This window comes from Cynocephalus volans, chromosome X (genome assembly GCF_027409185.1).
Source record: "Cynocephalus volans isolate mCynVol1 chromosome X, mCynVol1.pri, whole genome shotgun sequence".
Lineage (NCBI taxonomy): Eukaryota > Metazoa > Chordata > Mammalia > Dermoptera > Cynocephalidae > Cynocephalus > Cynocephalus volans.
In genome coordinates this window covers 146457728-146529816 of record NC_084478.1, presented here as the reverse complement: position 1 = coordinate 146529816, position 72089 = coordinate 146457728, and the positions used below count along the sequence as shown (strand labels likewise).

The window sequence follows — 72089 nt, the reverse complement described above, 5'->3', positions numbered from 1 at the left end:
AGTAGGGGAAGGAGGCCCAAGAGAAATGAAAAAATTAAAGAAACAAGTAAGTCAGAGCACAGACAAGAAAACAATATAAGTCATATGACAAAATAACATTAATGGTCCTCTAAGACAGTGATCTGCCAGTAGTCCTTGGGACTGTACTGTTAAGGCATGGGTGTCATGATATGACTACGTCTATTCATTTGTGTCTGACATGAATTAATAATGGACTCCTGATGGTTCTAGTTAGTGTCTCACTGAAAACATCACCATTCTGATAACTTTTTTTTTTTTTTTTTTTTTTTTGCAGTGGCAAAGTAGTAGGACATTTTTGTAGAGTAAAGAATCTCTTTTTGTCATGGAAGTGGTTTATATTCAGCTAAAGAATTTGGGAATCATGAATAAAATAAACTGAAAGTGAATTTATAATGAAATGTGATGTAGCATACTATAAATGTTGAAAGCTAAGCAAAGACTGATCATATATTATGGGTCTTTAGGTACACCATTTCATAAATATCTTAGATGAATACACTTCTATCCTCAAGAAGCTCCGGAAAATAATGTATTACTGTTTATTACACAAAGAGAAATCCACAAAACCATCTCACTTTTATTTTCAAGGAGCGGCTCTGGGGAGTGTACTCATATTAAGGTGGATATAAAATTTAATTATATATTTTCTAAAACATTCATATTTAAAATTGCATGCTTTAGGGAAATTTGATAACATAAATAAAAAATGTTTTTTCTGTCACCTTATCCCATTTACCTTAGAATTTGGTTTCAAATTTTCAGGACCATCTCTGCATAAATCTAGATCTGTCTGCAAAATACAATTCTTCTTCCAGGCAGGGATAGACAGGGACTAAGAAACAGTTTTGGAAGAACACCAGAGTGTCTTGTGACACCTCACAAGAGTCCTTCCTCTCACACGTTGTAAACCAGGAATGGTGGCTGAAAAAGGTCATCTCCAACCAGTGCTGAGCAACCTTCTGTCACTACCCTCAGCCCCTTGGCTGCCCTCAACTAGTTTTATTTTTAATAAACACTAGTTAATTAACTAGTTTTTAAAAATAAACTAATAGATAAATAAGAAAGAAAGAAAGATACAATGATCACAATAATACGTTGAACTTTCAAAAGGAGAGAATAGAACTGAGGCCACCAGAGGTGGGAAAGGGGGAAGGGGAGGGAGGTTAGTGAGTAAAGGGCCACAAAAAATGATTATATTGTGTAATGTTGAACATACTAATTATGCTGATTTGAGCATCACATATTACACACAGGTATTGATATTCAATGCAGTATCCCACAGATATGTACACTCAATTGTTTCAATAATAAATTTTTTTTAAAAAAAGAATTGCTCTACAATATAGAGGTGTGGCTTTAGTTGCTGCCCAGAGGCAGTAAAGTGAAGACAAAGGGCCTCTCTAAACCCAAGGAACATTTTCCCCTTTATTAGTGGATGGTTTCAGTTCTCTCAATCCTTAGAAAAACTACTCAGCCAAAATAGAAAAAAAGTCTGCTACAAAGGAAGTCATTTTGCCTTGCGTCTTTGTCCAATTGTCCAATTTGTTCTCACTTAAAAGCAGTGGTTCTCACCATTTTTTTTCCCTGCTTCCACCGTTTCCAGGCACAAAACACTGCCATCATTACTCTCTTTCCTTAAGAAGATTCTGACCTGACCCTCTAGGGAAGCTTTCCCATTCTCCAGCCTCTTTCACTTGCAGAAAATACCAAAATGAGGACCCAGCACCCCCTCCTCCTTGGGTAATGGACACAAAGAATAATTAGGATTTGTGCTGACGAACATACTAACAATCCTGATTTGATCATCACATATTGTACACAGATACTGACAGTCAACTCTGTACCCCATATGTATAATCAATCATGTTTCAATTACAAAATACATTTAAAAAAGAAAATAATTAATTAACTAAATAAAAAAAATAAAGTGGGCATAGAAATAAAGTTGTTTAAAAACAAACCAAAATGAGAACCCAAATGAACTTGTTTGAAGTCAAGGGGAATCAAAATATTTTATTGTGCAAAATTATGGGGAAGAAGGAAAAGGAAGTTCTTGAGAAAAGAATTGAGTATGGACTACGGTGGAAAAAAGATTCAAGAAATCAGATATCTTGGCTCCCACACTTCAGAACTATGTGAAGACTTACCTTCTGGGAGCCTCAGATTCTTCAGGTGTAAAATAGGAACCAATATACTGATTTCACAGGTGGTTAGGAAAAATGAATGAAAATGGAAATGGAAGCAATTTTTAAAGTATACTGTAAACAATGTATTTTGTTCATTTTTAGATTTTCCTTACCCTCCCTTCAAACATAAACCAGCCACTTAAACAACCTAACTCTTCTACAAAGATATGTGCTCCAAAGTTGCCAGCCTGAAGTCATCAGACCTCAGAAAAAGTCAGTTTGGGGGGAAAAAATGTAGGTACTATTAAAGTAAGCAGAGGGAAACCTAAACTCCAATCTTAATTTAATCTGCATCCCCAGGGAAAAATAAATCCTAACTCCTGTAAGGTAGTTGTTGATGTTCCCAAATTTCTGAAGTTAAATTGACTCTAAGCAAAGTTGTAGATTTTTCTACAACCTAAGACATTTGCATTTTTATCAATTACTTTACCAAGAACTTCCCAAATGCCCCACTGTTTTTCAGAGCCACCAATAACTTTTTTGAAATATCGCAACTGGACTATAAGTTTGAAGATTAGCAAGGATGACTCTGCACTCTGAGTTTTTCCTGTGCTTCTACAGCATTTCATACAGACTTTTATTATACCAATATGTTGTGATCACCTAGCATGTTACTAATCTTTGTATCCCTGTCAACTGACACATACTAGCCCTCAATAAATATTTGTTAAATGAATGATTCTCAATATTCTTCCTAAAAATTCATAATGCTCTGATTTTAATTGAGGTTTTTAAAAAAGTGCTTATAATTTCTCTTCTGCCTTATGAAATTTGGGGGGTGAAATTTTAGGGAAAGGACTTTTATCTTTCCCTTGAAATTTATTTAGCTTAGCTAAAGTCTTCAGGACATTTTTCTTTTGTATTTTTATGAAGCCTTCTTGAAAGTGTGCTGACAATACAGATTGATAATGTAGTTACAACGTCGAAGATCTATGTTAGGTAAGGCTCTGTGCTTCTAAACACCCATAATGAGGTATCAGCCAACACAACTGTACTTACACTTTCTGAGGCCCAATGTCTACTGGATGTTGTTGCTGTCCTTCTCCAGTGTGAACTGAAAAAAAAAAAAATTCTGCTCATCTCAGTGTAATAAGGAAATATAACTAACCAGAATGCCCAAAGCCACATTTATATCTGGGATGTAAATTAAAATTACAAGTGCATATACTTAGAATGTCATTTGGCTTATGAAATGTGATAACAGACACTTCGAGGTAATTTCTCCTTTTAAGTTGTCAACCCATTTTCCCAACTATTATGTCAGTAAGTCTTCCTTCCCCAAACAATACAAATATCAAGTAGGGTGACATTTTATTCAGCACCGTGTCTCCCCACCTTTAGCACCTATTGAGCGAATGAGCCACCCCTGGTGGAGACAGCAGTAGCGTGCTTGTTACTTACTAACGAGCATGCCAAGAGCCACGTTAGCAAAGGGCTGCAGCTCAGGCCTTGCCGCCCTCCCTCCGAGTGCAGCTAATTTGAAAAAACATTAAAAAGGGAACTGATCCCAATTTTTGCCTTAATCTTTCAGAGTCCTAACTTACGGGCCCAAATTGTCTTTTCTATTGTTTGATAGATATTGAGAGGAAAGAAAAAGTACCCCTGAAAATTGGGCCCTGTGAACGGTTACGCCCCCAGTTCTCTGTTATTAGTGTGAAATTATTCCTTCTAGAAGGAAAGATACGGAGTCACCTTAATTCTGAAGGCTGAGACTTTATTAGTATGGAACTCACATTCTTGCTATAAAGCTGTATCTTTGTATGCATACTTTGGGGGTTTTCTCTGTGAATGGTTAACTGAAACTCCTGCCACCGCTGCTCTGAGCGGAAAGGTGGTGGCTCGGGTCTGCGGCTCGCACTGCAGGTGACACTTTCCACCTCCCCAGTCCCGACCCTGTCGCTGGCGGGGCAGCGGGAGAGGCCTGACCCCACTTCTCCTTTCACAGACCCACTCCCACGCCCCGTTCCCTTCCCTCCCAGACGCTCACCAGCTCCGGCCTGGGGCTCTAAAGAGAGAAAAAGCCCGCAGTGGGGGGTCGAGGTGGGGAGAAGGGCCCCTCCCCCTGGCTCCCACCCCCTCCTCCCCGCCCCGTACCCCGAGCCGGGAAGAAGAGGGGCGACCCCGGGGGAGCCCGGGCTTTCCCTTCCGCAGACATACCTGAAGGCGTGGGTGCGGTCTAGAGAGACCTGTCCCCTCTTCCCCGAAGCCAGCCACCAGCAGCGGGCGGCAGCCCCTAGCTTGGCGATGGCCACCGCGACCCGACCCGGCCAGCCCGGGGCTCAGCCTCTGCAGTGCCGCGCTAGCGCCGGCCGCGCCGTTGCCTAGCGACCGGCCGGCCAGATTTAAAGGGACCGGGGCACTGAAGAAGCGCGCCGCGGGTCGAATGCTGCCTGGGTGGCACTCAGAGCCCGGCCCGAGGACTGGGCATGCCCGGTGGGGCGAGTTCCGCCGCGGCTTCTGCTTGGCAAGAGATAGGAACTCATGGGAAGCGAGCTGAGTCAGCGTGGGAAGGGGCCAGACACTGCAGGGCAGCCCCGCCCACAGTGGGGGTTATTACGGAGGGTCTGCTTGACTCATAAAGCCACCTGGTCTCTGTGATTGTAGCGGGGCGGGGAGGGAGTGGCACAGGGGCTAATCCCTAGGCCTGCTGTTAGTAACATGACATGGTGGAGGGTTAGTTGGATGTGGTTCAGGGTTCCTGACAATGTGGGAGCCTCACCCCACCCCCCAGCCCTACCCACCCTTGCAGGTCAGCACAAAGGTGTAGCCGTAATGTCTGCCTCTGACCAGGGTTCTGAGGACCTTGGGTCAGGAGGGCATTGTCCCCTGGCTGTGCCCCTATGGGATACTGGGCTCGTATCTCAGATAGTCCATGGTGTCCTTAATTTATCACTCAGGAATTTCTCTAAACCACTCAGGCACCTATTTGAATTTTAAACCTGTTGAGTGCAGCTAGTTGTGCACTACAGGCAGAATAAAATCGTTTCCTTCTACCCGTCCCCGAAGTACTCTCTTCACGTTTCAAACGTTGCTCACAACTTCCAGGATTACTTAGGTGACAAGCCCACGTTTTTCATTATGTTATAGATTTCTCTCATGGCATTTTGTTGAATAAATAAACGATATTTCAAACTTCGATAAGCCTGGTTGCCCAGTACTGATTCTTCCATCACCACAGTGGACCTGTTCAAGGCTGTGGGACCTGAAACAGAGCGCGACTGAGGTGTCTGAAATAGTAATGAGTGATTCTTAGGAAAGCTGGTATTTTCTAGGAAGCATAAGGGTGAAAGGAAATATTGGTTGTGGGATCTCAACTGAAAGGAGCTTTAAGTACATTTAAAAAGTGACAGTCTAATTTATCAGGACCTAGCAAGGGATTGACTTAGGAACAATACCAGGATAGATTTCAAAACTTCAAAACTTCTTGGGAACCTGATCTAACAGGTGTTTGGGCACTGGCAAGGTTACATTCAGGTGCCCTGAGGCCTATTTCTCAGTCTCCTTTTTCCTTCTTAGAGAACCAAAGTCAACAAGGATTGGAGGTAGGAACCGGCCTAATATCAATGTGTGTTTTTCATGACCCTGTCAGAATTAGTTTGTGGGATTCTGACAAAACTTCTTTCCTTGATTCTCCAAATTGCCTTGCATTTATCATTTGTTTTAATTATTTTAAAAGAGTTCCATTTATTTTTGCTTTCTGTAAGATCCTTTATTAATCTAATAAAGGAATCTGTCTTGATTGCTCTGTGCCTCAGTTTCCTCATTTGTACAATGGGAATAATAATTATACCTAACTCGTAGAGTGTTAGGAGGATTCAGTGAGTTAATATTTTAAAACCCTTAAAACAGTGCTTGACACAGAGTAAGTCCTATATAAATGTTTAATATTATTATTATCTTGTTATATAAATTTATTACCCTACTAAAATGTAAATACACTGATAGTGATAAGTCAGGGTATGCTCTGGAAAATGGAGTCTGAAGTCTTACACCCAGAATTCCAAACCTCTATTTCAGGTACGGCTCCCAGACTCCCACTAAACAACCCCTGCTCACTCCCTCCCACATTCCTGATAAAAGGCACAAAGGATTACTTTGGTATTTCTGTTATTCTATTTTTAAATATGGTGGGTCATTCCGTCATATACCAGAAGTTTCGACTGGCAGAAAATCAACAACAGTGAGGACAGTGAGTTTTGTTATTCAAAGCTACTGCAGACTTGGACATAGGTTTTCAAACATGAAAGTCAGAAAACGGTTTACTGTCATCTGGAACCTTTACCAATACTAAGGCAACAAGGCACTTGATAATAATAGAATCACACAATCATACAATGGAGCCCAACCTTCTCATTTTACCATGTAGGAGATTGAGACCCAGAGAAGTGATGTGATTTGCTTTTTTTTTTTTTTTTTTTTTTTTTTTTTTGTGACCGGTAAGGGGATCGCAACCCTCGGCTTGGTGTCGCCCGCACCGCACTCAGCCACTGAGCGCACCGGCCATCCCTGTATAGGATCCGAACCCTCAGCCTTGGTGCTCCCAGCGCTGCACTCTCCCGAGTGAGCCACAGGGTTGGCTCGTGATTTGCTTTTTGATTACACAGCAAAATAGGCTTCTTCTGATTGCCCTGGCAAATGATCCCAGTTTGAGTAGCCTCAAACCTGGGATATTTGGGGCAATGAAAAAATATACATTTATAGGCATATATTACATATGGATACTTAAATTAGTCATGCAGATAATAATAATAGCTAACATTTATCACACCCCACATCCTTTACAGCAAATTCTATTGGCTGAACCTTCATAGTGTATCCAGAATCTGACAGCTTCTCCCCATCCCCACCATTACCACCCTGATCCTGGCCTCCTAACTGCTTCTATACTTGCCCACTGTATTAGTTTCCTGGGGCTGATGTAACAAAGTATCACAAACTTGGTGGCTTAAAACAGTAGACGCTTATTCTCTCACCATTCTGGAGGCTTAGAAGTCTGAAACCAAGGTCATTTGGGGTTGGTTCCTTCCGGAGACTTTGAGGGACAATCTGTCTCTCCTAGCTTCTGGTGGTTGCCAGTAATCCTTGGCCTTTTGTGGCTTGTAGATACATCACTCCAATCTCTGCCTCCATCTTCATGTGGCATTTTCCCTATGTGTCTTTGTGACTTCATATGACTGTCTTTCCCCTGAATGTGTCTGTGTGCCCAGTTTCCCCTCTTCTTAGAAGGACATTGGTTGTTGGATTAGGGCCCACTCTAATCCAATATGACCTCATCTTAACTTAGTTACATCTGTAAAGACCTTATTTCATTCGTAGGTACTATGAGTTAAATGTGTTCTCCAAATTTTCATGATTGGAACTTAATCCCCACTGTGACAGTGTTAAAAGGGTGGAAAATCCTATTATGATAATTGAAAGGTGAGGCCTTTAAGAGGTGATTAGATTTTGAGGACCATGACCTAGTGAATGGATTGATACATTCATGGAGTAATGGGTTGATGGTTTAATGGGTGGAAATGGGTGTGGTTCTGATGTCTTTAGAAGAAAAGCAAGTGAGGAGGTTTTCCCTCTTGCTCAAGCTATTCACCATGCTATGCCCTGCGTTGCTGTGGAGAGCCATCATCAACAAGAAAGCCCTCACCAGATGTGACCTTGGACTTCCCAACCTCTGAAACTATAAGCAATATATATTGTTTTTTTACAAAGTACTCAGTTTCAGGTATTCTGTTATAAGCAACAGAAATGGACTAATGCAATAGGTACTGGGAGTTAGAACTTGAACACATCTTTTTTGGTGACACAGTTCAACCCACAACACCCTCCCACTGTCTATTCTCAGCACAGTATCCAGAGAGACCATTACAAAAGTATTAAGTCAGATCATGTTACCACTCTGCTCAGAAGCCTACAAAGGCTCTCGATTTAACTTTCAGTAAAAGCCAAATTCCTTATAACAGGCTACAGGGCCATACAGGATATGCATTGAGAAACCCTCTACCTCCACCTGCACCCCCACAATACCTCTCTGATCTCCTCCCTTACTTTTTTCACCCTTGCTGGTTCCAGTCCAGCAGCACCGGCTTGTCATTCTGAGAATTTCCAGGCACCCTCCCACCATTAGGGGCTTCGCTCAACCTATTCTCTTTGCCTTGAATGCTCTTCCCTAAGATATCCACATATCTTACGTCCTTACCTCCCTCAAGTCTTTGTTCCAATCCTACCTTCTTGGTGAGGCCTACCCTAACCCTTCCAGTTAATACTGCCAACTTCCAACCTCTCCAGCACTCCCACTACTCCTACCCTGATCTAATTTTTTTTATATAGCATTTGTTTTCAAACATACCCTATTATGTTATCTTCTGTTCTCCCTGCACCTTCTGTCCCCAGGCTGCACTACACCATAAGCTCCAAATGGGCAGGAATCTTTGATTTGTTCACTGATATACCCTAAGCACCAACCATGGTGTTTGGCACACGGTAGGCACTGAACAGATATTTGTTGAATGGCTGGCTGGATGAATGAATGGATGAATGAATGAATGAATAAATAAACTGAGCTCATACGATGTGCCAGGAGTGTTTCATTTAACTTTCACAACAATTTTATGATGTAGGTACAATTATTACTTATATTTTACAGATGAGAAAACCCAGGCACATAATGGTTAAGTATCTTGCCTAAAGTCACATGGTGGAGATGGAGTATGAACTCAGGCAGGTCTGGCTCCCAAGTCTTTCAATGACTATGCAGCACTGACATTTATAAAGGGCACTTGACCACTAGTGTCAGGGAGACCCTATAGCCAGCTATCTCCTACCCTGACATTCACGTTTTCCAACAGCAGGCAATAAACAGTAATAGTTTTTAAACTACTGGCATGTCATATTTTGCTGAGGTATAGTTTGATGATGTTTGTACATTGTACGGCATAAGCTCTGGAGACTATCTGTCAGACTATACAAGCTTTACCACTTAGCTGCTATATGTCCTTGAGCAAATTGCTTAACTTCTCTGTATCCCAGGTTCTTCATTGGTAAATAGGGAATAATTATAGTACCTACTTCACAGAGTGGCTGTGGGGATAAATTAGTTAATATATGTAAAGCAATTAGAACAGTGCTTGGTGAACAGAAAGTGCTCACCAGGTCTTGGCTATTAGTACTAGTAGTCTTGAGAAAGTAACAAATTTTGGTCCAGTTTTGCCTGTAACATAGAAGTTGCTATACAGGCAAAACTTATCCATGGTATTAGAAGTCAGAATAATGGTTACCTTTGCGGGGTGGGGAGTAACGACTGGAAAACAGTACAAGACAGGCCTCTGGGGTTTTGGTAATGTTCTACTTTTTTATGTGGGCATTGATTGCATGGATGTATTTACTTTGTGAAAAATCATGAAAATATACACTTAAGATCTGTACATTTTTTCTGTTTGTGTACCTCAATAAAATTTTTATTTAAAAACAACTGAATTCAGCCTCATATCACTTCCTTATAGTTTCTCTATTCCTTTTTAAAAATTTTCCCAAACTCCCATTTATTCAAGTAACATTTGCTGAGCACCTCAATGTGCCTGGAATTGGGCTAAGAGCTAGAAATATTCAGACAGACAAATGTAATAAATGCAATGATGGAAGTATTCACAGATTAAGGAGGGGCTCAGATGAAGGATCAGATGGGAAAGAGGTTTGAGTCAAGGAAGTCTCAAGATCCTTGGAAGTTGAACTATCTGAGCTGGGTCTTGAAAGATGAATAGTAGTTCTCCAGGCAGACAAAGGGTAAAAGGATAAGGCATAGCACATGCAAAGGCACAGAAACATGAAACAGCATGACAGGTTGGAAAACTTAAAATAATTCAGATCTACTAGCAGTTAAGGTGCAAGGCAGGAGGGGAGAGGAGATGGAGTGAGAGTAAGAGCCCACAGAAAAAGGTACTACTTGTAGGTGAAGTGATTTTGGTTTAAGAAATTAAAAGACTTGAAAATCCAAACAGATGCATTCATATAGTGGATCTACCTTAGAAAACCATGCATTCATATAGTGGATCTACCTTTTATTTTTTTATGTATTTTGTTTATTTTATTTTTTACTTTTGGAAAATCACGCAGTTTGATTCAGGAAATATTTATTGATTTATCTACAACATGTCAGGTAGTGTGCTGAGTACTGGGCATTCAATAATTAGTAAGATCAACAAACCCCAAGCACAAGAAACATGAAGAAAATGACACTGAGGCACATGATAATCAAAGTTCTTAAAACCAGTGATAGAGAAAATCTTGAAAGCAGCCAGAGAGAGAAAACACACACACACACACACACACACACACACACACACACACACACACACACACACACACTACATACAGAGGACAGGAGATTTCTCATCAGAAAAAAATGCAGTCCAGAAGACAGTGGAACCACATCAATAAAGTAGCTAAAGAAAATAAATGTCAACCTAGACTTCTTTACCCAGTAAATATATCTTTCAAAAACAAAGGCAAAATACTTTTTCAAATATACAAAAGGTGAAAGAATTCATAACTAGAAGACTTGTACTACAAGAAATGATAAAGGATGTCTTTTGGTACTGACACCAGATTTTTAAAAAATTTGTTTTGATCTACACAAAGGAATGCAGAACATTGGAAATGGTAAATATGTGGTTAGGTATAAAGACTTTCCTTATCATTTAAATCTCTTTAGAGATGGTCAGCTATCTAAAGCAAAAATGATCGATATTTTATGGGTTTATAACATAAGTAAAAGTAACATGTATGACAAAAATAGCACAAATGTTTGGAGGGAAGAAATGGAAGTATACTGTAAGGTTCTTAAATGTTATGTAGCAATCACTTGAAAGTAGAATCTAATAATTTGTAGAGTGTGAATACAGGTAGTTCTCACTTTGCACGGTTCCAATATACACACATTTCAGTTACCACAGTTTAGTTAAAAAACACCAGTACCCCAACAACACAGTTAAAATTTAGTTGCCACGGTATATTGACTGTGAATAATTTCATGAAGTACCGACTTCGGTTTCTTCCCTCCCAGAGAAAGGCACAGAAAGACAAATACTGCGTGATCTCACTTATGTGTGGAAACTGAAAGAGTCTAACTCAGAGAAGCAGAGGGTGGAATGATGGTTACCAAGGCCTGGGAGTGGGGCGAGATGTTGATCAAAGGGTACAAAGGGCACAAAGTCTCAGTTATGCAGGATGAGTAAGTTCTGGAAGTCTAATGTACAGCATGGTGACTATAGTTAATAATGCCGTATTGTATACTTGAAATTTGCTAAAAGTGGATCTTAAATGTTCTTGTACACACACGCAAATGGTAACTTAACTATGTGAGGTGATGGATATGTTAATTAGCTCGATGGCCATAATCATTTCACAATGTGTACATGTGTCAAAACATTATGTTGTGTACCTTAAACGGATACAATTTTTATTTGTCAATTATACCTCATAAAAACTGGAAAAAGCGTTCGTTGTTTTGCCTATGGATGTCTGATTGCCACAGCACTGCTTGTTGAAAAGGCTATCTTTCTTCCATTGAATTGCCTTTGCACTTTTGTCAAAAATTAGTTGGGCATCTTTTTGTGGGTCTATTTCTGGGTTCTCTATTCTGTTACATTGATATATGTGTATATCCCTCCTCCAAAACGGCACAGTCTTGATTACTGTAGCCATATAAGTCTTAAAATCAGATAGATTAATTCCTCCCATTTTATTCCTTTTTTCCAACATTGCTTTAGCTATTCTACTTTCTTTGCCTTTGCATATAAGATTTAGAATAATCTTATCAACGTCTACAAAATATTTTGCTTAAATGTCGATAGGAACTGCATTAAACCTGTATATCAATTTGGGGACAATCGATACTTTCACTATCTCGAATCTTCTAATTCATGAGCATATATGTCTGTCTATTGATGTAGATCTTCTTTGATGTCGTTCTTCAGCATTGTTTAGTTTTCAGCATACAAGTTCTGCATGTGTTTTGCTACATTTACACCTACGTAATTTTTGGAGCAATTCTAAATGGTATGGTATTTTTAATTTTGCTGTCCATGTGTTCATTGCCATGATGTGAAAATAAATTTTTGTGTGTGTGCTTATCTTATATCACATGGCTTCACTGAACTCATTTATTAATTCTAAGAGACTTTTATAGATTCTTTGGGGTTTTTCTACACAGACCATCATGTCATCTGCAAATAGAGAGAGTTTTATGTCTTCCTTTCTAATATGTATGCCTTTTATTCCTTTTCTTGACTTACTGCACTGGTTAGAACTTTCAGCACTATGTTGAATAAAAGTGATAATTAGAGAGGGCATCTTAGCCTTGTTTCCAATCTTAGAGAAAAAGAATTCAGTCTTTCACCATTAAGTATAATGTTAGCTGTGGGTTTTTTTGTAGATGCCCTTTATGAAGTTTAGAAAGTTTTCCATTGCTCCTTATATTATATTACATTATATTACATTTTATTTCACTTTATTATTGAGATATAATAAACATAGACTAAAATTCACCTTTTAAAAGTGTGTAATTCAGTGGTGTTTAGTCTATTCACAAGGTTGTGCAACCATTACCATTAATTCATCCCAGAAAATTTTCATCACCCCAGAAAGAAACCTGGTAACCATTAGCAGTCACTTCCCTTTCCCTCTACTCCCAGTCCCTGGAAATTATGAATCTACTCTCTGTCTACAGATTTGCCTATTCTGGACATCAGGCATAAAGTAATCATACAATTTGTGGTCTTTTGTGTCTGGTTTCTTTCACTTAATACGTTTTGAAGGCTGATACATGTTGTAGCGTGTATCAGTACTTCATCCCTCTTTGGGGCTGAATAATATTCCACTGTATGGATATACCATGTTTTCTTTATTCATTCAGCAGTTGATGGACATTTGGGTTGTTTCCGCTTTTTGGTTATTATGAATAATACTGCTATGAACATTCATGTGCAAGTTTTTATATGAAAATATGTCTTCAGTTCTCTTGGGTCTATACCTGGGATTGGAATTGCTGGGTTATATGGTAACCCTATGTTTGACTTTTTGACGAACTGCTAAACCGTTTTTCAAAGACGCCAAATCATTCTACAGTGCCACCAGCAACATATGAGGGTTCCAGTTTCTCCACATCTACACCAATGCTTGTTATTGTCTATGTTTTTTTTTTTTTTTTGGTGTTAGTATTATTATTATAACTATCCTAGTGAGTGTGAAGTGGTATCTCATAGTTTTGATTTACATTTCCCTAATGACTAATAATATTGAGCATTTTTATGTGCCTATTGGCCATTTGTATATCTTCTTTGGATCTATGCCTATTCAAATCATTTGCCCATTTCTTTAATTGAGTTATTGTCGAATTGTAAGATTTCTTCACATATTCTGTATACCAGACTCTTATTAGATCTATTATTTGCAAGTATTTTCTCCAGTTCTGTGGGTGTCTTCTCACTTTCTTGACAGTGTCCTTTGGAGCACAAAATTTTTAAATTTTGATGATATACTCCTTATGCGTGTACATTAGGTATTGCATCTGAGAAACTGTAACTTAATTTACAACTGTAATTTCTTTTAAGTGTTTTACAGTTTTAGCTCTTACATTTGGGTCGTTAATCTATTTTGAGTAATTTTTATTATTTTAAAATTTGGAATGTAGCTTTTAAAAAATAGCAGCTTTATTATGATATAATTCATATACAGTATAATTCATCCACTTCAAGTATAGAATTCGATGGTGTTTAGTATATTCGCAGAGTTGTGCAACCATCACCACAATCAATTTTAGAACATTTTTATCACCCCAGGAAGAAACCCGTACCCATTAGCAGTTTCTGCCCATTTTCTCAACCCTTCTTGCTGCCTTAGGCAACCACCAACTTACTTTGTGTCTCTATTGATTTGCTTATTCTAGACATTGCATATGAATGGAATCCTGCAATATGTGGTCCTTTGTGGCTTCCTTCACTTAGCACATTTCTTTTTTTCATTTAGCATGTTTTCAAGGTTTATTCATGTTGTAACATATATCAGTAATGCCTTTATTTTTATTGCTGAATAATATCTTCATTGTATGGATATACCACTTTTTATTTATCCATTCATCAGTTGATAGACATTTGAATTCTTTCCATTTTGTAATGCTGCTATGAACATTCATATACAAGTTTTTGTGTGGACATAAGTTTTCATTTCTCCTGAAGTGGCAATATCTGGTTAATATGCTAACTCTTTCATATATCTTGAAGTGGCAATGCTGGTTAATATGCTAACTCTATGTTTAATTTTTTTTTTTTTTTAAAGATGACAGGTAAAGGGATCTTAACCCTTGACTTGGTGTTGTCAGCACCACGCTCACCCAGTGAGCTAACCAGCCATCCCTATATGGGATCCGAACCCGTGGCCTTGGTATTATCAGCACCGCACTCTCCCGAGTGAGCCACCGGCTGGCCCCTCTATGTTTAATCTTTTGAGGAACTGCCAGACTGTTTTCCAAAGAAGCGAAATCATTTTATATTCCCACCAACAACGTTTAAGGGTTTCAGTTTCTCCAGATCGTTCCTATCACCTGTCTTTTGATTACGGCTTTCTTAGTGTAAGGAGGTATCTCATTGTGGTTTTGGTTTATATTTCACTGGAAGCTACTAATGTTTAGCTGCTTTTTATATTCTTGTTGATCATATATATGTCTTCTTTTGAAAAATGTCTATTCAGATCCTTTGGCCAATTTAAAATTGGTTTATTTGTATTTTTATTATTGAGTTGTAGGAGTTCTTTATATATTCTAGATACAAGTCCCTTATTAGATATATGATTTGCACATTTTTTTCTCCCATTCTGTGCTTTGTCTTTTACTTTCTTAATGGTGTCCTTTGAAGTACAAAAGTTTTAAATTTTGATAATATCTAATTAATTGTTTTTCTTTTGTTGCTTGTGAATTGGTGTCATATCAGAAATGCCTGCTTAATCCATGTTCACAAAGACTTACATCTATGTTTTCTTCTAAGAGTTTTATAGTTTTAGGCTGTTACATTTAGGTCTTACATCCATTTTGAGTTAATTTTTGGATATGATGGGAGATAGGAGTCCAATTCTTTCGCATGTGGATATCCACTTGTCCCAGCACCATTTATTGAAAAGGTTATTTTTCCCACATTTAACGGTCTTGGCTTTCTTGTCAAAAATCAACTGACTGCAAGTTTGAAGTTTTATTTCTGAACTCTCAGTTTTATTCCATTGATCTATATGTTTATCCTTGTGTGGGTGCCACACTGTCCTGAATTCTGTAGTTCTGTACTAAGTTTGATGTGTGAGTCCTTCACTTTTATTCTTTTTCAAAAGTGTTTTGGCTTTTTGACTCCCTTGAATTTCCGTATGAGTTTTAGGATCAACACATCAATTTCTGCAAAGAAAGCAGCCAAGATTTTGGTAGGAATTGCCTTGAATCTGTAGATCAAGTTAAATTGTATTCTATTTTATGCTATATATTTTTTCATTTTTTTCTTCCAATCTTTTTGCTTCATTGTGTTTTTGATATGTATAAATATCTGGTTGTACTTTTCTTAAGTCCAGTCTGACAATCATTTAGCTACTTAAATATTTGGGTTAAATTTACCACCTTATTTTGTGCTATTTTATGGAGCCCTTGTAGGGCACCTTACAGCAGATGCAGTACTCAGCCTGCTGAGCTGGGAGCTCTCACCACAGCTCCTAGGCGGGGATGTAGTTCTTGTCTCCTGCCAGGATCTTGAAAGAGGACACACTTGCTCAGCCAGATCAGTCTTGGCTGTCTATTGGGTCGTGAAGTCGATGAAGGCCTGAAAGGTCATGACCCTGGCTGCTTTGGAGTCCACCACGGTCATGATGCAAGCAAACTCCATTATCCCCAGGTCATAGCCCATGGAGATGAGGCAAGCCTGGAAGTCGTTGGGCTCCATCATCCCATTCCACTCATGATCAAAGTGGTTGAAGGACGCCTGGAACTTGTTGAGCAGCTCTTGGCTCAGCCCTTGGTGTCTCAGGTCAGTACCTCATTCTCCATCTCACTGATGGTGCGAGCGACGGGGGTGAGCAGCTGCTCCCAGCCCATGCGGATGTGCTCCAAGCTGTATACTGTGCTTGTCGCTGAACACCAGGCTCTCCTGCAGCAGCTGGTGGTCACCTTTCAGCAGTCAACATTGTTCTTTTAGTTGATAATGTCCTGCTACTGCTGCTGCAGCCCAGCCATCTGTTTCTCCAAAGAGGTGGCCAGCCCTGCTGGCAGCTGTCCTATCTCCTCCACCTTCTCCCAGATCCAGGGTCTGATGACATTGGCCTGGGCTGCAAACTGTCGCCGGAGCCTCTCATTCACCTGCTGCCATGCCAGCACTTCCTGCAGCATCTGTTCATGGCTGGGCACTAACTTTCAGACTGTGTCCCACTTGGTACTGATGTCTTACAGGCTGAGGGCAATGCCGGGGTTGGTGGAGCTGGACCACAGCCCCTAAGTTTGGCAGATCTTCTGGATCTCACCCTGGATGCCAAGAATGGTGCCTCGCTCTTGATCAGCCTCAGGCAACATTGTCTTGAACTGCTCATGTGCTGTCAGCAGACTCTGGACCTCCTCCACTGAGTGCACCGGCCACACGTCCTTCAGGTCCTCCATGGCACCAACCAGCTAGCTGTTGAAGGGTGCTGCCCAACGGGAAATCCAGCTGTAGCTGGTTGACGGTCTCCAGGAGCTTCTATATCCGCTCTAGTGCATCCCGCCTCATCTGGGTGAGCGTGCCCAGGTTGTCCCATTGGTCACAGATGGCCTTGCAGTGGCTGTTCACCAAGGCTGCTTCGTAGTAATTCAGCTCATTGGGGGCAAAAAGGGTGGCGAGTGTGGGGCCAGACCTTGGCCCGGACTTTCTCTCAACTGCCCTCCCAGGGCTGGAACCTGTGCCCGGGGTGGTAGTGAAGGCATAAGGGAGCCAGGACAGGTTAGGGGTAAAGCGGGGCTTTCTTAGAGGGGTTCCCAGTGCATTCCTGTGAGAAGGGGGTGCCCACGGGTCCTCAGCTCCAGTCCCCAGAGGTGCTTGGATTCTTTGAGGCTTTTAAGCAGTTTTTTTCATCCATTAATTAGTACTTTTGTTGTTTTCAGCAGTGATGACATGCCACAAACAGAAAGCCTATACTCCGTCTTTGGTCCACTTCAACATTGCTTCTGGAACCACTAAAATTCCTCTCACAGAGGTCAGAAAGGATCACCAAGCTGCCATATCCATTTGACATACTTTTCATTCCTACCTAATTCAACCTCTCCACGGTTTCTGACACCTGATTATGCCTCCGCTCTTGGAACCAGCTTTTGGCTTCCACAACACTTCCCTTTCGTATACAATACCTAAATGACCATTCCTCGGGGATTAGATGAGGGTCTTTTCATTTCTACACTTCCTCTGACACCACTGTACCTTCAGTATCTCTTACGTTACTTCAATAGCCTCCTCACTGATGTCGTCTGTCCACTTTTCTCCACGACCAATGTATTCTCCCCACAGCAATCAAAGTGATCTTTTAAAAGGGAAAATTAGGGCTCTCTGGTTAGCTCAGTTGGTTAGAGCACAGTGTTATTAACACCAAGGTCAAGGGTTGGGATCCCCCTACCAGCCAGCTGCCAAAAATTAAAAATGAAAATTAGATCATGTCATTTTGCCTGGGTAAAACCCTTCAAGGTACTATATTTGAACTTTCAATAAATTCCAAACTACTTAACATTGCCCACAAAACCTTGTATGGTCTAACTCCTACCTATATACCTGTAATCGTCTTCTTATGTAATACTATAGACAAACTGTCTTTTCCCAGTTTCTCGAAAATGTCAAATTCTTACCCACCTCAGATCCTCTTCTTGAAATATTGTTTCCATGCTATTTGTATGGTTAACTCCTTACTCAGGCTTCATATCTCGCCTTGACAGTTACTTTCTCAGAGTCCCTCCCTGAGCACCTAATCCAATAGAATCTTGCTCTTTTCCTTTATAAAATTTATCATAATTTATGATTATTTATTGTGGGTTTATTTAGTTAAGGTCCATTCCCCCTTAAATGCCAGGATGTAGAGGCTGTATCTGTTATCTTCCCACTTTATGCCCAGGATTTAGCACAATGTTTGGCACATAGTAGGAGTTCAATAAGTATCTGTTAAATGATTGATTTCTCTCCCTTTAAGCAGACCTACACAAAAAGCACAAGTATTACATGACAAGTTGTGTACAGTATTAGAAATGAGGGGTATGAGTTAGATGACAAAACATTCATAGAGATTAGACTAAAAATAAGACATGCCTGTGCACAGACCCATAGTGCTTAAAAGCCGGACAGCCTAGATTACTTTTTGCTGATTAATATTTAATGGATGAAACCAGCATCTTCCTCAATAACTTAATACATGGTTTTTCATTATTGTTACCTATACTTTAGTTAAAGCCAATAAATAATCTCCTGGAAATAGTATATTTTTCTCCTGTTGGCTTGGATGTTTGTTATTTGGAACTTTAAAAACATTTTCCCACAGATTCAACATCATACCCAATGGTAAGTTTCCTTTGATTAGTTCATAATGTTTAATCCATAATTCATTTATTCATTTAAGAAGTATAAACTGAGAACTACCTTGTGCCAGGAACTGTCCTAGCACTGAGGATACAATAATAAACAAAATAGGCAAAAATCTCTCTTCCCATCGATCTTATATCCATGTGATCAAACCAAAAAGGAAGAAGTAAGTAAAATATATAGAATGGTAGATGCTGATATATGCTACAGTGAAGAACAAAACAGGGTACAGGGATAGGGAATGGGGCATTACAATTTTAGCCTACCATGAGTAGAATTTATTTATATATATCCCATAGTGTTCCATACAAAGATTTAAGGTAGATATTATTTATAGAACCACATTGTCACAAATAAAATAATATTTATACAAGGAAAAGAAAATGAAAGGCTTTTAACTAAGAAACTCTGTAAAAACACACTTCCTTCTCCCCAGAAGACAGGCAAAGGACTACTCAGGATCAAAGTCATTGACAATCTATTGCAGCCTGGGACAGGGTTTCCAAAAAAGCAGTGGCTAGAGATGGTAAGAGACTGAAGGCAGTGATGAACACTCCAGGAAGAAAGAAATGAGGAGCCAAGAAGGAAAGCACACTTCCTGTTGATGACACGAACTCCTGTGGACAGCCAGTCCCCACTATTCAATTGCTACGAGGCCCTCTTCCTTTCTACAACTGTAACTTTCTGACCACAGTCTCTCTCCTTTTTGACCTATTATAGTTATACGACAATAACATTTCCCTTGTTATTCTAGCCCCGAACAGATATCTAACTTGGGATCTTTTCTGACGAATTTAATTGTCAACATGTGGAAATGGCAGAAAAAGATCTTTCTTATCCCTACCTGTACCATAAAGATTTACATTAAAGGAACTAGTCTGGTCCTCTCTTATACTTTACCTTAATAACTTAGATAAGGGACCTGGGGTGAAATAGAAAGAAAAGAAAATGGAATGAGGTTTCAAACAGCACCCCTAGCATCCCAGTAATGATAGGACAAGAAAAGATAATCAGCCCCTAACATAAAACGTACACCATAGACTAAGGTGAGCAGGATGGAAGGTGTCAACAGAAGGAACTCTTCTCACGAGCCACTGGTTCTTATAGCTGGGATGATTATAGTCAGTTAAGGAATGAGCATAGAAGCTAAGTCTGTCTATAATAACTTCTTTCTTATGGGAAGTTTTTATTCCTTCTTATGAGAAAAAGTCTTACTTTGAAGAGCTTATAAAATTTCACCTGAAAAAAGCAAGGATTTTTAGTCAGTGAGTGCTATTCTTTTTTGTAATTAGAGTGTTCATTACCCTGTCATTTATATAAAATAAATTACTTCTCAGGCTCAGGTTGTGACTATCAAAGGGAATATTTGAAGGAATTTTTCAAATTTAACATAATTTATTTATATTCAAAATTTCATAGAATAATACTTCAAGTTTAGGAAAACATAAACAGCAACATACACTTAAAAAAATTTCAGCAGACAGATGTTGGCCAGAAGCAATTACCTTTATGGCTGCGTGTTTGTTTTCATCCTCTTCTATCCATAAATCATGTCATGATAATATGATTGATCTATGATATATTAATAGATATTGATATTTGATAATAATATCATTGATAACTTTAGCAAGTTCAGATACAATTTTTTTTTTTTTTTTTTTTTGTGACCGGCACTCAGCCAGTGAGTGCACCGGCCATTCCTATATAGGATCCGAACCCGCGGCGGGAGCGTTGCCGCGCTCCCAGCGCCGCACTCTCCCGAGTGCGCCACGGGCTCGGCCCTCAGATACAATTTTTGCCTGAGACATGTGGTTGCTTGTTTCTTACCCTCCAGGGTGTTTTCTTATGTAAGGTAAAGTATGAATTACAATCAAAATCTTGTTTAAATCCTGCTTTCAATTTCCTAATCTGAATAATTATCAGACCAATCAATAAATGTGTTTTTCATCTTTCTATATGTTTCATTTCTTCATCAAGTAAAAAACCAAGTTCTTCTCATTCTTATTGTTTTGGAGGATGTAATTGACTTGATGTCTCATCAGGTACAGATTTTGATTCCTATAATATCACTGGGGGTAGATGTCTCTTTTTTACTTCTATCCAAGTGTTGTAGTCTGAATATTTATGTCCTCCCATGCCCCTCAAATTCATGTATAGAAATCCTTACCTGTAGGGTGTTATTAGAAGGTGGGGCCTTTGGGAGGTGATTAGGCCCTGAGGGCAGAACTCTCATGAATGGGATTAGTGCCCTTGTAAAAGAGGCCCAAGGATGACCCCTTACTCCTCTGCCAAGTAAGGACACAGCAAGAAGGATCCATCTATGAACCAGAAACCAGGCTCTCACCAGACACCAAATCTACTATTGTCTTGATCTTGGACCTCTCAGCCTCCAGAACTGTAAGAAATAAATTTCTGTTGTTTATAAGCCATCTAGTCTAAGGTATTTTGTTATAGCAGCCTGAATGGACTAAGACATCAAGGCTGAGACCAAATCAGGCAAATCGGTAGACAAACCTCTAAACATTGCTTGAGGATACTTGTTTCAATATCATATTTTCTTTGGGCTCGGTGAAATTCCAATTATTGGAAAATATAGGCAGACTCTGTATGTGAGCCAAAGGGTTGGCCTGGTATGAATTCTGAGCAATCAGTTGAGAGAAGTCTGTTGGTGGCATACTTGGTAGAGGAGAGTTAGGAATTGGCTGTTTGTCTGGTTTTATCTTTTTTCTCATGTTCTTGTCCACGATTTTCATTTCTGTATTATCTTTCAGTGCCTCTAAAATAAGATTTAAGGTTTTCAGTGAGAGCTTGAACATAGTGGAAACCAGCAATCAGGGAAATAACCAAGAAACCATGTTCATGCATCTTCCTCCTAAGACACTCCACTCTAAATTTTCTATAAGGAAGTAATATTCAATTTGGTGCTTAATGTACTCTTTAAGCTGTGCTTCTTCCACAAGCTACACCTTCATGCCTGTACTATGATTAAAGTAATACATCATCTGATATTAAGTTTTGTTTGAAATGGTTGATCAGTCCTTCCACCATGTTCTTGATAACCATATGAATAATCAAAGTTCATTTGAGGATTTCTTCTGCCTCCTTCTCTTCCCTGTTCAGCCAGGCCTGTCTTTCAGCCTCTAAAGAGACGTATCACCCTCACTATTCATACTGGAAAATTCATTTTGATTACCTCTCATTTCTCTATCTTACCTCCAACTTTGTGTATTATTTTACCTATTGTTAGGTGCTGATTTATTTTCTTCAGGTTCCAAGATCCTGTGAGCTGCTCCAGGATTCAGGTCTTTCTTAATTATCTGGTCTTAGGTCATCTAAGTAGAGTAGTACCCACTGTGTGTATTAGCTCTTTTTCCTGGATTACTTGACTGAACTTCATCTTCATTGGTATTTTTGCTAGGGCCAACTAGTTTTGTTTCTAGTTTTCTTTGCTCTCATTGTTGCTTCTCTTTTTAACCTTCTCTTCTTTTTGTTTTCTATTTTGTGGCTTCTTGTTTCCTTGCTTGATGACACTCTGACATCCAATGTTAACCAGTTCTCCTAATGCTGGTCAATTTTCTGTATTACTGAAATCACTAACCTCATTGTATTTCTTGAGTTGTTCTGCTTTTCTAATTTTGGGGGAACTGACTTACCTCCTGCCCTTGCCAGGCCAGACTGATGAGCCCATCTGTGTGCTGCTGGACTGAGAGCTGGCCCTACCAGTGAGTTAATTTTTTTTATATGGTATAAAGTAGGATTCCAACTTCATTCTTTTTCATGTGAATATTCAGTTGTCCAGCACCATTTGTTGTAAAGATTGCTTTCTTCACTGAATTGTCTTGGTACTGTTGTCAAAAACCAATTGACCATAGATGGATGAGTATATTTCTGGACTCTCTATGCTATTTGGTTGACCTATATATCTTTCATTATGCCAATAACAGTGTGTTGATTACCATGGCCTTATAATGAGTTTTGAACACAGAAAGTGTGAGTCTTCTAACATTTTTTTCAAGATTGTTTTGGCTATTTTTTGTTTGTTTGTTTGTTTTTTGAGGTTTTTCTGCATTTCCATATGAATTTTTAGGATCGAATTACTCATTTCAGCTAATACGGCAGCTGGAAGTTTGACAGGGGTTGCGTTGACTCTGTAGATCAATTTGGAAAACATTTCCATCTTAATAAAATTAAGTCTTCCAATTCATGAACATGGGAGGTCTTTCCTTTTACTTGGGTATTCTTTTAACGATATTTTCTGGTTTTCTGTCTTGCCCTTTATTTGTTAATTTTTTCCCTAAGTATTCTATTCTTTTTGATACTATTGTAAATGGGATTGTTTCCCTGGCTGTAAAGAAACTTAGTTTGATGTAATCCCATTTGTCTATATTTGCTTTTGTTACCTGTGCTTTTGAGGTCTTATCCAAAAGCTCCTTGCCCAGACCAGTGTCATGAAGCATTTCCCCTATGCTTTCTTAGTAGTTTCATGTATTCTGGTCTTTGGGGTGTTCATTGCTAGTGTATAGAAATACAAGTAATTTTTGTATATTGATCTTATATCCTGCAACCTTGCTGCACTGGTTTATTAGCTCTAAGAGTTTTTTTTTTTTTTTTCTTGTGAATTCTTTAGGATTTTCTATATCAAGATAAATGCATAGTTTTTAAATTCCCCCCAAAGAAACTCCAGGCCCAGATGGTTTCACTGGAGAATTACACCAAACGTTTAAAGATTTAACTCAAATTCAGCACAATTCCATCTAGAAAACAGAAGGGGAGGGAACACTTCCCAATTTATTTTATGAAGCTAGTATTACCTCTGACACCATCCCACCAGGGAAGGAAAGGAGGACCTCTTTATTGCTAGAAGTGGCAAGTCCAAGCTGTCCATGCAGTCTTCACTGATACCACATGAGGGGAGGAAAGCTAATTAGGGCTCAACAGAGATGAAAGTCATGGCTCCTCAGCTGGCATTCTCTGACACCACCCTGGCAGGGGTATTGTAACACCTTCATACTGTCTTGTTGGTGTGGAATTCTAAGCTCCCCATTCAGCATTTGCTGGTGTGGCTGAGGGTGGGACCACAGTTTTTTTCTGTGGTGTTTGGCTGGAGTACAGTGGTTATTGCAAAATGTTTTCTTTCTTACTAATCTGCCCTTTTCCTGGTCCTTTGGCTAGAGAGCACAGGTTTTTACTGGGGCTTTTTTTGCCTGTTCCTGTTGGCATTTTCAGGTTGCCAGTTTCTTCATCTCCATGTCTGGGGTATATGAGCCAATCCAGTCTTTGTCTTTTCTTCAACTTTCAGAGTCATCTTATGTTTGTTTTATATATAATGTACAGAGTTTTTAGTTGAACCTAGAAGGAGAAATAGGGAAAAGTATGTCTATTTCATATTCCTGGAAGAGGAAATCTTCTTGATAAGTTTTCTTTTTTATAAAGAAACAAAACACTTTAATTTTCAATATTTCTAATGTTTTAAATTACAGTGTACTAAATAAATGCTAATTTTATTGTTTTGTCATTTCCCTATACATTTATAAATGATAAGAAGAGAGTTTTTAATATTTTAACAAAACTTTTCAAGGTTAAGAACATTTGTAACTTTTCTCATTAATTATTAATATCTCTTTACACAATTCAGTTTGCATGGTCATTTTTGCAGTCCAGCATTACTGTGCAAAGAGAGGAACTTCTGTACTATAAACCCTAAAAAGCAACCACTATAATAACACTATAAAGAGTTGTAAGTAACAAGACAACAAAAAAAAGATAAAAAGTAATAAATAAAAAATTCTCAAAAGAAGGCAGATAAAGGAAAAAGGAACAAAGAAGAGATGGGACAAATAGAATAAACATAGTAAGAAGTTAGACTTAAACCCAAGCATATCAATAATCACATTAAATATAAATGATTAAAACACCCAATTAAAAGGCAAGATTCAACTATATGCTACTATCAAGAGGTTCACTTTATTTTTTTCAAGAGATTCACTTTAAATATAAAGACACTAATAAGTTAAAACTAAATGCATGACTAAAGATATACCATGCTAACACTAATCCGAAGAAAGCTGACAAAGTAGGTTGCATAGTAAAAACTATTATTAGGGATAAAGAGCATCATTCCATAATGATAAAGGGGTCAATTCTTCAAGAGAATGTAAGAAACCTAAATATTTATGCGCCTAATAACAGAACTCAAAATTGCATGAAGCAAAAACTGATAGAATTACAGAAAGAAATGGATAAATCCACAATTATGGTTGGAGACTTCAACACCTCTCTCTCAATAATTGATAGGAAAGTAGACAGAAAATCATTAAGCATATGACCTGAAGAACATTGCCAGCTAATTTGACCTAACTGATATTTACAGAACATTCTACCACCACCAGCAAAAATACATGTTCTTTTCGAGTACACACATTGACCAAGGTGGGACATATTCTGGGCCATAAAATATGTCTTGATGAATTTAAAAGGCTTCAAACAAAGTATGTTCTCTGACCAAATGGATTTCAATTAGAAAGGCATCTGGGAAATCCTCAAATATATGGAAACTAAATAACGCACTTCTAAATGACACATTGGTCAAAGTAGAGTTCAAAAGCATTTTAAAAGTATTTTTAACCAAATGAAAATGAAAACACAACATATCAAAATTTGTGATATGCAGCTAAAGCTTAGAGGAAAAGTTATAGCACTAAATGCCTATGTTAGAAGAAAAGCCAGTTCTATGTTCACAAATCAATGACTTCAACTTCTACCATAAAAATCTAGAAAAAAGAAAAATAAACAAATCCCAAAGTAAGTAGAAGAAAGGAAACAATAAATATCACAGTTGAAACCAGTAAAATAGAAAATATAAAAACAATACAGAAAATCAATGAAACTGAAAGTTGGCTCTTTGAGAAGATAGATTATATTGACAAACTTCCAGCCTGACTGATAAGGAAAAAAAAGAGAGAGGACACACATTACTAATATGAAATGAGAGAGGTGATATCATTACAGAATCTACAGACATTAAAAAGACAATAACGGGCCGAGCCCGTGGCGCACTTGGTAGAGTGCTGTGCTGGCAGCGCGGCCACGCTCCCGCCGCGGGTTCGGATCCTATATAGGACTGACCGGTGCACTCACTGGCTGAGTGCCGGTCACGAAAAAACGACAAAAAAAAAAAAAAAAAAAAAAAAAAAGGACAATAAGGGCATATTATGAGCAATTTTATGCTTATAAATTCAATACTTAGATGAAATGAACAAATTCTTTGAAAGATATAACCTACTAAAATTCGCTTAAGAAAAAGTCTATAACTGGAATAGCTCTCTATTAAAGGAATTGAACTTGTTATTGAAAATATTCCCACAAAGAAAACTCCAAGCCCAAATGTTATTATCGGTGAATTCTACCCAACATCTAAGAAGGAAATATTAATTTTATACAAACTCTTTAAAATGAAGAAGTTGGAATATCTCTCCATGCATTCTATGAAGGTGGTATTAATTTGATGCAAAAACTATACAGAGGAATCACAAAAAATAAAAACTACAGAACACAATTACTCATTAACATAGATACAAAAATTCTTAATAAAGTATTAGCAAATCAGATCAAACAAACTATAAAAAGATTATAAACCATTACTAAGTGGAGTTTATCCTGGGAAAGCAAGATTAGATTAATATTTGAAAATCAATCAGTGTAATCAGCACAGTAACAAACCAAAAGGAAAAAAAAATATGATCATCACAATAGATGTAGAGAACATATTTGACAAAATCCAACATCAATTTCTGATTAAAATTTTCAGCAAATCAGAAATAGAAGGAAAATTCTTCCACCTGATAAGATGCATCTACAAAAACCCTACAGCTGACAGCATACTTAATATGACAAACTGAATGTTTTCCCTCTAAGATTGCCAATGGGTAAGGATGTCTGTTCTCTCCATTTATATCAAACATATTATTAGAGATTCTGACCAGTGAAGTAAGGCAAGAAAAAGAAAAAGAAATATTTTCAGATTGTATAGAAAGAAGTAAAACTGTTTTTATTCTCTGAGACATAATAATCTTTTTAGAAAATCCTGTGAAATCTATACATAATTTACTAGAATTAATAAGTGAACTTAGCAAGGTTGTAGGATGCAATATCAATATCCAAAATTAGTTGTGTTCCTATATACTAGCAACAGACAATGGGAAATTGAGATAAAAAAACAATACCTTTTACAATAAGTTTAAAAAAGTGACATACTTAGGGATAAATCTGGCAAAAGATGCAAAAGATCTGTACACAGTAAACTACAAAACATTGTTGACAGAAATAAAAGAAGACCGAAATAGAGGGAGAGATATACTGTGTTCATGAATTAAAGACTCAAAGAGAATACTTGTTTAGATATCAATTCTCCCCAAACTGGCATATAGGTTCAACACAATCCCTATCCAAATCCCAGAAGACTTTTTTGTTGAAATTGACCATATCATTCTGAAATTCATATGAAAATACAGAGGACCTAGAATAGTAAAAACAACTTTGAAAAGAGAAGATATTGGGGGGCTAACACTACTTGATTGTCAGACATGTGAGGGGTATTCAAAAAGTTCATGGAAAGATGCTTATTATCTTTGAATGCCATTTTTTCCCTGAACTATTTGAAGTACCCTCCTATTATAAAGTTACAATAATCAAAAGAGTATGGTATAGGTGTAAAGACAAATCGATCACTGTAATAAAATATAGACACAGAAATAGACCCACATATATAGGGACCACTGATTTTTTACAAAGTGCAATTGCAATTCAGTGGAGAAAGGATCATCTTTTCAACAAATGGTACTGAAACACTTTCATATCCATATGCAAAAAAAGAATTTATATCCATACTTCACATCGTATACAAAAATGAACTGTAAATGTGTCAGACCTACTCTAAACAATAATCCAAAAATTATAAAAATTCTAGAAGAAGGGCTGAGCCCGTGGCGCACTTGGTAGCGTGCTGCGCTAGCAGCGCGGCGACGCTCCCGCCGCGGGTTCGGATCCTATATAGGAATGACCGGTGCACTCCCTGGCTGAGCGCCGGTCACGAAAAAAAAAAAAAAAAAAAAATTCTAGAAGAAAACTTTGGAGAAAAATCCTTTTTGAACTTGGGTTAGACGAAGATTTCTTAGATATGAGACCAAAAGCACATCTATGAAAGAATAAGTTTATAAATTGGACTTCAGCAAAATCTCAAAATTCTGCTCTTCAAAGAACATTGTTTAAAAGAATGTAAAGACAAAGCATTGACTGGGAGAAAACATTTGCAAATTTTATATCTGATAAAGGACTTGTATACTGAATATATAAAAAAACCTTGCAGTTCAATAATAAAAAATAAAAATAAAAACCCAATTAAGAAAAAAAGGCAAAAGATTTGAACATGTACTTTACCAGAGAAGATACATGGATGGCAAATAAGCACATAGAAAAGATGCTCAATGTCATTAGCTGTTAATGAAATGCAAATTAAAACCACAATGAGATGCTACTGCACACCTATTAGAGTGACTAAAATTAAAAAGATTGATTATACAGAATGTTGGCTAGGATGTGGAAGAACTCAAACTCCTGTACACTTCTGGAGGGAATGTAAAACGGTACAACCACTTTGGAAAACAATTGGGCAGTTTCTTCAAAAGCTTAATTTACATATAATATATGATCTACCCATTCTACTCCTAGATATTTAAACAAAAGACATAAAAGCATATGTCCATTCAAAGACTTGTACATGAATATTCATAACAACCTTATCTGTAATAGCCCCAAACTGAAAACAACCCAGATGTCCATTCATAGAGGAATGAACAAAAGAATTCTATTATATTCACACAATGTAATACTCTTCAGCAATGAAAAGGAATGAACTTTAGTTGCACACAACAACATGGATGAATCTCAAAATAATCATCCTGAGTAAAAGAACCCAGACAAAATGACTACATACTGTATGATTGCAATTATAGAAAAACTCTAGAAAATGCAAACTAATCTATAGTGACATAAAGCAGCTCAGAGGTTTTCTGGGGGTGGGGTGGGCTGGAGAAAGAGAGTACAAAGGGACAAGAAGAAACTTTTAGGGGTAATGGGTATGTTCACTATCTTGATTGTGGTGATGGTTTCGTGGGTGAATACATATGGCAGTACTTACGAAATGATACACTTTTTTGACTGACAAATAAAAATTGCATATACTTATGGTGTACAACATTGTGTTTTGAAATATGTATACATTTTGGAATGGCTAAACCAAACTAATTAACATATGCATTACCTCACACACATCATTTTTTTGTGTGGTGAGAACACTTAAAATCTACTCTCTTAACAATTTTCAAGAATAAAATACCTGTTACTAACTATAGTCACCATGCTGTGCAATAGATCTCTTGAACTTATTCCTCCTGTTTTAACTAAAATTTTGTATGCTTTGACCAACATCTCCAAATCTCCCCAACCACTGGCCCCTGGTAACCACCATTCTACTCTCTGCTTCTATGAGTTCAACTTTTTTGGATTCCATATGTAGGTGAGATTATATGGTTTTTGCCTTTCTGTGCCTGGCTTATTTCACATAATATAATGTCGTTCAGGTTTATCCATGTTGTTGCAAATGACAGGATTTCTTTCTTTTTAATGGCTGAATAGTGTTCCATTGCATGTATATGCCCCATTTTCCTTATCCATTCATCCACTGATGGACTCTTAGGTTGGTTCCATACCTTGGCTACCATAAATAATACTATTATGAAAATGGGAGTGCAGATGTCTCTTCTACATACTGATTATGAAACAATACACTTTCAATGTGTATAGTTCATTTTATGTCAATATGCCTCAGGAAATCTGTTTAAAAAGTATTGTAAAAAGAGGAATAAGGATATGAGCATTCTGAAGAGCCCGATTCCCTTAAGGGAGATTGTAGGATAACGTAGTATTAGAGTCTCTAGTAGATGTGTGTGTTTTGAAAACAAAACATCATTTTGTGGCATTGTCCTGATTTGTTTGTGTAACAATATTTAATTTATTTCCCAAATTTCAAATAAAGGAGGACATGAAATTTTTAGATGTGTCTAAAGAGAGGCATGGGTTTAAAAAGTTTACAAAATTAACATTTTTAATGTCAAAGAACTTTTTCAGCAACCATTTTTTGTATTGTTTTAGATACATATGCTTTTTGTTTGTTTGTTTTAGACAAACAATTGAGTAAGGTAAAAAAAAAAAAAGAAGTAAGAAGTCTTCCTGTGCCCTTCTTCCACCTTAATTTTGCTTCTGGAGGTTACCATCCTTAATAGTTTCTTGTGAATTCATCCTCCAATTTTTTACAATGTACAAGTAGAGGGAGAAAGAAATTTTATTTTTGTTTTGTATGGACACCAATGGGATCACATTAAACATAAAGTCCAATTAAATAGATCTCCTTTATACTTTTTAACAACTGCATGTTATTCCATTGCCTGATATACCTTCATTTATTTAATTGGTCACTTATTGATGGATATTTAAGCTGTTTCCAGCTTTTTGCTATTTCACTATTGCAATGAACATTCTTAAACAATGTCTGCTGTATTTGTGGGCATATATTTGTAGAAAGTCATTTGAGAAACAACTTTGAGAAAGACTTTGAGAAAGTCACAATGCTAAGACAGCAGGGTAATATAGAGGGTCTAAGTGCATGGATGTTGGTTCCAAAGAAGTTGCAGGGATTTACCTTCCCCCAGCATTGTTTGGGAATGCCCTTGCCAAAGTGGGAAGGTGAGTAATGCTATTTTAATGTACACTACTTAACAGTGAGTGAGGTTGAACATTTTTTAATGTTTTACTGGATATCTGTATTTCTTTAAAGAAGCACTTTGCTAAAGTGAATTGAAAGTGAATGGATATATACGTCACTTTAGGGGAACACAACTATTATTGTAAGTGAAATACATTTCTATGTTACACTTTAAAAAAAATAAAACTTTCCTGTTGCTAATATAAGTGTTAAATGTATAAAGACAAGAACAATAGAAATACGGTTTTCTGTCATTTAAAAAACAGACCAATGATCTGTAATGTGCCATGGGCAGTAAAACATATGGTGGGAATTAAGATTTTTCAGAGGGATAGAAAGGATGGCTTGTTTCTTTCACTGGCTAAAAGGTTACGACCCACCATGCACCACGTGACCCGTCAGGACCTACTGACCCACCAATTATCCTGTGGAAAATGGAACTCACTAACTCTTCCTAACTTTTGCCCAAATCTGCAGCCCCTGCTGTCTTCCCCATCTCTGTTAAAGGCATCACATCTACCCAGTCAGCCACCCTAGAAATCTTGGGGTCTTCCCTATTTCTTCCTCTGCCCCATGCAGCTGCTCCCCACCCTCACCCTTTTCATTAAGTCTTTGTGGGGAGCAAACAAGGTAACCCATCTAGAAGTGCCCAGCACAATGTCAGGCAGGCAGTAGTCAGGAAAAGGGATTTCATCCTTTTCCCTTCCACAGCTTTTGCTGCATCCCCAACGACAACACCCAAAACACAACACATTTTTAAAAAGCAATGCCTTATCACCAGCTTTCCACACTGTCTACCTGAAGCTTCTGCCCTACTTGTTAAACCGGATACCTGGAGGAATTGGTGTATAGGACACTCACCATTCGCTAGGCAGGAATAAAGGGGTAGCCCATGTGGAACATATTAATTGAAAAATACCCTGCTCTTTTTACTTTATAAATAGAAAGGATGCTAATGATTTCTTCTCTTCTTACAGATCAGTATTGTTATTTTAAACTTTGGATTGGAAGGAAAATTAGGTGGAATTCTCTAAGAAAGACTTTGGAGGGGAGGTCATATGAAGGCAAAGGCGGAATGTCTAAATGGTGGTAGGAAGTGAAATAAAAATCTGCAGTCACCACATCCTGACCTAGTTATAGGTTATCGGTATCTCCTCTACCACAAAGCATCTTTCTGGCCCATGTCCTCCACCACCTTCTGCTGGTGGGTGTGCAGAGACTACAAATTCACTTTAATATGTCTATTATCCTCAGCAAAACATAATTAAGAACATAAATGGACTGCTTCTAAAAATAATATTGTGCATTTAAAAACAAAATATTTTGAGGTTTGGATTATCTGCTGTTTCGGATTATCTCTGCCACTGCTCTAGAGGGTCGAATTTCCTCTGCAGCTTAGTAGCCCTTGAAAACATGTGTTTAGTTATAAACATAAGTCTCTCTGGGGAATCTCCAAATGGGAATGTTTCTCTCGTTTGTGAGTGAGAAATGCATGTATTTCCTTTGACACAAAGGAGAGCATTAATGCTTGCCAATTTGCAGATAATTTCTAAATGTGTTTTAACCCCCAAACTTTTACCAGTCAGCAAAACATTTTTTATCATCTATTTGGAAATGAGCATGAGTCAACTTGAGAAGCTCAATTCTTAATCACTGGGCTATATTCTAAAGTGTTAATCAAATGAAAAGTATTTTTTGAATTAGAAAAGTAGTTAACCCCTCTCTCTCTCACCCCATTCTCCTATACCATCCAGCCACTTCTTCAGGGGCAACCACTCCTAGCAATTTCTTAAGAATTCTTTTAGAAATAACCTATACAAATACATATGTGTCTATGTGCCCTTTTAACATAAATGAAAGCATATTATTCATATTGTCTTACATTATTTTTCACTTGCTATATCTTAGCAGCTGTTCCATATCAGGATACACACACACACACATACACACAAACACTTCTCTTTATTTTTCATAATTCATAGTATTTATTCCATTGTGTGGCTATACATTAATACATCTAGCCAATCATTATTATAGATATATAGGTTGTTTTTAGGTTTATTTCTTATGACAAGGAATACTGCCAACATTCCCCCTTTCATCTTTAAAAGGGAAAATGTAAAAGATACACCAAAGTAGAGAAAATAGCACAATGATCTCCCAACTTTAACAGTAAACAACTAACTCATGGGCAAAGTTGTTTCATCTACACCCCTCCACTCTCCCTGCCAGGTTATTTTGAGGCAAATTTCCTCCATAAGTATTTAATTATGTATCTATTATAAGGACTCTTTTTTTAAAAAAAAAGAAAAAACACCATTACCATACCTAAAAAATTAACAATAATTTCTTGATATCAATAACATCCTGTTTGTGTTCAAATTTGTCCTATTGACTATTGTTTACAGCTGATTTGTTAAAATCAGAATACAGACAAGGTTCACACATTGCATTTGATTGATATGCCTCAAGTCTCTTTTAACTCATAAATTCCCCCTTCCTTTTTTTTCCTTGAAATTTATTTGTTGACAAAACTGCATTGTTTTTCCTACAAATTCCCACCTTCTGGGTTTTGCTGACTACATTTAATGGTGGTGTTTAATATGTTTTCCTCTCCTGCCTGCATTTCCTATGAACTGGTGATTTGATCAAGAGACTTGATCAGATTCAGGTTGAAAGCTTTGGTAAGAATACTTCTTAGAGGGTGTTTTAAACTTTCCTCAGGAGACCACAGGCATTCTTGTATATAGGTGGGAGTGTGACTGTAGGATAAATTCCTCTAAGTGAAATTCCTTCTTCCATTTTTTTAGTTTCATAGGTATTACCAAACTGCCCTCCACAGAAATTGTACCAACTTACATTTCCACCTGAAATAAATAAGAATCTCTGTTTCCCCATACTGACATTATTCTTTCAATTCTTTTTAGTCTTTGCCAATCTGATACATAAAAAGAAAAGTTACCTTGTCAGGTGATAATAAAATTTAGACTTGACTAGAACAAGATTTCATATTGCCACAGCCCAATTTCTTTCTACATTCGCTCACATGAGTACAATCTTGTAGGTCAATATATCTATACCTGTGCTAACACTACTAATTATCTAAGCCAAAATGAGTTGACATGGCTAAAATATTTGTTAAAACTTAATGTAAAGGCATGTGTGCAATGCTACTACCTTTGGTTTGTCAGTGCAGAGGCAGCTCGAAGAAATCTTGCATGTATATTTAGAAAACTAGTGGAATTTCCTCATTTCGACACGCATGTCTAGAGCATCAGCTCTGTGCCAAGAGCGGGGAGGGAACCGGTGATAGACTAAGACTGTGGTCTTTGTGCCAACGAGCTTACAGTCCAGTGAGGGAAGTGAGACACTTAATCATAATGCAGCTATAATTTAGAGGAGGGAGAGGTCACTTCAGCTGGTGGCATCAGGAGAAGGTGGCATTTCAAATGGGCCTTGAGGAATGGATAAGTCTCGGAAAGGCTTATTAGAGGGGGACAATGTTGCAGATGGCAGGAAGGGCATGAGTGAAGGCTGGAGACGAAGAAAGTACAAGTCAAGGAATCCCGAGCAAGCCACTCGTGCTGTGGAGTCAGTAGAGGACCTGTGAGGAAGCGGAAAGACCACAAGCCTGGGAAGGATAGAAAGCCAAGCCAAGCAGCACAGTTATTTATGAGACACAACATTTTGAATGATTAAGAGGAAATAATTGTTGCTGTAAAAAGTAAAAGGCCAAATAGGTGATTTTAAAAAAAAAATAGTGTCACATGGATCTTTTGAGCAGCAGTTACTACATGTTACCATTATATCTTTCTTAACAATCTTCAAAGATAATTTTATGTGCATTTAATGAATGCCAACCAAACAGTTTCTATAGCATTCTACATAGCTTGGCTAGGAAAAAATGTAGGAAACTGCATTTCTTTCGTGCTTAATCAAAGCTAAATGGCTTTGAGGCATAGAGGTTTTTTTTTTTTTTTTAATTACAATTTATAGTAACAAACAACTCTTGAGGGAAATTTTCAGAATTCTTAAGTCACATCAAATTCACAGCCTCAGTCAGTTTCTCCATGTTGTGACTGGGAAGAAGAGATATCAATCACCTTAGAAAGCTGGGATTCTTTGGATGGCAAGCTACAACGATAATCAGTGTTTTCTGCTGCTGGCTAATAAAATTCATTTCAAAGAGTGAAATGAATCCCTTTGAAGCAGAGCTGTCCAATAGAATGTTCTGCAATGGTGGAAATGTCCTGTATTTTTACTGCCCAAATACAGAAGCCAGTAGCTACATGTGGCTATTGAGCACTTGAAATGTGGCTAGTGAGTCTGAGGAAGTGGATTTTTCACTTTATTTAATTTTCATTAATTAAATTTTAAATGTAAAACAACCACATGTAGCTAGTGGCTAGTGGCGCAACATTTAACTAAAAATGGTTATTCATTTTTTCCTGAAAAATTGACTTATTGATTAAAATAATGTACACCAATACAGCATGAACTCACAAAGCATCTTAAGGTTGGTGCTACAAGGACGAAATGCAGTCTGGAGCAGTAGAACTTTTCAAACCCTGAGAATTCCACTTACAGTCAGAGGCTAATTTACTTCTTTATGCAAAATTTACCGGGGGCTATTCTTTTAAGAGAGGCAAGCATGCTTAGCTGTACAACACACCTTAAAGCACAGATAAAGATTAAAACTCTTAAGTGTCAATAATCAAAGTAGGAACACTGCTGCTAAATTCTTTGAGTTTAACTGAGTTAGATTTCCTTTTTCTCCAAGGGTCTTGAAGCCTAACCCCTCTGGATACTTCGGGCAGTGGAAATATGCCTTAAGTTATTAATCAAGAGTCCCTTTTGCAGACTTTTTAAAATGGAATTTCTGATTCATTAGAACAAAAGGATGCACTTTTCTCGACCTTGGGAGCTTGTGACCATTCGAAGATGAAAAGAGTAGTGACACTAAGGAAAACTATTGTCCAGAAAAATAAGCCTCTCCAAGGGGCACCAGGAATCCACAATAAAATCCCTGTTTCCAAGAAAATCCAGGCATTTCCATCAAAAAAAGCCTGGAAAGATAAATAGAATGTCCTTATAAGCCACAGGTTTTTAATAATACAAAATGTCTAAGTCCAGGGTAAACAAAGAGCTAAGAAAAACTAACATCTACTAACTCAAGTTTCTCAAGACCCAGGTCGTGACCTAGAGCCTGATCACAAGGTATTTTCAAAAGAGCTGCTTTTCCTGCGCCTGCGATGAGTTTATTTTGTGGAACTTATTTGGCTACAGAGCTCCACAACTGCACAGGATTTTAAAGCCAGGTGAATGGTGATGACTCTTTCAGTTCACAAAAACGAGAAATGGGATTTAGGGGCTAATTTAAAAAGTGATGTCAGTGTCCTCCCTAGAGCAACCCAAAAGAACCAGGCTGATTTATTGAAACTGAAGTTAATACTGATTTTTATCTTATCATTATCCTAACGCATGAGTTCCTTTCTCACCTGATTTCCCAAAAGTGACTAGTGAAGCTTTTCGAAGTGTGAAAAATTCTTCATCTTTGATGCTTTCTGAATAAGCTATTTAAGTATTGTTCTTTCCAATTTCAACCCTCTAGGAGGCAGAAGTCAACAGATCTCTCTTCCCTTTGTTGCACAAGCTATTTAAACTTGCTGCTATACCACATCCTTTCTCTGACCGGCTGACTTCCAGGAACTAACCTCTGGTTTTGAAAACAGAGTATTTTCCATAGCAGGCTCTATTCGTTATTACTGACATTATTCATGTATTCTGAAGGTGTGCCCCCAGGGCTTTTACAGTGGGCTACTAAAAAAATCAAAGAGCAGTAAACAAAAAACAGGAGTCTTGCTCAACCACGTAAATGTTTATTTGTTTTTGTACTTAGCATTTTATTCATTGAGGTAGGCTCTGAAAATGTTAAAAGTAAGAACAAAACTAATTTCCCACGGTCCCTAAAGTATTTTTCTTGTGATTTTATAAATAAAGAATATACGATTTTTCCTTTTCAAGTTCTGTTAACAGCTCCAGAGAATTAAGTTGTCACTATTGAGTCACTTTTCTGTGCTGGGACTAGCTTTGTAGCCTTTTCAGTCTTTATCCAACAGTGGATGAGACCATCCTCTTTCATACTCAGGGATTAATTTAATGTAAACTATTTTGATTTTTTAATGACTTAGAATAAATGATATAGGTTGGCAAAAAATCATTAAAGAACGGGCTCTTGTCATGCTTATTAGAAGAACAGTTTTTGGAGCACTTTTAGAAAGTCAGGTTGAGGTTGTGTGTCAGGGCTCAAGTTTCACAGCCATCTCCACTTTGAAACATAATATATAAAAGCCGTGGTTTTTTTTTTTTTTTTATAAGAAATCAAGTGTGTTCTGTGCTTAAGTGGGAAATATTTCAACATTTAAACTGTAGTCAAACTCTCCACTTTGAAATAGAAGGATCCGAGGAAAGAGTGATGGCTAGTTTGCTGCTGAAAGAAAAAATCTTTGTGAGATGTTACTGCTGTTCCTTTGGCTGAAGTGGTGACCAAGCGCTAATCCTAAAGGTCAAGCTGATAACAACAATACTTTCTCCAGCAGTGCGTTTTAACATCATTTAAGAAATGAAATCTATCTGCCAAATGCCACCTCTTCATACTGATAATTGTACAGTTTTGATATTGTTATTTACACATTTATTAAGGGCTCAGATTTGGGCAGTAGGGAATTTTAATTGTATGATAGTGTCTTAACCCTCAAAGAACTTAATATGTTGTTGGCCTGGTGAAACACATAGAAAACAACGTAAATGCTTAACTATAGGCACAAACAAGGTAAGGCAGGAGGAATTCACTTTAATTCTGAGTTTCCCAATTTTAAATTTCTAAAATGCATAAATGCTTTTTGCAAATGCTGACACAATAAAAGTGGTACTCTGGTAGGGAAGACAAACATTTGTTAAAGTGTATATGACTGAGAACAGATTTGCTATACTGTTGCATTTCCCCCATTTCAAGTAAGAAGTGCTATGCATAAGAAGTATTTAGCGAATAGAGCTGCAATGAACACTGGAGAACAGGTATATCTTCAACTTGATGATAGCTAAGAGTTGGAACCAGCCCAAATGTCCATCATCAGATGAGTGGATACGGAAATGTGGTATATCTACACAATGGGATATTACTCTGCTATAAAAAAGAATGAAATACTGCCATTTGCAACAACATGGATGGACCTAGAGAGAATTGTATTAAGCGAAATGAGTCAGGCACAGAAAGAAAAATATCACGTGTTCTCACTTATTTGTGGGAGCTAAAAATAAATAAATAAATACACAAATAAGGTGGGGGAGGGGAGGGAAGAAGACACAACAATTACAATTCCCTGAAGTTGATACAACAAGTGAACAGATATGAGGTTGTTGGGAGGAAGGGGGGAGATGGAAGAGGGAGGGGGGTCTTGGTAATGGGCCACAAGAATCAACCACATTGTATATTGACAAAATAAAATAAAATAAAAAAAGAAGTATTTAGTAGATATTAAACTACTTGAAGTCACATTATCTGGGTTCTAGCTGAGCTGTGTAACCTGGAGCAAGTCTCTTGAGCGCGCTGCACTGAACTTTTGTGACGAAATAGTCTTTAAGAGCCCTTCTGGCTCTACAATTCTATTGGTTTTATGAACACTCTCTGTAGTTTGTCTTATCTTATTCCTGTGCGTGTGTAGGTACAGTCTCACACAGATATACACAAGCCCTATATATGTGCTATGAACCAGTTGCTATGGGCAACCACCACAGAAAAGGAAAGCAGTTTTGGCCAAGTTTCTCACAGGTCTGGAGGGCCTGGGAGAAGCTGAGACCAAGTTCTACCTCTGCCACTGACTCAAATGAAATGCTACCTAGCCAGGTCTCTGCTGCCCTGGTTCCAGAGCTTGTCGGGGATGGGGTAGGGTGGAGGGGTGGTTAAACTTCTGTGGTTGGAATCATTGTTCCTACACTTGATTGTTGTGTGTGGCTTTGGGTAGTTAAATAATTTCACTTTTCTCAGTTGTAAAATGGGGAGATGATAAAAAGCTTAGCTCACAGGGATGTTGTGAGGATTTTATGACTTAATATATATAAAGCTAAAGCACTCAGAAGTATGCCTGGCACATAACACACATTCAATAAATGTTAGCTGTTACTATGAGATGAATATGGAGTGAACCCTTTATTAACAGAGATGGCTTGATGAGCTGGAAACATCAGCAAAGCAGTATTAATAGCTAACAGCCACACTGTGGATGACAAATAAGAAAGGGTGACAGAGTAACTGATGCTATTAATAGAAGTGGTTGGTGCCAGGAGACAGCAAAACTCCTGTGCTGTCCAATATGGTCGCCACCGGTCACGTGTGCTATTGAGCACTTGAAATGTGTTTAGTCTGAAATGAGATGTGCTATAAGTGTAAAATGCACACCGGATTTCAAAGGTTTAGCACCCCAAACAGGTAACATATCTTCTTAATAATTTTCTATACTGATTACATGTTCAAATGAGTACATTTTGGGTATATTGGGCTAAATGAAATACTCTATTGAAATTAACTTCACCTGTTTCTTTTTACTTTTTTAAAGTGGCTACACGAGAGTTTAAAATTACATGTGCAATGTGTATTGTCTTTCTATTAGACAGCACTGCTCTAAAGTGTTAAAGGAGGCAACTGTCTCTGTCCTTAAACTCTTTCCCCAGTAGTCTCTGACTGAAGGTTAAACTACCATGTGACTATGTCCCAGAAAGTTCTATTTCTCTCCCTCCACGTGGGTCTGTGTCAGAAGCTCTGAGTGAAGTCACGTTCTATTACCGACACCAGCATCAGGCTTTACTCTGACTTACTAATCCAAATGCCCCCACCATGGCTTTGCTGTGTCTCTTTTGTGGTAAAAACAAAGATTTCTGAAATAGTGCTGAATGACAGGCCAGCCTGGCTTCAAGCACAGTCTCCATCACATACTGGCTGTGCAGTATCAGTCAAATGACCTATCATTTCACAGGCTCTGTTCCTCATCTAGAACAAAAGGGTAACACTAATAATTACTTGTCGAATAGGGTCATGATGTAAGATATTTATATGAAGTATTTAGAGCAGCGCCTGGCACACAGCAAGCACTCAATCAATGTTACAGATTATTAATCCCATTTTTGCCTGGGTGTTTTGTGAGGTGAGGGGGTCTGAACTGTTAAATATGTTTTGAATTTAGGTGAAAAATCTACCCAGGCTCTTCTGCTGATGAATGATAAAGTGATGGAATCACTAAAGATTTAGGATTTCAGGCACTGGTATCCCTTGTTTAAGGAACTGATGGGGTAAGAGATAGCAGCTAAACTCATTTTTTAGGAGCCCAGTGGGAGTGAGGAACAGGCTTCTTGAATGTAAAGTAATCGAAGGGGCAGGAATTACGTGGAATTATGATTTGAGATTGCTAAGAAGGGGCAGATCGCGAAAGGGTTGGATCTCCACCCCAGCCTTTTATAGGGAAAAAGAATAAAAATCGTTCATCTGAGTTTAAAATTATCATATTTTATAGCATATGCTAACATGCTAATAAGGTGAGGTATTATCACATCTTTGCTGAGGCCATTATGGATAATTGAGCTTTGTCCATCCGCCCAACCTCTGTAGGCCCCATTTTCTGCCAGTATAAAATAAGATTAACCTCAACAAACTACCTTATGGGATTCAGGTAAAGGTCAAACAAAATAATAGTATATGCATGTTGATGTGCTTTGAAAACTGTCGAGCTCTAAACAGCCCACAGTTCACTATTCTCTTTCTAAATACCCGAATACACAATTTAAGCAGAATAGAACTCAAGTGCTGTGGTAGTTCAGAGAAGGCAGAAATCACCGTGTGCCAGACTTAATAAGAAGGCTTCCTGTGGCAGGTGTGACTCAAAATGGCCCTTAAAGAATGGAAGGAAAGAGAATTAGGAGACCATTGATTTGCCCAGATCTCTGTCACGTGTCTGTGTCATGAGGCAAATTATTTATCTGCTTTGGGCCACAATCATGGTTAAAGAGGTTCCCAGAATCTTTCTGCTGACTTACATGAAAGCAAAACCTTATTTATAGGGTAGAAGATGAGGTAAAATCCACCCCGGGCCTCAGACTCCCATGCCCACCTTTATGGATTATTTTTCCATATGGTAGGTCTATGAGGAATAATTCCATGTTAATTTCTGATTGACTGCACTCTCTGTGACCAAATATTGTGTGTTAACATTTATATCCACAAAAGAGGAACATTTCTGGCAGATTATTGAATGCTTAAACAAGCACCTGAAATTTATGAGAAATTATAATTTAAATAATCAATAAAGAAGGTGCACGGAATTAAGGAAAAAAGTTCATGACACAGATAAAAAGCTAAAGTCGCCATTAATTCTCCACACGCCATGTCACTTCTCTCTCCAGAGGTAACTAATTCATTACTACTATTATTGCCAGTTAAAAGGAAGACCGGGAAGAAGGGGTGGGGGTTGGGGGAAGGGAAGAACAAAAAGAAGGGGAAATGAGATAAAGAGCAAAGATTTATGGAGTGGGAAGAGACCTCAGAGGTAATCTAGTAAGTGATTTGCTTAAATGTCATTCAGCTAGTTAGTGACAGAGCACAGACTCAGGCAGAGATCTCCTGAGTCTCACTCCAGGTCCCATTCAACACTACAACGTGGTTTCAGGAGAGGGAATTTAGAGCAGTCGCTGGGAAAGGAAAGGCCCAACTTCCCAGCCTGAGTCTCCTTAGACTCCCAACCCTTCCCCCTCTCTGAGATGCAAAAACCTCTTTCTAACACTTTGAACTGGCTTCCCTTAATCTTCTCTTGCCCCTTTCTACTCCAAATAACCAACAAGAACTGCTCTGTGAGCTGTTTAGGTCTTTATACAGAGAAACTCCCAGAATTATCTTTATTTACTAGGGGAACATGGCTTGATCTCTCAGTTACATATTTTTAGACAGAGTTAAAGAATTGCTAATGTTATCTAGTACTTTACATATGGTTCCTGGCCCCTAGCAAACACTTAATGTTGAAATAGAATTTACAAAGTGGAGAGGAACTGGCATTTCTGATATCCCTCAATACAAATATTCAACCTAGTCAGTAGACCAACAATGGAAGTGTCAACACTCTCTGAAAGGGTCTCATAAAACTACAAAGCAGAAGTTCTCTCCACTATCCCAGAATTTACAATCTAGTTGGGCGGATGGACAAAGCTCAATTATCCATAATGGCCTCAGCAAAGATGTGATAATACCTCACCTTATTAGCATGTTAGCATATGCTATAAAATATGATAATTTTAAACTCAGATGAACGATTTTTATTCTTTTTCCCTATAAAAGGCTGGGGTGGGGATCCAATTCATGACATTCCTAAACAACAATGGGGACACTGTTTCCACATTGCTCATTCCAAAAGGCATTTCTGAAAGCAAGAGATAGATGCCTTTTAGAAAGTAGACCACATTTTCTGGCACAATACTTAATTTATTCTTCTTTGATGACATGCCTGGTGGAATGAAGGAAATGGAAGTGGGGGGGCATTCCATAAAACCTGATGAGGCAGAATTATAACACAGATGGTATAACAGTTTATACACTATTAACAGCTCTTTTAATGTCAAGTTAGTATGCACAAAGGCATCAGACAGTGAGGTGTGTTTCTCCTTCTTAACTACATAGTTGAAGAAAAATTTAAGAAACAATTAACGTTACAATTTGCAGGTTATGAATGTGAACATAAAGTTGCTTTTTGATGGTCAAACGTTCATTACTTGTTATCATAATCTGAGATTCCCCATCCGGAGTGGGGGTGTCAGGGGTAAGAAATAATGTATGTACCGATTTTCCCTGTGCGACAGCCAGTTTTCTCAGAACACTTACTTGAGTAGGAGAATTGTAGTTTATGCATCTTTTCAGCTGGTAAAATCAGACTGTATTTAAATTATGAGGGTGACTAGATTGTTAAATTTTCCCTCCAAACCCTCTCTCTGCACCTTGCTTGCACAGCTGGTGCCCCAAACCTTGGCAGTAAGAAGTCGGGATCTTGGAGGGGAGTATTGAGAAGTAGGCTTAGGGCATCAGCAAGAAAGAGAAAAAAAGGAAAAAGAACATTTATTAAGCACTCTCAAGTGCCAAGCATTGTGATCACTCTGTAGCTTTCACACATTTATCTCATTTAATCTTCACAAAAGCCCTACAGGAAAATTGAGCTTGAAAATAAGTCAAGGACTGTCTAAAGTTTCTTCTAAAATTGACCATCATAGTGGTTTTCTTTATTCTGGCTCTGTGACAGTTAGTGGAGGCATTTTAGGTAAGTCATTTTGGGGAGGTCTAAATTTCCTCATCTGTAAAATGAAGTAACTAAGTTAGATGCCCTCTAAGGACCTTGCCAACCTAAAATATTGGCTCAAACTGTTCTTTAAAAGATATCTCACTAAGTCATTTCCAGGTTTAATGCTGCTATGTACAGTACTTCATCACAAACTTAGTGTTGAAAGAACATAAGAACTTGACCAGGAGTCAGGCAAAATGAAAGACAAATTGGAATTTAGGATTCTTTTTGCAAATTGTGCTAATCTGTCAAAAGCTAGATCTGTAGTTGCAAATATGTGGTAGTGTTAAAAACCAGCAAAATTAATTTTGTAATTAATTTGCTAAGAGCTTTAGGTCTTAAATATCAAGACATTTATGTAAACTTGGTAACACTATTACTGGAGTTTAAGAAACATGCAGTGTGCATGCTGGGATTAATCAAGTATAGAGATTAGTTTAAGAATAGTGGGTTTGAATTGTAAATGAAATAGCTGAAATTTCAGAAAGCCAAGGGACTGTACATGAAAACAAGGATAAATAGGACACTTTGTTTAGGAAGCAAAATATAAAAAATGAATTCTCTCAACTTTTATCTTTAAATTTCTGACACAGAAGTAAAAAGCAAGTAAACGTATGACCGCCCCCCCCAGTAGATTTTAAAGATGTTATAAACTACTATTAAAAGAAGAGCTTTTGAAGCTTAATGAAGAGGGGTAATTAGCTGAGGGGGACAACAAAGACTCCAACTAATACAGCAAATAAAAATTGGTTCTTGCTTTTGTTAGGTGATTAACCAAACTGATGGGGTCTATTCAATTTCTAGTTTGTTGATTATCCTTAGACACATTTAGTTTTAGAAAATAATTTGGTTGAGAAATAAATAGAAGGCTATAACTATATCTGGTAACTAATAAAAGATCCAGATAATACTAATAAATAATATATTGTCAGAAAAATGAGTATATTTCTGCAACTGAAAAAAACCATAATTAAAACACAAAGGAAGAAAACATTTTATTTCAGATCAAATTGGAGAAAGCCTAAAGTAATATGATTGGGTCTGAAAGCTGTTAGCATTTGCAAAGTGTGTATCTTACTCTAAAGAAGCTACGTACTACTGTTCATCAAGAACTAGTGATTTCCACGCTTTTGTTTAAATGGTCTAAAAAGCAAAATTGCAAATGAAATAACTATGAGAGGCTTTACAGATTAGTCAAGTCTTACATTCTAAAAATATAATTTAAACCTAGATATTCCCCAGGATTATTTGTCTTGCTATTTCTCCAAAATCAACAAGCAGACTCTATATTTGAAATGGCTTTGTTTATTAGCCTTGATATCCTCCAAGGAAACACTGAACTTTGGTCTGGTTGATTAATTATAAAAAACATAAAAAAAAGTTTAACATGCTGTAGTACAGTATTTTTTTGTAATACATACCAACATATCATGTTTGCATCTTTAACCTTGAGTTCTTGAATGATTAAAACACGTCCTAGAATAATGTCATTTAGTTCAGCATGTTTATCAATTTGATATCTAAACATTTTCACAAATATACAATCCATACTTGAATCATAACTTCCATATTTTCTTCTTGCTTTTATCTTCTAGCACATAAACTGTTTTAATTCTTAAAGATGCTTTAGTAGGTAGCAGCTGTAGTAATGGGATCACTACAAGCTATAAAGGAGCCGTTTGTCTCAGTGATACTTATCATTTTTTAAATTTAGGGAGTAAAGTTGCAAGTAGCCAAAGTCATTAGGATATATATAAAAGTGTGGGATGATATGGACAGATCGTTCTTTTCTGAAAGAATAGAAATACATGCAGAGTTCCAAGCAGAGTCATAAATTATATAATTTTAAATAATAAAACTGTGTCTTTCCATCTTTGATCTTTAAATCATTAGCTTTCCCGTTGACTTAGACATCCTTTCAAAAATTTCAAAAGGGAGCTAGATTATATTTGTTTCGAGAAAATAAAATCTCTCTTTCATTCTGAAAGTAGATGTCCTCTGTAGGCTGTATCTGTTGAAAGATTCCCTTTTACAGTGAGTGTTAGCCCTGTTATTTAGGTTGTTCCAAGCTTTCATTGCAGCCCTTTCAGGCATCTGGATAATTCAACACATTTCACTGTGCCTTCCTCCTCAGCATGAAAAAGGCCAGACAATAGTTCTACTTCCTTCAGCAATCACAAGTCAGGAGACAGTTAAAGAGAATCTCTAAGCTTAGCAGAGAACTACCAAGTTTAGGATAAACGTTATCTTTGAGGAGAAAAAAATAGAGAAGCTCTAAAAAACGCCATTGTGCTCTCTTTCCACATAGGTAGTAGATAATCATGCTTTGTTTCGGTTATAGCAGACAGAATATAAAATGACTTAAAGTTTCCTAACTTTATATGCATATTTGTCATCTAGAGTTTTTACTTCTTAATCACGACATTTTCAAATAGCAAATTTGCTGGTATAAGATCATTAAATCATTGGATAATTTTTAATGCCATGATTTGCTTGCTTTGGAAGAAAATGTTATTGTGGTAATTAGTTTTTTGGAGACTGTGTTCTTAATATAAAACTTTATCATTTATTGTGTTCCATACCATGACATTTTCCACTTAGAAAATTTATAATGGTGCAAAGATGGACAAATTTAATCAGAAAAGTGATTGAAAAAAAGTGATGTGTGTAAAACATTTCTGGTTTATAGCTTTTTCTTTGATTATAGCATTACAGTCTGCTAGCAATTTTATGGTTTGTAATACCAGAAGTTCCACTTCTAAGGTCACATAAACAGGAAAATCAAAGTGTTTCAAACAGAGTGTAAAAATACCTTTAACACTATTTAATCTTAATAGTGAATCACTTTAATGTCTACTGAGTCTATTCTCAAGGTAGGAGAATTAATTTGAGAAAATTTTTCTACTGATGGAAAGCAGGGTAGTCTTATATCTTTTCAATATTTGCATAAGTGTTTTGACTTACAATATTCGTCCTGCAAAAAATAGTTAGGAAGAGGAAACTGTTTTAAAATACTACTGAGAGAAGCAAAGATCCACACAACAATGTAATTTTAAAGCATCACGTACTAACGTAATTAGTTCCATGTTGTAAGTCCTAGTACCAATGTACTTCATCTGAATTATGCCAGACACAATTTAATTCTATTGCAATTTAATTATTCTTGCCATACAAAACAAAGTTAATTCATTAATATAGATAAGAAATGTTTGTAAATAATGTAACACTTATAGAAAAAATCAAAGTTAGCAAAGACCAGTTTATAAAAGTAAATTTTACTTGCAAATGAAATTTAATAAAATGTGTATTTTAAGCTTATTCATATTTCAGAAGGTTGATCCACCACTTGCTGCCATTTGGTCTTCATAAAATCCTTTGAGATTGAGATAAATAAATTTTTATTTTCTACATTTTTAAACCAAATTATGTTAACTGTGCATGTTCAAGTACTACTGAAATTTTCTGGTACTTATCAAGAGGTAAACCTTTTAAAATTGATATTGAAGTCACATTGACACTATTTAGTTGAAGATGCATTATTTATTTTGTTCACATGATTTATGTTGGTATTTGCTATTGAATAAAATAACATTCAGAAGTTCATTTTTAACTCTAATTTTTTTCTTTGTTTTGCTGACATAAGTTTGCAAAAACAAATTAAAGCTTGGTAACCAAAAAATTCAAATGTCTTTTTTTTTCAGGTTGATTCGTGTTAGTATTCCTGCTGTTCAAAACAAGATTGACTCATTTAAAAACTATAAGATGTTAATAAAAGAATACTAGTTTAAAAAGTAAAAAACAACAAAGTAAAGACCAGTTCTATAGGATTCTAATAAAATCACAGTTCCTGCTCTGGGATCAAATAGCAAAATAGCATTTGAAATATTTTCTCTTTGATATCCCCCCTCCCCCCAATTTTGTTTAGTGAGTGTTCTGATCTGCTGGCTTTGTTTTAGGCCTCATGGGCATGAACATGAACACATGAACACAGAACCACACAAATGCAGCAAAACACATATTTCAGTAGGACAATGAATTTCTGATTCTAGGCAAAACAAGAGTGTAAGAGACCTTAACTGCAAGTGTAGTCCAAAAATTTTAAAGTAGTAAATACACATAGAACAAAAGCTCTATTCTAGTTGTGTGAGGAACATAATACTCTTAAATTACTTTCTGGTTTCCATGGGGACCTTTTTGTTCTAAGATACCAATCATTAGGTTTAACAGAGCCACTTAATATTATTTCTAAATCAAGTGAAATGATTTCTCAACTGGGTAAAATGTCAATTACCAGTATTTTTAAAGGTGTTAAAATCCAAACTACTTGAGATTGCTGCTTTATGTGGCACAATTAAAACTAGAGGTCAACACAGAAGCTTCTTTTCAGGTAGAGAAAAGCTCAAAGTATCTCTATTTTGGGTGCGATACTTTGCTGGTTATCTATTTTTTTTTTTTTAATCCACCATGAACTCAAAATAGTGGCAAGAATTTAAAATTGTGGTGACAATTCTTAAGCTCATGAAAAGATCAGTTCTCCCTCCTTTTGGCCAGTTTCCGTACCACTCTTGCACATTCTTATAGAACATCTGGGCTTCTGTGAGGGCATATGTTCTATATAATATATACATACACACACACACACACACACATATACGCCCACTGGCCAATCTTTTTGGGAGTGAAATGATGTGACTGGGGGCTAGGAGTTGTGGCTCCTTTATTTTGCAGAATGCCTAAGTATTGTTTGTCTCACAATGCTGGGAGCGAGCAGGAGCCTGGTGGGAGCCTGGAGCCTTAAGCCCTGTGCAGTGGTCTGGGGGAGGGGACGGGGTTGCGGGGTCACAAGCTCTTAGCTTTTAGCCTCAGCATGACCACAAGTTTTAAAGCATGAAGAGATCACGTGGTTTTCTTTGAGCTGTTAGTTATTCTGACTTTTTTTGGGGTGTGTGTGTGTGTGTGTGTGTGTGTGTGTGTGTGTGTGTGTGTGTGTGTGTGTGTGTGTGAAATGCTTTGTTCTTTGGCTTTTATTTTATTTTATTTTATTTTTTTTATTCTCTAGGTATTTTGGCCGATGATTAATTTTTTTTCCAAAAGAAAAAGACAAAAATAAATCACTTCGTGTATCAAAAATGTCCTAGTTTCCTATAACCTATATCTTGTACTTAGTTAATTTTACCTTGCGCTAGACAGGTACTGAAATGGAATAAATTATTTTCGCCAGTTGGGAACTTAATCCAGATATTCCATATGTTACAAGCCCTCAAAAAAACCAAAAACCAAAATTAAGAACAAGAAAATATCCTGGTAAAGCAATCTCAAAATACCTTATTCCGGGTATTGTTCTGGCTTTAAAGGGAAGGAGGGGTGGGAGGAGGGTGGGAGTTGGTGGTGGGGTGGGGGTGGGGAGGCGAGTAGGAAGACTCGGGAAGGATGTCTTGTTTAATGAACTGTTAAAACTTTTGGAAAATTTTAAGATAGTGAAGTCCCTCAACATGGTATTTCCATTTGATAGCTTCTACTTAAATATTTCACTTTTGGGGAGCTTCTACTTGCTCCCTTTTAATAGGATGATTTCATCTTTTCCTATGCTCTTCTGTCTCCCGAACCAAGACACGTAGAGTCAGAATGCCACATTGAGACTTTTGACGATCATGAGATTTATTTGGGAACATTTTCCAAAATCAGGGTAATGGGTCTTTTTGTTCTGATGATGAAGAAGATGAGGATATGTTTACTCACTGACCGGGGGCTCTGGCTGCAGCTGCAGGACACAATTAATTATGCTAATAGTTTGTGAGGAGCGGATGTAACTCCCCCAACCCCCCCTTTTTTTCGGGGGGAGGGGAGTTTGGCAAAAGGGGAAGGAGACGCCTTGGTGTCGGATCACATGATATTATCTTCGCGCCACTTTCGCAAAACCCCTTTTTTAACTCCAGGTTTTGCTCGAGCTCAAAGGTACTGTTTTTATCTTGCTTTAGTACAGTGTTTCTTGAAGTCGGGTCTAAGATCTCTTCCCTCCGTCTCCTTTTCTTTCCACTGCTAGCTGTTACCATTAAAGGTCGAAAGTTGCATCGCAGTCGGTGCAATCTCACAGGAGGGATCTGGTTGGGTAGTAAACTTCGGGCTGCGTAGTTTCCAGAAAGTATCAGGCAGACGTGCCAGGGTGTGCTGCAAGGTCTGTTTGCGCGTTTTATGAAAAGGGGAGAAAGCCCACCTGTAGGAGTGACTCCCGTTGGAGAAATGAGTGTGGTTTTCGTTGCATCCACCGCTGACTCCCGAGGGGCGCTGGCTGTTCACGTTGGACTCCATCGCGGGCCGGGGGCGGGAGAGGCCAGTCTTTTGTAATCTGCTTGCCTGAGCTGCTACTGTGCACCAGGTTGAGAATCACATGGCGCCCTTGTCCTCTCCTGGGCTTTGGGCTGCCACAATCTCCCACGGTAACAATAGTGGGGAGGGGGGTCCGGCTTCATTTTGCACACCCCACCTCTTACTCCGCTTGCCTTCCAGTGCTTTCCTCCCCCGGACCTGCGTGCTCACTGCCGTCTGATTGTCACCTCGTCTCCTGCAACCCCCTTCCCCATTCTCCCCAAATCCCCTCCTGCGCCTGTGTCCGCCAGGGACGCGGAGAAGGTATTCGCATAGCCTGGTGATCACATTTTGCTCCGTGTTCAAAATCTGCTATGCTTAATTCCATTTTGATCGTGCATCTTAAACTAAGACAAAGTTTTATTTTTTACCCAGAGCGTACCCGGGCTTTGGCCTTTAAGCAGCCCGTCCTCAATTGGTTCTCATTAGCTGTGGGATGAGAGGAGAAAGCAAGATAATTGCACCGTATCTTCCTCGCATTTGTGCGTGTCCTCGGTGGCTGCTACCGTTAACGATACCTGCCAAGAAACCCTGATTTAGCGGGTGAGGGGGGCGCCTGGCAAAGGCGAAACCCTCTTAAACAGTAGCACAAGGTGCCAGAGGTTAAAACTTTCACATGTGCCAAGAGTGAATATGCTGTGTATGTATTTCTTCCCTCCTCGGGCCTTAGGAACACTTTCAATCTAGCGGCGATGTGGCGCGCATGCGCGCGCGGGGTGGGGGACACCCGGGTCCCACGGCTCCGTGGGCCTTGCCGTCTATCTCCGGTGGGGGGATGGGACGATCGCTGCAGGGGCAGGACCGAACGAGGTAGTAGTGAGTGCGCCATCGCGGGCCGGGCGTCAGTGGCACCGGCTCCAGCACCGGACGCCGCCCGGGCCGGTGTCCCAGGCGCGCGTTTAATTAAGGACTCCAGCTTGGGGGAGAGAGAGGGGGAGACACCGACTGCGCTCGGCCCGTGGGTAACTGGGGCTCGGTGGGGTTTTCGCTCTGGCGAGGTGGGGGTTCCGTTTCCTAATTCCTGTGCGGGCCGGGTGGGCGGGGGCGGGCTTTTTTCCCTGGGCTATTAAAGGCAGAGGGGCGGGCTTTTCCCAGGGATATAGCTACGGACTGAGGGCCGAGGGGACCGAGCGCTCCTCAAGTGGTGGCGGGGAGGCTCGTGGCCCCGCGTCGCTCCGGACAGGGGCGGTTTGGGGTGAGGTGTGCGCTCGCGGCCCCGATTAATTTCCTGAACGCTTTTTCTCGCTTCTCTTCCTCCTCGGGCTCCGCAGGAGGCTGCGCTCGCGCCCGGTCCCTGGAGCGCTCGGGTGGCGCGCGCGGCCCGGGGTGTGTGTGCGGAGCGGAGGATCCGGGGAGAGAGGTGGCCGGTGCGGGGTCGCCGCGCGCGCCACCTGCCAGGGGCGGGCCGGAGCTGGATCTCGCGCGTGGTTGCCCCGGCGGGCGGCCGGGGCCAGAAGGGGGGAGACCTTCGTTGGGGCAGCTGTGATCGGGAAAGAGTTGACTGTCTGGGTGGGAGGGGACGGGGCGTGGGGGACTTGAGAAAAGCAAAGTCGCAGAGTGCGGTGGAGGGGTAGCGGGGCACACGCGGGAATCGACTCCCCTTCTCTCCTCCACCGCTGTCCTTTAGGTTCCTGGAGAACTTTGGGGGTTGCGGAATGAGGGGGTGCACGTGGAAGGGAAAAAAGGACTCCCCTCCCCCTTGGCTTCTCTCCCACCAACCCGGGAATGGAGGGGGAGGGAGGCGTGGGCTTGGCGCGTTTTTGGTGCTTTGAATGGAGAACTCCGTTTCCCATGATGCTTTGGTTCTTTCTCTTTAATCTCGGCGGCGGCTGCGGCAGCACGAGGACGGGAGCGCGTGGTGTGAGCAGCTGGAGCACACCCTGGGCGCGCGGGCGGCTCCCGGACTTCAACCCGAGGAGCTCTATCTAGGTAAGGGTGTGAGAGGCGCGGGAAGAGGCGGAGAGGGAAGGGGTTTGGGGTTTTCTTTACTTTTTACAAATTAAGGAGGATGGAGAGTGACTGCCCTGCGCGCGCGATGTATATACCAGACGAACGGTTAATTAAAGAAAGGTCATAACTAGAGGGCGCGCTCTCTGAAGGGCGCGGGGCTCGGTGTTGCCAGGTTGAGTTGGCAGATTCTATGCATTCAGAGTCGTTTGGAGCCTTTATTTTTTAATGGAGGGAAAAAATCTTAACAGCCTTAGAAATCCAATTTAAAAGGAAAAATGTTATTCTTTTCATTTCCATACTAAATCTGTTCTTCCCTTATAGCAAATTGATTTCAGATTTACTTGCAATTATTAGGAATCAGTTTAGTTTTTAAAGACTTTTAGAGACTAGTTTAGTGGCATGGGGTACCAAGACCAAAGTCCAGCATTTAAAATAACTTCACTCCTTTAAGGTATTTACAAGATTGTGTATTCCTGAAAAGTTTTGTTTTTCCCCTTTGGACAAAACTTATCCCATCATGAAAGAGGTAGGGGAACCCTTATGAGCCTTTTTCAAATAGGAGCTCACTTCCTTGCTGCACGTTCTTAGGTAAAATAAGCACTTGGAAATGGGAGAAGGTTTTCTTATGGAACATAATGACATGAAGGAAAGAAGAGCTACTCTGCCGTCTTTGGGTTTAATGGAGAAAATGGGTCCATAAATGTTTAAACAGAAGTAGAGCCCTTTGAAATAGATCAAAATGTGACATCGCTAGGCCATCTGTGCATTATGTGAAGAGTGTAAGGCTGTGTTTCTTAAACCAGCTCTAAAATTTCTCTCATTTTCTATTAATGGGGTGGGGGCAGGGAATATTCATTTAATCTAATGGCATCACTTTCTGTGTGGAACCCTAAAGCTCTGTATGAGCTCAAGACTTGAATAATCACCCTGATTGTTACATGCATCTTTTTCTGGGTATGCCTCTTATAAAATCAGGTGGATATAATAGACCTGCAAAACTACTGGCATGCAGATATCTAGTTTTCTTAGATGGGGAGGGAGAGTCTAAAATCTGCTTATACTTAAGAATTGGGCTTTCTGAAATTGCTAGTGTTCTGTTCAGTTCTGTGTAAATAATTCAGATTATTAATATTTCTCAGGATTTGGTTGAAACAACAAAACCTAGCTTGAACTCTCTAAGCCAAAGGAAAGCTTGTTTCAGGAATTTACTTGTTTAGTTTCTAATGTGTTTTTGTTTTGTTGTTTTTTAACCAGGTGAGTCTGCATAGATCTGTGAGGATGGAAAAGAAGAGCTCATAGAAGACTTAACATTTTGCTACAGGAATAGGCCTTGGCCATGTAAAAGTGCTTACAGTGCAGGTAGTTTTTTTAGATCTACTGCAATGCAAGCACTTCTTACATTACCATGGTGATTTAATCAATGGCTACTGAGAACCGTAGTTTGTGCATAATTAAGTTGTTGGTGCTTTTGAGCTGCTCCTTATAATGTGTCTCTTGTGTTAAGGTGCATCTAGTGCAGTTAGTGAAGCAGCTTAGAATCTACTGCCCTAAATGCCCCTTCTGGCACAGGCTGCCTAATAAACAGCATTTTAAAAGTATGCCATGAGTAATAATTTGAATAGGACAAGTTTCAAAGTTTGTGGTTTTTGTCATAGTTGGGAACAGATTGTGGGGACTGTGTGCAGTATACAGTTGTGTACAAGGGATAAAATTGGGTCCTAGTAGTACCAAAGTGCTCATAGTGCAGGTAGTTCTGGCATTACTCTACTGTAGTGTGGGCACTTCCAGTACTCTTGGATAACGAATCTTTTGTTAATGGAGAGAACATTCAAAGACACTACTATTTACGATTAGTTTTGCAGGTTTGCATTTCAGCGTATATATGTAGATATGGCTGTGCAAATCCATGCAAAACCGATTGTGATAATATGTGCTTTCTACGTCTCTGTGAATACCTTCATGTGAATCTCCCTCACTCATGCCCGTTCATCCGTGGGTGGGGATTTGTTGCATTACTTGTGTTATATGTAAAGTATTGCACTTGTCCCGGCCTGTGGAAGAAAGGAGGATTTTATCGTCTTCTTATTTTAATTTTTAGAAGTTGTATGTTCTGATATTTAGTAACTGTGAAGTGACCTGTTTTGCTGTTGTCGGGTGGATCACGATGCAATTTTGATTAGTATAATAGGAGAAAAATTGCACGGTATCCATCTGTAAACCGCAGGACGTTTGTTGGCAACATTCTTATCAGTACTAAAGTAAGATGGTAAAATCCTTTCTCTAGTTACTGCTATTAAAAATGTTTTGAAATGTATTTGAATATTTAAAAACTATGATAAATAATTTTAAATAAAGAGTATTTGAAATTATGAAGTGCGTGTTTTGGCAGTTTGGTGAATGATCAGATTGTTATTGAATGTAAATGGACCTCCAATTTCCAAAATAAATTTATAGATCTTACAAAACTGGACTCTTTTTTTAATTTAATTATTAACAATGCTAAAGGAGTTTTTAAAAACCTCTTGGGGAGGGGTCCTAAAGGAAAACATGGACATAGCTGCTTTTCAAGTTTGCATCTACATAAAAAACATCGAGATGCCTAATTTGGGAATTTTATTATGCTAACAATATTTGAATAAAATGTGCTAATTTTGTTATAAGTACATGTACTCATCCTTATGGAGGGAAGGCAAAGTTGTAAACCTATGGGATGCCTACCTTTGAAGAACTGGGAACATTTAATCTCTAACAGGAGAGGAGAGTGAACTTGTCAATTGAACTCAATTTGGGGGTTCTCTGAGAAGAGCACTTGGTAGAAGGGCCACAGAGATGGAGAAATGCCACCTTGCTGTGGAGGCTAGTAAATGAAAACCTGGACTGGACTTACTGTTAGGATTTAGGGTTCAGGGGGCTTTGTAGGGTGACTAACCTAAAGTAGAAATTACTCATGCCCTGCTACTTGTTGGAGACATCACAAAGTAGAAAAGGTAAATATTGACTAACAACACAATAAAAGTGTCAAGTTTCTTCAGCCACTTGCCACCTAGATAAGGAAATTTGGATCCTTTAGTAGGTTCTTAAACGTTAGCAACTTGTTAAAACAGCCAACCCGATCTTGAGGCTGGTTCAGTAGGTGTGGGGTCGGGCCTGAGCATTTGCATTTCTAACCTGTTGTAGATTCTGGTGCTGCTGGTCTGAAGACCACACTTTGAGAACCACTGCTCAAAAAGAACCAAAGGTCCAGCTTCTGGGACAAATAAAGTTAACAAAGGAAGTCGTCTGTTTTAAGTTTCAAATTCACAAAGTTGAAAGAACTCTAAGCAGATCCTGGTTCACTTTCTAGTTCTATGTTTCATACTTTAAATTATCTTTAAGACTAACTTATGTCTTGACAAATGAAAAAACTAGGCATGTGATAGTTTTACTGCCTGCCAACATGAGCATTTAATTCTCATCAAAAAGAGGTGCTAGCAGAGTAAAGATGGTATCAGTATGTGTCATTCTTATTTCCTGGTGCCATGGAATTTTCTAATTTTGAAACCCTTTTAATTTTTCTTCATAACATCGGTCCAATTTAAATCAGTAAGAGGAGCTGTGACTGAATTACGCTTTAGCCTTGGGCCAGTTGCCTAAGGCTTCCATTTCCTCATTAGGGGAAATACAGTGATAATGTTGGTCTACCTCAAGGACTTGTGGGTTAAGTAAGTTCTCTTTGGTGGTGGTGGTTGGGGGGAGGGATTTTAATTGTTAGTGATGAAGTGAAATCTTAATGAAAAGAGACTTAGGGTAGTAAATTCTGTCTCCAGTATTAAGTATGTGTGTGTGATTTTTTAAAAGTGACTAATGCTTGAGGCAATTATACAAACATAAAGAACTCTACAGATATTTCCTGTGCTGTCTAATGCTCACTACTTTGTTGGTGCCTAATCATAGTTAAGTTTGATGTGGCAGCAGAGCAAAGCTTTCCCTCCCCTCTAATAAAGTAGCTCAGTAAAAGAGGGGATTAAAGCTTATTTGTTATAATCCTTAACACCACCAAACCTCCGCTTTAATAATACAAGTTTATTGTCTCTAGCAGTTCACTGGTGCTTTACCTAAGGTGGCTAGTATGCAGACAGTTACTGCAGTTTCCACTTTTAATAGGCATGTGTGGAGGGGCTGTGTTCCTTAGGGTAGGCCACTCTGCCCGTTAGAGTCTCAATCCCTTCATCTAAAATGAGGGCTAACCTTGATGATCCTAGGGCCTTTTCTGGCCTCAAAACTTCTTGTTGTGTCCTTGTTAAAGTTAGATGTATCAAATAATTCTAAAAGTGCTTGGCATTTAAGTCATTTGTTTAGAATATTTGGGAATGGGGTAATTTAAGTCATTAGTTATGGGCAAAATTAGTAATGTATGCATACACCGTATGTAGCTTACTCATTTCAGAGAAGTACAAGAAGTTCTGTAGAAACACTACCAGGTATAATTTCTGCCTCTGATTCAGAGGGTAGTTTAATATTTCATGGTTTTCCAAGGTCATCAGGATGGACATTAATTCTCCCTAGACAGAAGAGTCACTGCGGCATAGGTATTAATTAGCCCAAACGTGTTGACATTTTTGGCAATTGTAAGTCATATTAGCTCTGAAACAAGGGACAGTTGGCAAAATGGGTGAAGCTACTGTATAAAATTTTAACTGAAAAAATCCTTACTAATAGATTATAGTCCAACTTTATTCTTTGGGCGCTGAGGAAACAGGCTCAGGAGGAAGTGACTTGCTCAAGATTTTGATAAATAAACAATTAAGGGCCAATATGATCACTATCTTGCTAGAAGTTTGGAGGCAAGGAGGAGAGCATTTAACCCTGGCTGGGAATAGAGTGTGGCTGGGTCAAGTACTTCCCAGAGGCAGTTTCAGGGGAGGGAGCCTGAGGGGAGTTAAGGCAGGCAAAGAAAGACTATGAAGGGTCTTTTTGGCAGAATTGTTTCAGCAAAAATAAGGGAAGGAAGAAATCAAATGGAGGTTTTTCCAAAGAATTGTGCTTATTCCAGAATGTCTGGTGTGTGTGAGGGGATAGGTAGTCTAGGGCCAGGTCACAGAACCTTGTCCTGAATGGAAAGGGAAGTCACTTAGTTTCAAGCAGAGAACTCTGAATTTCCCCTTTTAATAAGATCTGACAGCAATGAAGAGGCTGGCTTGGAGAGCACTGAGCCAGTTAGGAAGCCAGTTTAGGAGGCTATTTTACAGATGGGAGATGAGGATTTGACTCAGGACAAAAACAGGGATAGAAGCACGGGCAGATTTCTCCTACAAATACACATATACATTTAATACAATTCCAGCCAACATCTCAAAGGGATGATTTCCAAACTTCACTATAATCCTAAAGTTCATCTGTAAGAATATACAGGGAAGAACAGTCAAAAAATATGGAGAAAAAAAGGAATCATGAAGTGGAACCTGTATTAACATATATTAAAGTCTATTGTAAAGAGGCATTTTAAAATAGATGTCTGCGGCTGAGATTTCTGTTCTGTTCTACTGATCGAAGTATATAAGTATTTAGGTTATCATTAAGGCACCATTCCAAGTTGGTGAAGAAAACATGGATTAGTCAATAAAAGTCGTTGGAACAATTGGTTAGCTATTTTGAAAAAACAAAACAAAACAAAACAAAACAAACATCCAGAGCTCTCTCTCATCCCATACATCACAATAAATTACAGATAGATGAAGGGTTGAACATAAAAAATGAAACTTCACATTATATTACTTTCTCTACTTTCCTCTGTATTTAACTTTTTCATAGCAATTTAAAAAAGGATTAGATTATAAGATAGAGCAAGAAGAAAATAACACGAATATATGACCATGAGATTGGGAAAAGCCAGTTTAAACATAACATCAATGATAGAAACAACTAAAAAAAAAAAAAGAAAGAAAAAGATGGATTTGAACACAAAAGCTTTACATCAAAAACTGTCCTAAAATTAAAAAGCAAAAGACAAATTAGAAAATCATGGCGTTTAATGTAGGATATAGAAATGGTAAATATCCTTCCTTTCTTCCTTCAAGGAATGTTTATTGAGCATCTATTCTGTGCCAGGCATCCTCAGTGCTAGGGAATCAGTATAAACAAAGTCCTTGCTCTCAGGATCTTATATTCTACTGAAAGGAAACAGAATAAACAAAACAGATACTTAGTATGTCAGATGGTAAGTGCTATGCCGGCAAATAAAGCAAGTATATCTGTTTTCTAGGGCTGCCATAACAAGGTGGCACAAACTGGGTGGCTGCAAGTATATCTATTTTCTAGGGCTGCTGTAACAAAGTAGCACACATTGCTGACTTAAAACAACAGAAGTGTATTTTCTCATAGTTCTGGAGACTAGAAGTCCAAAATCGAGGTATCACCAGGGCTATGCTTTCTTTCAGGGCTCTAGAGAACGATCCTCCCTTGTCTTGTACCAGCTTCTGGTGGTTACTGTTACTTGATGTGTCACTCCAATCCCTGCCTCTGTTGTCACATAGCACTCTCCCTGTGTGTCTGTTTCTCGCCTCTTACAAGGACACCAGTCACTGCATTTATGGCCTGCCCTAATTTAAAATGACCTCATCTTACCTGGATTATATCTGCAAAGTTCCTATTTCCAAATAAGTTCACATTTTCAAGTACCAGAGGTTAGGACTTGAACATATCTTTGAGGGGACACAATCCAATCCAGTATAGCAAGGTAGGGGAATACAAGAATACCTCCAAAAGGTCATGGAAAAATGGAATTAAAAGATAATACTAATCTTTCCATGAACTTTTTGAAGACCCCTCATAGGGCTGGGGTTTGTTGCTATGTTAAAATATGATCACAGAAGTTCTCACTGGTGAGGTGACATTTGAATAAATGGGAGAAATTCATGAAGGAATGAGATATGTGGATATCAAAGGAAGAGAACTATAAATATTCATCTACAAAGAACCAAACAACAATAATAATAATAGCCACCATTCATTGAGTACTTTCTACGTGTCAGACACTGCAATAACACATGCTTTATGTGCGTTATCTCATTATTTCTCACAATCCTATAAGGTAGGACTATTCTATAAAATGTATGTATTATTATTTCTATTTTAGAGATGAAGAAAGAAGCTCAGAAAGGTTAACTAATCTACCCAAGTTTGCACATCTAGTAAGCCAAGAACCAAGTCCATATCCTTCTGTCTCCAGCACCTAAGCCAATAGAATAATGGACATAAAAGAAAAAATTCCCAAGAGGTAAATGTTTAAAAGTTTATCCACAGTAGTAATCAATGCAAATTACAACAACAGTGAGTGATTTTTACATATCAGCTTTACCATGGTTAAAAAGATTGAGGATAAGAGTACATACCATACAACTCCATTTATATGAAGTTCTAGGATAGATTAAACTAATCTTTGGCAGAAAAAAAATCAGTACAGTGGTTGTCTCGGGAAAGTGGGAGTGTTTCAACTGTGAAGGGGCATGGAAGAACTTTCAGGGGTGATTGAAATGTTATGTATCTTGACAGAGGTTTGGGTTACACGGGGTGCATGCATCTATCAAAACTCATCAAAGGGTATACTTGTGATTTGTGTATTTCACTGTATGTTCCTTTTACCTAAAAACAAACCCAAATATTGAGCTCTAGTTAATTAAAAACATGCTGAAGCATTTAGTGATAAAGTGAACTGATACTGCAACCTACTTTGAAATACATCAAAAAATAAGATGGACTGATGGATGGAAAGTGGGATGGATAGATGGATAGATATGTGCTAAAGCCAGTTTAGCAAACCGTTAACAATTGTAGGACCTAGGTGGTAGGGATGTGTGTGTTCACTGCACAATTTTTTAGAAAGCTTTTCTGTATGTTTGGGAATTTTTATAATAAAATATTGGGAGAAAAAATGATTGGAAGAGTGAAGAATATAGATAATTATAATGATGGCTAATATTCACTGAGTACTTACTATGTGCCAGGCACTGTGCTAGTGCTTTTCATGCAGTATCTTTTAATACAACAACCTATGGGGTAAGAACTTCTATCATCTCTGTTTTACAGATGAAGCAACCGAGGCTCATAAAGATTAAGTTACTTGTTCAAGGTGACACAGCCCACGAGTAGCAGAGACAGGCTATGAATCCAGTCTGATTCTAGGTAGTAAGTGGGATAATCTTGCTAATAATTCATTTGATTAGAATGTGGTAGCACCTGGAGTAACCTAACTCCAAAGCCCACATACTTGATCCCTACTCTTTGCAATCTTTCTAGGATGACTCCCAAATTTCTGAAATACAGAGGAGGAACGGTAGAGGGTTGAGGGAACTGATGTGGGCTGGTGGAAGTGATGGAGAGAGATGGTGAGTTAACTTTTGAACACGTAAGTTTGAGAGGTCTTCGGGATATCCAGGGAAAGATGGGGACAGCAGGTACTAGAGCTGAAGACATAGATCTGATTCTGGGTGGCAATTGAAGCCTTGGCAGTGAGAAGAGCAGAGAGTACCTCGGAAAGAACCTCATTTAAAGAACTGACAAAGAGGATTCAGCCCAGCTGAGGGTAGAAGAAAAAGCAGAAAAAAAGTGGTGTCATGGAGCTCAGCATTTGTTGAGTACCCCAATTTCGTGTCATTTTCACTTAAGAATACCTGTCTTGTGTTAGAAGATGCCTGGATACCTAAATGGCTCTATGTAGCCTAGCTTCTACAGGAAAACATGAGAAAATCTCCTCATGAACTATGGTCACCACATTGAATGGTGAATGTTTTTAACAAGACAAAGGAAAAGCAAGTTAACTTTGGAAACCCTAAAATTCTTTCTGTTCATGGTGAAGTGGGAGTTCTTCCATATTATTCCAGTAATTCTTCTTGTTTGCCAGGAATTTTTCCCGCCCTGGATTACTTTGACTATACGCCAGGGCCCTTTTAGGAGAACCAAGCTGCCAAACTGCATCTGTTTTACAGTGTCTCCTGTTCTTTTGTTGCCTTGAGTGATTTATGTAGAGTTGTGCTTAAAGCAACGCTCCTATTTAAACACTATGTTGTGTGTGTTGGAGATCTGCTATCGTTTCTCAACTGACTCCTCAAAAGCAATTATAATGTTTATCTATAATACTGGTTTTTGAAGTATATAAAATTTGATTTTAGTACAGTCATTCAACAAAGGCTTCAGCAGCTCTCATTTGCTTAAATTTCTTTGGCCACCAAACCAGAGATCTATTTTTAGGAGCTGCTCAGAAGCATTGATTTGGTTAACAGTTGTTACAGCCGTTGCTTCTAATTTATTTCAAGCATACCCCATGGTTATCTGTATTGAATAATTTGAAAACAACTATGATTTAGTTTAATGCTATTTTAATTTTGGCAGAGCTCTTAAATTTTAGGGTTAGGACTGACTGTACTGAATATAGATGGACATGAGTATAACTGTTTGAGGGTAAAAACATATTTTCAATATTTATTTTAAAGACATAAACTTCATAAGAGTTTTAGGTGCTGATTTATGTTATACCAGAGTGGATTTGGGCAAAATTCAGGTTACACACTTATACTCTTTAATTTAATAATTGGAAGCAGCATTTGAATAGTGATTCTTTCTTGATTATGAAAAATATCTTAAATCAGAAAACAAGAATACTGCTTTTGCTTCATCAAGTTGAGCAGCTTTCACTTCCTGTCTTGCTGGCTCAACAGTGTGAACCTCCCTACATTTCAGACTATAGGTAAAACATGGCTTAAACTTTTACTTGTAGGTACATTATTAACAATAAGCAGTAAAAAAAGTTTGACTACCTTAGTATTATGTGTGTGTGTTTAGCATTATGCTTTTAAAGTCTGGTCAGATGAGGTCCCACCAAGTGATCGTAGGGACTGGCCTGTTATATGATAACCTCCATGTTAGCTCTTAGTACAGATTCTTCAGGATAGAAAATGTCAATCACAAATGATCACATTCTTGACGAAATCAACACCATTCATTCTGTGTTTTGTCAATTTGCGTGTGCACGTGCGCGTGTGTGTCTTGTGATAGGATAACCAGTCAGTAGGGGTTTTAGTTCTGCTGAACTGATTTTTTAATCATTACTCCAGGCAACCACTGGTCTAAGCAGGAAAATAGTGGCAAAGAAGTCTATAGCCTGGAATTCTGGTCTGAGCTTGCTAGCAACTTTGCTATGTGACCTTGGATGTGAAAAGTAAACTCTGCTAGTCCCTCACCTCTAAGTGGAGAGAACCACGACATCCTTTCCCTATCAAAGGTTTGTTTCTCTGTTCCACCCTAAGGAAAAATCAAGGTGCCATATCCCTGAGAAACACAAGGATCTAGTAATGGATACCTCCCATAACTTTCTGCTAAATGTTGAGTCAGTGATAGGAAAATCTAGCTGATACCAATTTGGAAAATTACAGGACATTAATTTGCTGCTTTGCCAGCTGATTATTTCAGGGAAAAGCCTAGCCAGATTTGATGATGGGGATACCCTAAATCGAAGGCATCTAAGTTCAATCCTAAACGGTAAGCACGTATTATTTTTGCTAATTTGGGGGTGACTTGATTTGGTCACTAAATTCCCAACTTATTGAATTGATTAAGAAAGTAAATAGCTACCAAAGCAGGTTGTGTGACCTTATGCAGTTTTCAGGCTGGAGAACATCTACTGCTGGAGCTAGAAGGGGAAAGGGATGAATGTTTATAGAGTGCTTACTGAGTGCTGGATGTTTTACACATATTATCTCATTGGATCATCACAAGGATCCTGGGAGGTAGGAATTATGCCCATTGAAGCTCAGAACAGTTACATATTGTAATTTTTAAAAATTTCTGTAATTTGGCCAAGGTCACAAAATCTACAAAACAAAATAATAAATTGTCTTAAATGCTATTTCTTTAGAGCAACTGTATTTGATCACCCTGTGGAAAGTAGTTTCCCCTCCCCACAGCTCCCTACACCATTGCTATCACAGTGTTTAACGAGTGGCATTTATCCCAGTTTATAGGTTTTTTTGTTTGTTTTTTGCCTATTTCCTATTTTCTCTACTAGAATGTAAGCTTCATAAGAGCAGGGACTAATCCATCATCAGCCTCGTTCACCACTGTGTTCTCAGTACCCAACTAAGTGACTGGCACATAATAGAGACTTCATAAATACTCCTTTAGTGAATGAATGAATGAGCAAATGAATAAGAAAGCTTATCTGACACAAAACCCTTTTTTCTTCCCACAAAACAACATTTATTCACAGGTTTATGGATGGAAAAGCTGAGACTCAGAAGTGTTAAACGACTTGCCCAGAGGCCTGATACAGGCCAGACCACAAAGGCTGGTTGTGGTCCAAGGACCTGTGATTATGGAGACTCACACTGGGCCCAAGTTGCTTATACTTTGGTTTACTATAGAACTATCAAATGAGTAGCACAGAGGATCTGGGATCAAGGCTACAAATGAAGGAGTGGGTGTATTCCCCAGTAATTCACTAGCTCCTCGAAGAGGTCTGGTGGTCAAGGCAGTCCTCCAGTGGTCAGAAACCTGCCAAGTAAGAAGACCCCCAGCTTACTACCTTCTGTGGCATTTTGCTGGGAATGGACACATCCCTCCTCATGCTGAGGCTTTCTATTTTCTACTATGTTGTTGGGCTCCCCAAATGCACAACTGATTAGTGGCAGAACAAATTCAGCTCTGCTGGCTAAAAGCCAGGTTCATCTCACAATGCATACTGATATAGTTTGTTTTACTTCCCAGCATAGTAGGATAGGATGTGATAATTATTTGGGAAATATTCATGTAGGAGAAGAAGGGAAGAGTCACGCTGTGGGGCTGCAAGGGCAGAGAGTCAGAAACATGAGGTTATGGTCCAGAAATGGCCTACAGTAGGGGAAAGTGTGTGACCTTAGGCAATTTACTTTAACCTCTTTGTGACTCAGTCTCCTTATCTGAAAAATGAGAACAAGAAATATTTTATGAGAATTGAATGAATTATTATCTGTAAAGCACTTAGAATAGTGTCTGACACATACTAAGTGCCATATTAGGGCTAGTTAAATAAGATAGGTACAAATAAAAATAAAACACGGTGCAGAGAAAGAGTTTTAGGACAGCTTGACCCAGCTCAATGACTTCATCATATTGGGTCCCTAATTGTCAATTGGGATTTTTCCCTCAATGGCAACATATCTTTGATTTTATCCTTTTCCCCATAGGTTTCCAAAACTGACTTTACAGAAACATAACTTTATAGCCAGCTTTATTAAAACAAAGTGGCTTCTCCTGACTCTTACACCAGAAAAGTTCAAGGAGGCCCAGGGCCCAGGGGGCCCAGGGATCCCAGGGGTTAAATACCAGAACATCTTGAGAGAGAACAGAGGAAAGCTAGAATTATATGTTCCAACAGGTGTTTTATGATGGAAACTCATTAAACCTCATGAACGTGTGAAAATAATACCCTACACTTGTATGGTACCTTTCACTTTTCCTCCCGAAGTACTTCCATGTCTAGTATTTCATTTGTTCTCATAAGGTCTGTGTGTGGTAGGGAGAGCAGGTATCCTCACTGACATAAGAAGGAACTGAACCCAGAGAGGTTAAATTTGTTCAACCAGCATTTATTGCGCCCTTACAATGTGGGAGGCATTTGTGATACAAAGACAAAAAGAACACAGTAACTGCCTTTAACTAAACCATCTATTGAAAAAGAGTATATTAAATGTTGCAGAGAGGTACATAAGATATAGTAGGGGCATAGTGATCAAATCTCTCTCTGTGTGTGTATGTGTGTGCAGAAGAGGGAGGAAATTAGGGAAGTCTGCAGAGAAATATTCCTTGGGTCGGGTTATGAACAGTGGTGTGCTGGTAAGTATTTAATAATGTGCTCTCCAGGGAAAACATAGCCTGGACTTGCAACATTTGCCAATTTCTGTGGTGTAAATACTTCTCCCACAGCCAGTCCCAAGCTATCAATGTTATGTCATTGAATTCACAGTTGGGAAGAGATGCACAGCAGCATTTCCACCACACAGATATAATGGGCATAGATAGCATCAAAAGCATAGATAATAGTAAAATATAGTAAAATAATTAGGAAGCAGTGAGTTTTGAGTATTTATTACCTTTCCCTTTAATATAGCTTACTTACTTAATTTGAAGTTGATATAATTTAATGTCTAATAATGGGTGTGTTTAACATTAAGCTCTCAGGAACCTGTAAGCTGATTCCAGCTCACCACTGGAAGAGAATGAGTTGTCAGGTAAGTAAGGGGGGAAGGGCATTCCAGGTGGAGAGAATCATATGAGTCAAGGCAGCAAGGTATATGAACCAACATGGTGCATTTAGCAAACTGCATTGTGGCTTGGCAGTGTTCTTAGAAACAGATTTACTGTGTTATTAATGAATTTTAAGCTTCAGGGCCCCTCACTTGTGGGTCCTCTTCCTCCAGAGAGCCTCTTATCGAATTTTGTACTTGTAATTTGGTATTCTTTTTCTTAAAGTTGTCTCACCCAATGGTATAAACTTCAGATGCCCAAAATCTTTAAGTGAACTCCCAAGTGTCCTATTCAAGAAAGAGCAGAGCAGGGAATGAAGTTGTTGAGGATAATGGAGAGAGAATATTTTATATCACACACAGAAGTGGACTTTATTCTATAGACACTAAGGGAAGTGATCTGATAAGATTCGTGCTTTGCCAGCATCATCTCTGGCTGTATTAAAGAATGGGTGGTGGGACCAGAGTAAGTGTGTGGAGGTCAGTTAGGAAGCTCTGACAGCAGGCCAGGTAATTTGGACTAAAGCGATGGTAGTAGAGATGGAAAGAAATGAATGGATTCAAAAGATATTTGGGAGGTAAAATAAGCAGGACTTGGTAGTGAATTACATTATACTACATGTAGAGGGGCGATGAGGAAGAAGAGACAAGAATCACTCTCTGGTTTCTGACTTAGGTAATAGGATGGATGTTGTTTTCACTGACCGGGATAGAGACTCTTAAATAAGGTGTTTAAAACCATAGAACATGTAGTAGAGACTCATGAATGTGTGATGGGCTTTCAGTCAGCTAGATTTGGGTTCAAATCCCAGCCTTGACACTTGTAGCAGAACTAGAAACTGGACAAGTCATTTAAGCTGAGCCTCAATTTCCTCATGTCTAGAACTTAATAAAGGTGTTATGGAAATGAAATAAAATTGAATTTGTAAAAAAGGTTCTCAATAAATTGGAAGAAGACCAAGTGTGGGGTGGGGAAGTAAATGAGCTCAAATGTGTTGGATTTGAAGTGCCTGCGGGATATGAAAGTGGAAATATCTAGTATGAAGACAGAGCCCTGGAAATATGAATTTTTAAGAGACAGTTGAAGAAAGAAAGAGGGTCCAACATAGGAGAGTGTAAATGAATGACCACAAAGGTGGGAAGAGGAATAGGAGACAATGATGTCATGGAAATCATTGCTAAACTTCTTACCACCACAGCCTCACAGTAAATTGGCTTCAATCCTGTCCACCTCAGCTCTTCCATTCCTACCACTGAGCCTAGTGTCTATGGTCCATCCATTCCACCTACTTTGCCGTACTCCTAGCTCCCTCGTCTCTGTCAGGATACCATGCCCATTGTGCGAAATTCCAACGCTGGATCAATGCAACAGCCACCTTTTCTCTGCTGCTACACTGGAGAGGCTGAACACTGCCAGAGAACATGACACAAACAAGGGGGGATTGATGTCACCATGATCTCAGAGGAACCCACAATGCTGCCCTTTAACTGTCCACATCCTGATTTTCCCAAGTTTCTCACAGCCCTGGCTTGGGAGAGCAGCTGCGTTTTCCTGTAACCTCTAAGAAGGGCTCTGAAGTTATCTGAGAAAGAGAGAATGCTGATAGGTCTGGAAAGATCTGCCCGTCGTGACTATGCATGCAGGGCCTGACTGTAAGACTGAAAATAAGATGAGAATGTTCTTTTCTCAGTGGAGCACTGAGGAGGAGTGACATTGACTAAGACTCAATGGAATAAGACATTCGGAGTCAGAGGCTGAATTACCTTGAAGCTAATAAAGCTTCCGCTTCAGGGCCCCTCACTTGTACAAATGAATTTCAAGGCTATCTACTTAATTCTGTATTCATAATATGCTACATGCTATCCTCCAACATTTCTGCTTACATCCCATTGGCCACACATACCTGCAAGAGAGTGAAGAGATGCAGGCTTTATTTTAATCTAGATCATGTGCCAAGATGAAAAGTTGGTCTTCTGCAAAGGAGAGGATAAATATTGGGTTAGGCAACTAGTATTCTCTGTAATACCTTCCCTCAACCCTTCTTTTCCCCCTTTCTTTCTTTTTCATCATAGCCAAACTTCTCAAAAGTGTGATCTACACTTCACTCATCTCCATTTCCTCTTTTTTTTTAAAGTTATTTTTTTAGCATATTGTAGACAGGCTTTCTCCTGAACTTGCTTTCCAAGATCACCATTCATTCATAAGTTAATTAATTAATAACTCATTTAACACACATCTATTGGATGCCTAGTCTGTGTCAGGCACTGGCATAAATATTGGCAATATAAAGATAAATAAGTTGCAGTTGTATTTGCCCTACAGGAGCTCAAAATTTTATGAGAAAAACAGAAAATAAAATAAATAATTAAAATACAGAGTACTAACTGACATGATAGGGAAGGCATGAGAACATCTGGTAGCACAGAAGTAGGTGGTAAGGTGGAAGTGAAGAAAATTTTAGAAAAAGAGACTTGTGCTTTCTAAAGATAAACAGTAGTAAGCCTGGTGGATGAGGAAATGAAGGGCTTCTTGGAAGAGAGAGCATATTCTGGCAACTGCAGGTAGACTGAAAGGACTAGAGAGAGGATTTTGTAGGAGTCAGAGTGGAGAAGAGTTAGGCAGGGGAGAGAAGGCAAAGACTGTGACATGCAATATATGTAATGCCTCCAAGCTCAGTGGGCTTTGTGCACCTGTCCATGAATCTTTAATTTTATCCTAGGTGTAAGGAGCAACATGAAAGGGTTGTAAGCAGAAGAAGGGCATGGTCAGATGTGTGCTTGGATAGATTGCTTTGGCTGCTGGCTAGAGGGGGGCAGTGGGCCAAGAGTGGAAGCAGAGAGATCAATGAGGAGTCTACAGCTGTATGCCATGTGAGAGATGATGGTGACCTGGACTAAGGTGGAGAGAATTTGATGAGTTTGAAGGACATTTAGGAGGGAAAAGGGTAGAATCTGGTGACTAGGTAGCTGTGTGAGCAAAGGAGTAGTCAAGAATGATTTTTGGCTTGGGTAAGTAGGTTGATGGTGGTGCCACCATTGAGTGGCAGAATACCATAAGAGGAGCAGTTGGAGTGGTAGGACAATTAAGAATGCTAATTTGGTCATGGTAAGTTCAAGATCCTTGTTAGACAAATAAGCATAGAAGTCAAGTAAGTATATGTGTATATTGCTAGAAGTATAAATTTGGGCATCAGTGACATGTAGAAATTGAGCCTTGATCATTCATGAGATCTCCTTGGAAGAATACAGAGTAACAATAGAAGAGGACCGAGGATCAAATCTTGAGGATCTCCAACATATAATGGTTTGATAGAAGAAGATGAGCCTGAGAGCGAGCAGCCAGAGAAATGGGAGATAAAAATAATGAGACTATAGCTTCATGGAGGCCAAGATAACAGATGTTTCAAAAAGGAGGAAATAGTTTTCTGTCTTGCATGTATGTCAGATGATGGCTAAAATCATGTTCATTAGACCTGAGGACATGTAGATAATTTGTGACCCTAATGAGAGATGTTTTGGTGGAGTTATGAGGGCAGAAGTTCAAATAGAGTGAGTGGAAGGTGGAAAATAGAGACTTCCAGTGTAGATAGAACTTATAAGAAATTTGGTTTCTGATCAAGAGACAGAGCTAGAGTAGCAACAGGAAGAGAATGGAAGGATACAATTGAAAGGAATCCTTTGAATATATTTAGAAAGCAAAGAGAGCTGATAGTGTAAAGTTCCTGAAAAAGCAGGAGGGGTGAGATCAGTGGTTCTAAAGTGTAGTCCCTGCACGAGTAGCATCACCATATCCTGGAATTGGGCCTCACTTCAGACTGAATCAGAAACCCTGGTGATGGGGCCTAGAGTGCTGTGTTTTTGCAAGCCTTCCAGAGGATTCAAGTGTGCACACAAGTTGGAGAGCCACCGTACCATAGACAAAAGGATATTGCCTTTACTGTAACAGGAGAGAAGGAGGATCAGAAAAGTATAGACATGGATAAATGTATTAGTTTAGTATGGGGAAATTCTTTCATTCATTCAACAAATATTTATTAAATACCTAATATGTTCCAGGCATTAAGGATAAAGATCAATAATTCTTGACCTCATGGGATTTACATTCTTGTTGGAGGACATACAATAAACAAGCAAATAAAAAAATCTATTATAAGGACCTTGGCTTTTACTCTGAGTGAGCAGGGAAGTCATTAGTAGAAGGTAAGCTCCAAAAAAGACAGGCATTTTAATTTGCTTTGCTCACTGTTGTGTCCCTAGTGCCTAGCATGGTGCTTTGATTATGTTTGTTGAATGAAAAAAATTAGAGGATTTTTTAGCTGAAGAGTCACATGACTTGATTTACATTTTTAAAAAAATTATTTATTTATTTTTCATTCTAAGATGTTCTTGCAGAGAAATTGGGAAGGAGTGGGGGATAGAGTAGGAGGAGGAGAAGGGCATGATCAAGGCCCATGGCATTCCCCTCCTTCCAGCAGGGGAGCCCAGGGGCCTTCCAGAGGTGGCTCAGTAGTCATCACTGGGTTGGATACTGACTTCACAGAGGTATGGCTGAGGCCCTTGGTGCCCCCCCACCCTGGCTCGGGAGCTCAGGATTCTTTCAGTGGCTCAGTCATCACTGGGCTGGATGTAGATGTGGAGAGGGGGCAGCGTAGCTGAGGCCCTCAGCCCCCCCCCCCAGCTTGGGAGCCCAGGGGCTTCCAGTCCTTCTAGGTTTTATAGGAGTTCTTTGGAGGTGTTAGACCTTTCCTGGTTAATATCAGAAATTTGGCTCTAATCTGTAGGTTTTTTGTTTTGTCTCTCAGTTCTGTGTTGGATTATTCACTATTCCCACCACTTAAACTCTGTACTGGAACTACTTTGTTGTCCTTTGGTTACTTCTAAAATGAGGGAACTTCTTGTGGGGACCAGCACTTAAGCTCTGTGCTTGAGCTAAATTGCTGCTTTGCTGCTGATTCTCTGGGGAAGGCTTTTTGTGCAGCTGAGGTTTTAATGGTTGACCTTGTAAGCACTTCTGGGTCTCGTGAGGTCTGATACACCTGGCTTGTGTGGAAACTCTGGTCTGGTCCTGAGTTTTTCAGCAAACTGCACCCCCTGCAGTTCTGTATTCCTGACCAGTCTCCACTGATGGGCCTGTGCTGACTGGAGGGTAGATCAGCTGTCCGTGCTGTGCCCCAGTGTTCCTCTGGTGGGCCTGTCTCCCCCAGCCCCCACACTCCAAACACTTCCCATGGGATGGACCATGCATGGGTCCCTTGCAGTTACTCACCAGCCTCTGAGTGGCTTCTTTTTTCAGCTGCCTGTGGCCCCTTGGTCATATGTGGATCTACGGGAACCCTGTCAGTGGTCTTGCTGGCCTGGCCCTCTTCTCCCCTGCCACCTCCAAGCACCTTCATCCAAAGGGTACAGCAACACCTTTGGCCAGCTCTTGCTCCATGCGCTCAGTAGCTCCAGCCTGGAAGTGGCCAGAGCTCAAAACAATCAGAGTGGTCCTTTCTTTCTCTCATTGTGGGTTCTCCTGCTGTCATGCACTCTGTAGGTCTCTCCTTCCTCTTCCCCTGGGCTCTACTGGCTCCAGCTTTACAGTCATTGCTTTTTAATAGTTGTATATTGGTTGATTGTGGGAGAGGGTGACTCTGGGGACTGTCTATTCCATCATCTTTACTGGAAATCTCTGATTTATATTTTTAAAAGTAGCACTGTTGAGAATAGACATTTGGGATCAGCAGTGGGAACAATGACACTAGTTGGAAGCTACTGCAATGTTCTAAGCAAGAGTTGATCACGTTGGTGGTATAGCGGTGAGCATAGCTGCCTTCCAAGCAAGAGTTGATCATGATTTGGTACAGTATTGTAACAGTAAAGATAATAAAAAGTGGTTAGATTCAAAATATATTTCAAAAGAGTCAGCAGGATTTGCTGACATAATAGATATAGGGTGGGAGAGAAAGAAGAGTTAAGGCTGACTCCAGGTGTTTAGGCCTGAGTAGCTGGAAGGCTGGAGTTGACTGGGAGAGGGGGGACTATGAGAGAGACAGGAGTTATGTGTCGAGGAAGGGAGGGAATGAAGATCAGAAGCAGAAGCAGATTTACTGTAAAGCTAATGAAACTTAAGTTTCAGGGCCTCTCATTTGCTCAGGTTCTAGCAACATGTTAGCAAGTTATTTTTGAGTTCTTTTCCCTACAGAAGGATCCCCAAATTGTGTAAGTTTGAGGACCCAAACATTTGGATCTGCCCCGACCATAAATTCCATTTTGGACATGTTAAGTCTGAGATGTCTATTAGACATTGGTTACAAACTGAATTGTGCTTCCCTAAAATTTATACGTTGTAGCCATAACCCCCAATTGACTGTATTTGAAGACAGAGCATTTAGGGAGTCAGTTAAGGTTAAATGAGGTCATAAGGGTGGGGCCCTAATCTGATAGGACTGGTGTCCTTATAAGAAGAAAAGGAGACACCAGAGAGCTTGCTCTCTCTCCATGCATGCACAGAAGAAAGGCCATGTGAGGACACAGTGAGAAGGTGGCTGTCTATAAGCCAGGAAGAGAGACCTAACCACCAACTCTATGGCATCTTGATCTTGGACTTCCAGCCTCCAGAACTGTGAGAAAACAAATATCTATTGTTTAAGCTGCCCAGTCTGTGGAGCTATCTAGCAGGTAGCAGAAGGAGTTCAGGAGAGAGGTCTGGGCTGAAGATAGAAATTTGGGAGTCATTGGCATGTAGATAGTAGTGAAAGCCATGAATCTGGATGCAATCATCAAGGGAGTGAGAGTAGATAGAGAAGAGAAGGGGTCCAATGGTAGAGACTTGGGGCTCTCCAACATGAGATGATGGGCTGAGGTACCAGCAATGGAGAGTGAAGAGCAGCAGCCGCTAAGGGATGAGGGAAATCAAGAGACTGTAGCATCCTGGAAACCAATGGAAAAAAGTGTAACAAGGAGAAGGGGATGGTTCTGACAGGTCCAGAAAGATGAAGACAGACATACTATTAGGTTTTGCAGCATTGAATGAGTTTCGCATCTGATGGCTTCTATTTTCTCTGTGAAGTAGGAGGCATGGTCATCTGTTGAGAGATGGGGTTGGGTGGGGAGAGTTGGGGACATGGCAGGATGGGAGATTTAAGGAGAGTGAAGAAATTGTGAAAACATCACTGGGGAAAGTGAAAGTGCAAGCTGACCAGAGGGGAGGAGTAGAATTGCTGGGCAGTATGGGAGGCCTGTTCGAGATATACAGAAAGGCAGTTGGGTTCACACGACAGCAGGGAACAAGACTGTTAAGGGTTAATAAAGTTTTTATTTTATTTTATTTTAAAATAAGAACAGCAGATCCTTGTTTGGGACCTCAAAGACAGCTTCAAGATAAGAAAGAACAGGATGCTGACAGTCCAGGCCACTTGGGCTTCAGAGGAATGTCACATAGCAATGTCCAGCTGTAAGAAATCACATAGCCAGAGATTCCTGAACAACCTTTTATCCTTGCACAAACAGCTGCCCCTGAAACAGCTTGACACTGGGCTGTA

At 38.9% G+C, this 72089-nt stretch overlaps 1 protein-coding gene and 2 pseudogenes across 1 annotated transcript in view; all 3 read right to left on the bottom strand.

The window, feature by feature from the left end:
• Positions 1 to 3252, bottom strand: part of CCDC160 (coiled-coil domain containing 160) — a 7337-nt gene extending 4085 nt beyond the window's left edge. The window contains exon 1 of the mRNA XM_063083110.1: positions 3207 to 3252. The gene's annotated coding sequence lies outside the window, so the exon portion shown is untranslated. The remainder of the gene's footprint in view (positions 1 to 3206) is intronic.
• Positions 3253 to 15860: 12608 nt separating this feature from the next.
• Positions 15861 to 18159, bottom strand: LOC134368443 (alpha-actinin-3-like; annotated as a pseudogene).
• Positions 18160 to 21391: 3232 nt separating this feature from the next.
• Positions 21392 to 49306, bottom strand: LOC134368442 (la-related protein 1B-like; annotated as a pseudogene).
• Positions 49307 to 72089: the final 22783 nt, after the last annotated feature.